Source organism: Cotesia glomerata, linkage group LG7 (assembly GCF_020080835.1).
Source record: "Cotesia glomerata isolate CgM1 linkage group LG7, MPM_Cglom_v2.3, whole genome shotgun sequence".
Taxonomy (NCBI): domain Eukaryota; kingdom Metazoa; phylum Arthropoda; class Insecta; order Hymenoptera; family Braconidae; genus Cotesia; species Cotesia glomerata.
This window is the reverse complement of record NC_058164.1, coordinates 14,251,325-14,312,783: the sequence shown is the minus strand read 5'-3', so window position 1 is coordinate 14,312,783 and position 61,459 is coordinate 14,251,325. Positions and strand designations below refer to the sequence as shown.

Sequence of the window (61,459 nt, the reverse complement as noted above, 5' to 3'; positions counted from 1 at the left end):
ATAATACTTTAATATTAATTATATTTTATAATAACTTTAAGAAGATCGAGCTAACGTCACTCATATAAATCGTCCTAAACTATCGATTCATAAAAATTCGTTTCTCTTCGAAAAAAAAAAAAAAATTTCTTATTTTAAACACTTAATATTCAATAAGAGTAAATGTAAGTAATAAAGAGGACAGGAGGAGTCATCTAGTGGTAATTATAACAGGCTTTTCAACGCCCGCTCGATCGCGACCTCCTCTCGACGAGCCACGCCTACTACACCAAGATATGCCGCCTTCAATGCATGCTGTATACACGTATATACATATACCTATAGTTACACTCCTCTCTCTCTTACCCCCTTTCAAGATTTAACTCGAAGAATTTTTTTCTTATCTAAACTTAAATATTTTCTATCTATTTCAAATTTTTTTTCTTCTCCTTATTTTCTTTTTTTTTATGTTTCAAATTTTTCTCTCTTATTTCTCTTTATCTATTTATTTTATTCTTATTAATTCAAACGTTAATTCAAATTCTACTTACCTTTTTGTTTTCGTTGTAACTCCTAATAGTAACATTATGTTATATCCGGCGTTGCCTCATATAATAAACAGGGTCTCTCCCCTTCGTTGAAAAGTACAACGCTCGCACTTTATTAATTTCGGCAATCACTCGGACAACACCTCGATGAAGAAATGAGCACACTGTCCACGTTCTGTCAAATTGCAATTTTAGACCAATAACAAAATTTAACTCCCTTCCGAAAATCACGATCCGGGTGTATAAAAACCACCAAACACCACGGATCAAGAGTTCACTCTTTTATTATAGAATACGAAGGAAGGTATCTTCGTAGAACCCGTGTGGGTCCTTATACCGCGTTACGTATAAGGCAGTATAAAGCACTAGGTCGCTTATACAAAACTTCTAAATTCAATATTATCTTTCGATTCTTTAAATTATATTTTCTACGAACCGCGCCAGTGTGCTCTTCGAGTTGTATCGAGAACCCCGTTGTCCGTAGTGATATCTTTGTCTAAATTATAACTCCTCGATCTATTGTTTAATTAACGACAGATCTAAGTATCGGTCGGAGTCGTTACGAACTCATATAACGAAACGTTCAAAACCTTAAAATATAGTTATAAGTGAATAGTAAATAAGTGAAACATTGTGCATTGAGTGCGCCACGCCCATAGGGTTAATAACTGAATAAATTATAAAACCAGAACTTCATGTGTCTTACATCATTCTAAAATAAGATCTTGATCTCCCTCTTCTACATCGATCTCTATCTCGAGACAAGGAAGAGAATTCAGCACGGTATCTACCGACCAATCAAATCTAATTCAAGTCAGCTGGAAATAACGCAAAGGACGACTGTAAGTTCAGAATTTGATATCGACTTCCCTCTTAATTCGCCGTTGGAAATCCTGGTTACCGGGAAGCGTTCAAAACCCACATTAAAAATAAACTCTTGTAGCTTACCTACAAGAGAAAATCTATCTAAAAACGTGTCCGAGCCTCCTCAAGGCCCACACTACCAATAATTATTTAATTATAATTAATTCGGACATAACAGATCAGATTTTTGGTGGCAGCGGTGGGATACGAACGCATCCTTTCGGCTTACCACAACCGGAAGTCCTATTCAAAAATTTTAAACCTTCTACTTTTCGAAAATACATTTGACTAAACTGTCACAAAATTTAGAAAACAGAATTCCTTTATCTTATGAACTAGTCGGTCCTTTCATGTTCCCATCTTTTATTTTAATTTCGCATTAAACTCATAAAATTATAAAATTTTAAATTACCTTTAAACGTTTCTTTTTTTTTCTTTCTCTCTTTTTGCGAATAAAATACCATTTATTATTCCTCTTGCACATAAACATTTAATTTTCTTGCTGACAAAATTATATTTCAGTTCATTGACACACTTTAAATCTCGTCCATTTAAATTCGTTATCGTAATACGTTTGGTATCACGTTACGTGTAGGCTACGAGTCATTGTACTCTCATACCTACACATTTTCTTTTGCTGACGCAGAAATTTTTGTGAAGTACATTGATATCTCGGTCAGTGTGTCACTATATCATATTAACAGCTGTAATCTAGTGTTGAGTAAAACTTGCGATTTGCTTACGAGGTTCTGCTGCGATACTGGCAGTGCCTTGACACGGAAATCGGTTTCAAGACACCTTGCTGCTGTCTATCGAGCAACGAGACTGTTCTTGAGATTGATCTGCCGATTTAGCAATTCGCAAATCAACTCTTTACATTTTTGCGACTCAAGTTTTCTTTCTCGCTGCTGTCTATCGAGCAACGAGAAATCATAGAAAATTTTGATTCAAAATTATACAGGACAAGGCTTTATAATACCAATCGATCTAAAATAAAATTTCTTCCTTTTTTTTCAATTCGTTAAAATTTTTTATTTATTCTTGTCAAGTCATGGAGTGCTAACTATAGCACCCAAAAAGAAAATAACTAATGGTACGACATTCGCGTAGCGGTTTTAAATTTCAAATCAGAAAGGCCTATTCAGACTTCTTTAGTGGCCAAATCTATCACCGTCCCATGATAGAATCTCGTTATTGGGAAGACCCTACCTTTATCAACTCCTCTATTCCGGTCATAAGAGAAAGGAAAACTACTCTCGTTAATAAACCAAAAAATTGCATTAAAACCCGACCGATCCAAATCCCATCGAGGAGTATAGAGGAAAGACCGTTACCAGATCTGAACGAATCAGTCCCTATTGATACACTTACGAAAGTTACCAACTGGATAAATCAAATCCCAGTAATCCAATTAAATCGGGCGGTCAAAGAACCATCATCCCAGCAGCCTAGAATCATAAGCAACATCCCTGCTCCAGCCAGACTAGTTAAGTTACTTACCCAATCGAGAAAACAATAATCATGGCACCTCCGAACAGAGAAGAAGCTGCAGCAGCTGCAGCGGCAGCAGCCAGAGATGCCGATCGACGCCGCAGAGAAGAAGAGGAGGCCAACAACGCTAATCGACCTGGGGTCAAATTGTTCGATCTCACACGAGAAGAACCCGAAAAAAATTATTACAAGATCACCAAAGAGATGGAGGAAGCTCTTCCCACCTTCACCGGAGACGGAGACGTCAGCTACGAAGAATTCGATAACCGTTTAAAGGATTGGCTACACATGATGCCTGAAAATAACCAACAACCCTTCATCGGACGCATCCTCCGGAAGCTGAAAGGTCGTGCAAGGAACGTCGTCGAAGATATGGAAATTCATACCGTACAAGAACTCGTCAATGTCTTACGTAGTCACTTTCGACTTGGAGACCCTCTCCGTATAAATCTCGCAAAACTGACCTCAGCCCAGAGAGGAACTTATGAAGCAGTAGAAAGCTTCTATTATCGATTACGGTCCATCCTCCGGAAAATCCAAGCGGCAGTCCCGGATGACGACCGCGAGGCAATCACAAATCAAGCCCACCGATTAGCAGTCGATTTATTTTTCGAGTCTTTGCCAGATTACTTAAAATGCCTCGCCTCAACTCGTCAATATGCAACCCTGACCGCCCTCTTCGAGTCAATCCAGGCCCAAGCGCTGAAATACGACAACAACATGAGGCTCCAAAATCCGAAGCCCTCTCAACGAGAATTTCCTCAAGATCGACACGGAAATCATTATCCTCGTAACAACGGCCCACGAGGATACTTTCAAAACAATCAAAGTCAACAATCACACGTCCCGGCTCACGGGCACCCCTGGACCAAACCGGAGACGGAACTCTATGCTAATCCAAAGCCAGTTGCTTTTGCGTATAATTCACAGGGCACACCGAATTTCGCCGGGGGAGAAGAAACCCCCTACGAAGGATATTCCGAGCCTACCCCAACCTGGTATGGATTACCTCCCTGTGGAAATGCTGATTGTGAAGAGTCAGATTGTGAAACACCACAAGCCATGGTGTTCTCAGCAAACCCCAACTATAATCCAAAAAATTATCAAAACCCTTTCCCGAATCCAAATTATTCCGCGAATTATAATCCTTCTTACAAACCCTACACCCCCCGCCCCCCTTATAACCCTCAATATAATCCACAATACTCCTCTCAAGCCAAAGCCCAGTATTCATCTCAAAAACCCGAATATTATCCTAGAATTCAACGTCCCCAATATCCGCAAACGAGAACCCATGGAGTAGTGCAATCCACGCAACCACAAGGGCCGCCTCCAGCTATATCTACAGAAATATGCCCTGAGTCATCACCAGTACTATTCGAAAGACACATCAAGAGCTCGGAGATTTGCAACTGCCCAGGATGCCCAAAAAGAAATCTGAAGAAAGAAGAAGACCCTTTAGAGCCTTCTTTAAACTTGATGGGCGCTCGTCAGACCGAGGTAAAGACGAGCCAGCCCCAACTACCTCAACAAATGACGGCAGCCGTGTACCGTCAATACAACCAGTAGACGGAATCGCCCTAGTCACCGGCCGAGGACCAGTAATCACAGTCAAAAATCCCAAATTTCTCAACAACAACTGTGAAATACTGATTGATTCCGGAGCAAACTACAACTTTATCAGCATTGAAGCCCTGGCTGACGACACCACTTTCACCTATGAAAATCTCGGACAAGTGGGGGGGATCGGAACCAATAAACAACCGATCATTGGACTCGTCACACTCACGCTGTTTGACAAGTCCATCCCGTTCCGGATAGTACCTCGCAGACTAGGAGGCTACTTAGCCATCCTCGGTAGCGAATTTCTAGCCAAAGAACAAGCCAACATCTCATTCTATTGGCACACGATGGTACTGAGAAGCCAACCAGTTCGCCCGATACCCTTTGTCATCAAGAGAGGCTCCTGCGAGTCTCAACTACTCGCAGTAGGCGGAGGCCCAAAGATTGACTTATCCTGTCCGGTCCTGCTGGGAAAATACCAGAGATTTATCATCGATACAGGAGGAGACGTCACCATCATCAATCAATCAGCACTCCAATCCGGAACTTACATAAATCCGAAAAACCGACTCATCGCCAGAGGAATCAGCGGCGAAGCAGTACAAACGCTCGGTACAGTCGAGTTAAAAATTTTCGGCCTACCAGTCCAATGCCAAGTAAGCCGAGAAGATCTACCGGTCCCCGGAGTAGGGATACTCGGAAACGACTGGTTAGAACATGAGAAAGCCGAAATCTCATACTATGAACAAACTCTCACCGTGATGGCTCGACCTCTAGAACCCATACCTTTTAGCTTGGACATCTACGAACCATCTACCTTCACCGTACCCCCTAAAACAAAAATGATAGCCCCAGTCCCCATCAAAAATCCAGGACTAACTCAAGGATATCTACCGCGAATAGATCTTCCAGTAGGCTTGTTTATGGGCGAAGCCTTAGTCACTGTAGACGGCGAAACAGCTACCTGTATGGTGTTTAATACGACTAACGAACCCGTCACCATCGAACTGGAGCCACAAATCCTCGAAGACTACGAATTTCACGTTGAAGATCCATCCAACAGCTCCAGTGACTCACAAGACGACAACCCAACGGATATTAAAACCGTTGAACAACGAGCAACAGAAATTTTAAACGAATTCCCTCTAAAAGATCTTAACGCAGAACAACGTGAACAAATTACAGAAATAATACACGATTTTACCGACATCTTTCATCTCCCTGGAGATAATCTGGGATGCTCGAATCGAGCGACTTGCAAAATTCCAACTACGACTGACAAGCCAGTCCATGTGAAACAATACCGCTTCCCCAAGCAACATCAGGATGAAATACAACGACAAATCGACAACTTATTGGAACAAGGAATTATAAGAAATTCTAAATCTCCTTATAATTCCCCGGTATGGGTAGTCCCGAAGAAAGCAGATCCCAAAACAGGAGCAAAGAAATGGAGAATGGTAATCGACTTCAGGGATTTAAATAAAATCTCTATAGGAGATGCATATCCACTACCATCTATAATCGGAATCCTGGACCAACTCGGAGACTCTCTACTTTTTAGTGTCTTCGATCTTGCCAGTGGATTTCATCAGATCAAAATGGACCCTGAAGACGCCCACAAAACCGCCTTCTCCACTCCGTTCGGACACTTCGAGTACGCCAGAATGCCCTTTGGCCTAGAAGGAGCTCCAGCCACCTTCCAAAGGATGATGAACTCAACTCTAAACTGCCTACCGTGGATATTAATCTATTTAGACGACATCATCCTCCATGCTAGGACTCTAGAAGAACACGGAGTACGCCTCAGACGATTATTCCAAGTACTCCGGGATGCAGGGCTCACACTTCAACCAGACAAATGCAAGTTTTTATGCATCGAAGTTGACTATCTCGGACACGTAATCTCTCGAGAAGGAGTGAAACCTGATCCCAAGAAAATCCAAGCTATACGAGACGCTCCGAATCCTCGTAATCAACGAGAAATGAGAAAATTCCTCGGCCTAGCAAACTACTATCGCAGATTTATCGACAACTACGCCGTTCGAGCTAAACCCTTAACCGATTTAACTCGAAAAACAAAACCCTTCAAGTGGTCCGAAGAAGCTGAAAGGGCCATCCAAGACATCAAGAACGCCTTGTGTGAAAATTCAACCCTTTCATACCCAGATCTCGACAAGCCCTTCGTTTTAGCGGTCAGTTCTTCAGAAGAAGGTATAGCAGGTATTCTGAGCCAGGAAACAGAATCCACTGACTCAACAGAAGACCTCAATAAAAATGGAAAAATCATAGCTTGTACATCCAGAGTCCTACGAGACGCAGAACTACGCTATACTCCAGACGAAAAAGAATGTCTCGCCGTAGTCTACGCCATCCAACAGTTCCGGCCTTACTTATACGGTAAAAGATTCACCGTCCAAACAAAAAGAGCCTGCGTAGCTTGGCTACGAGACACACACGATCTCACAGACAGACAACGAAAATGGCGATCAAAGATCAATGAGTTCCACTTCAAGGTCGCCATCCGGACCAACGTCGGAGATCAATACGCAGATGCACTCTCATATAACCCAACAGGACGTCCAGAAGAAAAATCGGAACTCCAAGAGAAGGAAGACACATCTAACGAACCCTCGGCCATCAACAACCAAGAAAATATACCAGAAGCCGTCCTATTACCTGCAAACGGAGTTGAAAAGGTCACCATAGATCCTCCAAAACGACGACCTGGACGACCTTTAGGCTCGAAAAATCGACCAGCCCTCAAAAGCGCTCCAGAGATTCGACAAACGATTGCCTCTCGATTACGGTCGGAACTACGCAGAGGATCTCATAGAAATCCCATCAACTACGTAGAGCCAGGAACCACCAGCAATGATGAAGATGCACAAGGATTAACTCAAGTAAACACTGGAGATGACGACGTATTTCACACTCCCGAGCCGAGAAGGGGGGAAGCTAGTCCATCTCTACCAGGTAGAGATTCAATCAGGGAACTAATTCCCCCGGCCTATTTTGACTCTGGTGACGACGGAGATGAAGAAGAAGAAGAAAACCCCGTAATTCCACGACAGACGGAGTCATCTAGAGAAGTCACTGAACCATCCGCAGAAAATACCCCCAACGTTCAAACCACAAAAAGAACGTTTGAAGAGCTACCCGATGATCAAATCCACACCCCATCACGTCCTCCCTTATCACCAACAATTCCTAAAGGAAATCCCCGCTGGTGGCGACCAGTACCTACGCCGAGTCCTAACGTAATAAAGGAAGTAAAAAGATCTATAGAAAATTTCCAACAAATAAGATCAATGGAGAAAACCTTCACCGAACAAGAAGACACCGAAGAAGCCAGCGAAGAAGCTGAAATAGCCGTAAACGAATTTGTCTCCGAGGAAGCTAACGAGGACCAAGATAGTACCAGCGCTATCAGCGAGCCAGACGACACAATAATACTAACCCAACCTACAACCAAAAGCCCTGAAATCGATAAAAATAAGTCTCCCACAGATGACCTCCCACCTGGATCCGATGTTACTGAAACCACGATTCGGCTCGCCCGGAAACACCAACGCTAGTCCGCACAATGATCGAAAATTTTGAAGCAAAAGGGATCAAATGGGACCCAGTAACAGGATCTGTGGTCGACACCAGCGTTCATCAAGGGTCAACGCCTTACAGACCCATACCAGACCAGTCTGTGATCACTCAAATGAGAACTAGATTGTCAGAACTACCAACAATGAATACCGCAGACTCACCGGGTGCGAGCTCTAGCCGATTTCTAGATTTCGGATCTCCTGTAGCCACGACCCCTACTACAGCACCCGAGACTACCGAGAAGTCAAGAAAAACAGTCTCGTTCCTAGATCCATCACCTCAAAGACCAGAGGAAAAAGATAATCTACCTATACCCCCAGAGCAACCGAACGGAGAAGACGCGACTCCTCTAGAAACGTCTGTGACCTTAACACCTCAACAAAATCCAGAAAATACAAACCCACCGGCAAACAACGACTCTCCCGCGCCAATAAAATCTAACAGACCCGAGAGAAAACCAGCAACAATCATAGAACCTCTAGAAACATCTTCCGAAGAGGACATAAGCCCAAATAATAACTTACCCCTAAACAAAAACCTAGAGGGGGGGATGGAAAAATCTACGGAGCCAATAGAACCAACACAAGATAGACCTGATGAATTAAGAGTAGTAGAGCTAATAGCCAGCCGAGATGGACTCACATACGCTCGAGATAACATCGCTCACTTTCTTACTACAGATTGTGAACTTTCCACTCCCACAGCGAAACTACTCCGAGATCTTAAATTCATCGACACAGACGATCTGAAACAAGCCAAACCACGCAAAGGAGACGTCCTGGTAACAAAAATTGGCAAATATCGGATTTTCACTATCTTTATCGGCGAGTATCACCGAACAAAAATATCAACTGAAGACCTAATAAACGGACTTCAAAGCTTCCGCCTCGCCTTAGAACGATACGAGATACACTCCTTAAGAATGGCTCAAAAGGGAGATGGATTCGGGACTATCAACATACATTCTCACCTGTTAAAAGAACTCCGTGACTGCCCCGTACAAATAACACTCTGTGACGGCGAAATCTCCGTTCCGCCCGAAGAACTGCGACCCGAGATCATCAAAGAAAAACACGCAAGCCTTATCGGAGGCCATAAAGGAGTCCTCAAAACATATTGGAGGATAAGAGAAACATTTTATTGGCCCGGAATGAAGGAACAGATCTACCAATATATCCTGAGATGCGACACATGCCAACAGAAGAAATTATCTCGAATAAAAACTAAACAACCAATGGTTATAACCGACACACCATCCGATGCCTTCGAAAAAATTTCGATCGACACCGTAGGACCACTACCTATGACGGCAAAAGGCAACGTACATATTCTCACCATACAAGATAATTTCACCAAGCACTGCGCAGCCATAGCAGTACCAGACATCAGGACTCAAACCGTCGCAGAAGCCCTGATCACCCAGTACATCTGCCTATACGGATGCCCCAGGACAATCCTATCAGACAGAGGAACGTCATTCACCTCTAAACTACTGGCAAAAATGTCAGAAATTCTAAAAATAAGGAGAGTAACGACTTCCGGCTACTACCCTCAAGCCAACGGATCTCTAGAGAGAAGTCATCAAACTCTCGTCGAATATCTCCGAGTTTTCGTCGAGTCATACTCAGACTGGGACGAATATTTACCAATGGCCATGTTCAACTATAACACCTCGGTCCACACTGGGACAAAATTCACCCCGTACGAGTTAGTATACGGGAAAAAGGCACGTGCTCCAACTGAATTCCCAGACTACGAAAAAATCGAAACATACCCCGATTACTTAGTGGACTTGATGAACCGCCTAAGCCATACTCGTAGCGTCGCTCGCGATTCCTTAGTTGAGTCGAAGTTGAGATCCAAAGAAAGATTCGACAAAAACTTACACCCCATAGACTTCCAAATAGGAGATTTCGTATACAACCTAAATGAAACTCGCAAAAATAAACTTGACGTGTATTATAAAGGCTCGTTCGAAATTGTAGACATCACTGACAAAGGGTGTTTAATATTAGAACTCCCAAACGGAAAACGTTTAATTAAACACCCTAGTAAATTAAAACGAGCCATCGAATAAAATATAATACACTCCTGTTACAGAAAAACCACAACAAATAAAATGTTGCTGTTACAAACAATTCTCTGGCTCCTACCCATCGTCTCAACGGAACCTCAAGAACCATTCAAAATCCAACCTTCATCATTTAATCCAGGGGTCTTATACGAAAAGAGTAATACAATTCATCTCATAGAACGACAATGGAAAATCATCTCCACCATAGACATCGAAGCCATTATCAACGTATCCCCCTGGCAAGAAATGACGTCACCGGACGATCGCGAAAGTCGCAAAACTTGCCTGTCCTACTTCCCTCCCTTCGAGTGCGCAATCTTAGGAAAGGAAGCCATATTAAAAGAACTAGAAAAAGACAGACAAGACGTAGTTAATCGACTAAAACAAAATCTCAAACAAGTCGAAAATATCACAAAAATTCGCAATCGAAGGACGCCTTGGTTCGGCTTCGTAGGCTCCATAGCACGAAAGGCCTTCGGACTCATGGACTACGACGACCACGAACACATCTCCACAGAAATCAACAAACTATATAACGATCAAAGAGAAATAACAACACTGATGAACAACTCAACACACATAATGAAATCAGAAATAAACAAAGTCATCTCCGACCAAAATAAAACCAAAGCAAGAGTCACATTACTATCCGACACCATCAACCGTTACGCAACACAAGTCGGAAGTGAAATCGAAAAATTAAAATTACGTATACACTTCATGCAAAGAGCCGACGAAAGAGTCCAAGAACAACGAAATTAATACGCTACCTCAAAGGAAGCCGAGACAGCTATAGAAGATGCAAAGAGAGGAACATCCCGGGAGGAATTCTATCACCCGAACAACTGATAAATGCAACCAGAGACATCATGACTCGCTTCCCACACTTAAACCCTCCTCAACCAGTAGACCACGTAAATATCCAGACTCTCTCCAACGTCGCCAAAGTAAATACGGGAAGAATAGGAAATAAATTCCTGATTATAATCACTCTCCCACTGTTTAACCAAATTACCTTCCAACTATATCGGATGAGACCAATTCCAGTCCCACAAACAATCGGAGGAACCATGAGAAGCCTACTAGTCCGGCCAAGTAAAGAATATCTAGCAATAGACGCCTTCCAGAACCAATACTACCTAGTGGACTCAGAAACCATAAAGAGTTGTAGAATAATTTCAACAGAATTAGCCTGTGAAGCTAACGTTCCACTCCAACCAGTAAAAGATAGCACCGAATGTGAACTCCAACTCTACCTAAATCCAAATAACGAAACTCTACACCAATGCGATGTTCGCATATTACCAAAATGCTCTACACAACTAATCAAACTACAACAACCGAACTCCTGGGCTTACTCTACCTGTAAACCAGAAATTTTTATAACGACTTGTGACACGACTCCTCGGATTGAACACGAACTACATGGCTCCGGTACCTTCACCCTATCACCCGGCTGTGTCTTAACGAATAATCGTCTCGTAATCAAAGGGACCGAAGAAGAGGAAGAAACAAGCGGAATCTACGCTTTCCCCAGTATAAATTTAACACCCCTAGCGACAAACCTCACCGAACAGCCCAAACCACCGCATCTACTAACAAACATCGCCATAGAACCGATAGCAGAAAACACCTTGCTTTCACCGTGGGGCGATAGCCTCGAAGGAAACAACAATAGACTCACACAAATCGGACTTCACCATCAAGAAGAATCAAAACATCGACTCATCACCATAACAAACACAGGAGCAATACTCTCAATCATTACGTCTCTTATATTCTTCCTTGGATACTACTACTGCGGATGCTCCTGCAACTGCCTAAAACTCCTACGAAAAATCAAGAAAAAGAAACAAAACCAAATCGAAAGAAACGAAACATTCGAACTCTCAAATACCAATGCAACCGACTCAACCTCATCATCATCACCTAGAGCAACGAAATACCAACACAACCAACCAACAACACCGTCAAAGAAGTCAAAAACCGGCATCCGACTAACTGACTACGAATAAAACGAAATAAAGAAAGACAAATAAATTTAAATATATTTCATATAAAATATGTTAACATATGTGCCTCAGAGAGTAAGAAAAAGGGAAAACACACATACAATTCCTTTACCCTAAAAAGATTTTATTTCAAATCCCAAAAATCTTTCCCCTTTTCTTCCTCTCAAAAATAAATTTTAAAGAAATTGATTATAATCTACGTATTAAAATATATTTAATACAAGGCAAGTCATCTAGCGGTAACTAAGTCATCGAGAGATCTAAAAATCATTAAGAAACTGTTTTAACTACGATAAATTAATTATCATACTTGAGAACCGCCGTCAAACCAGCGACCTTCATTACCACCCACCGTCTAACGAGCGACCGCCTCCTAACCACGCCTACTTAATGTACCACACACACGATCCTCTAAACACTACACATACTTACCTTTACACTTAAAGTTACCTCATACTTAAATACTAAATATTAATTAAATACTAAATTACACAAAACCAAAACCAAAACCAAAAAAAAAAAAAAAAAAAAAAAAAAAAAAAAAAAAACATTATTTAAAAATTTTTTTTTATATTTTCTTTATTATTATAAAAATTTTTTTTTACTCCACGCTGACCGATACTCCTTCCCCTTCTCCGCAAACCCCAACTACTCCGTCCAAGGCCTCACCAAAAAGACTTGGTCAACGAAACAAGATGCTCTACAAAAAAAAAAAAAAAAAAAAAAAAAAAAAAAAAATAATAATAATAATATACATATATAAAATTTTTATATAAAAAAAAAAAAAAAAAAAAAAACTTTCTCAACTCACCCCTTAAAAATAACAAACACAACCCTTGTTGAATATAAATTCAACAAGCGCTTCCCGTAACCTTTCCAAATCGGAAAGGTTAGGAGCGATGAACTCCTCCTCACCATCTGGATTCTCCAACATATGGAGAAAGAAGAAGGTTGCTGCACCCGAAACCTCAGGTCCAGCAGGCCCAAATAGAGCCATCCACTCCTCGACTAAGTCCAGAGCCTCGTGTGGAGTAAGCGGACCAATCAAGCGACGTAAAATCCTTACTCCCCGCCGCAGATCCTAAAAACAAAATTTAAAAAAAAAAAAAAAAAAAAAAAACAAACCCCTTTTCTCTTCTCGCCAAATTCTATATATTTACACAAATTACTCTACTTACCCGCTCCCCAAACACAGCAATAACATACTGGAACCAAGTTCCATAATCTTCAAAACGGCTTTTAACGGGATACATTTTAAGTAGTACTAAACACGTAAAGGTATCAGAAATACTGACACTCCCTATTCAACACTGACACTTAATAATCCGCCACGACTCAAAATAACAAAAACCCTCGCTCAGCAAAATTTATAAAAGAACGCGAATAAAATTCAAACTTACACGCCCGATGACTAACTTAAATTATACCAGAAACACCACCTATATAAGATAACAACCTAAAAACAATACTACTACCGATAAATTAGAAATTCCGCGAAATAAAGCGCAAAAATTCAAAAAGGAAGGCTTCAAGACAATACACATTTTATATAAGAACCATAATGTAACTAGAGATATATAATCATATAATTGTAACTATATAAAAAATTATCCTATACTATAAAACTTATATATTTACACATGTAAAGGGCAGAAACACACTCAATAACAAAAATAAAATTATTATTGTTAGAATAAGATTAATAAATGTTAAACAACTTAAAATAAAAGTGAAGCGGTGCTTTTCGACCAAAGGAGAGACACCCGCAATTTCAAAAGAAGAGATGCCGAAGCACCCCTTCTTTTGGGGGGGATGCTGTTATATCCGGCGTTGCCTCATATAATAAACAGGGTCTCTCCCCTTCGTTGAAAAGTACAACGCTCGCACTTTATTAATTTCGGCAATCACTCGGACAACACCTCGATGAAGAAATGAGCACACTGTCCACGTTCTGTCAAATTGCAATTTTAGACCAATAACAAAATTTAACTCCCTTCCGAAAATCACGATCCGGGTGTATAAAAACCACCAAACACCACGGATCAAGAGTTCACTCTTTTATTAAAGAATACGAAGGAAGGTATCTTCGTAGAACCCGTGTGGGTCCTTATACCGCGTTACGTATAAGGCAGTATAAAGCACTAGGTCGCTTATACAAAACTTCTAAATTCAATATTATCTTTCGATTCTTTAAATTATATTTTCTACGAACCGCGCCAGTGTGCTCTTCGAGTTGTATCGAGAACCCCGTTGTCCGTAGTGATATCTTTGTCTAAATTATAACTCCTCGATCTATTGTTTAATTAACGACAGATCTAAGTATCGGTCGGAGTCGTTACGAACTCATATAACGAAACGTTCAAAACCTTAAAATATAGTTATAAGTGAATAGTAAATAAGTGAAACATTGTGCATTGAGTGCGCCACGCCCATAGGGTTAATAACTGAATAAATTATAAAACCAGAACTTCATGTGTCTTACATCATTCTAAAATAAGATCTTGATCTCCCTCTTCTACATCGATCTCTATCTCGAGACAAGGAAGAGAATTCAGCACGGTATCTACCGACCAATCAAATCTAATTCAAGTCAGCTGGAAATAACGCAAAGGACGACTGTAAGTTCAGAATTTGATATCGACTTCCCTCTTAATTCGCCGTTGGAACTCCTGGTTACCGGGAAGCGTTCAAAACCCACATTAAAAATAAACTCTTGTAGCTTACCTACAAGAGAAAATCTATCTAAAAACGTGTCCGAGCCTCCTCAAGGCCCACACTACCAATAATTATTTAATTATAATTAATTCGGACATAACAATTATTATTACACAAAAAAAAAAAAAAAAAAAATATAATAATAAAGAACAGATTTTCTTTCCGTCATCTACAAAATTTTATTCAAAAAAAAAAGAAGGGGAAAAGAAAACATTTTTTTTTGTTTTCTTTTATATATATAATTGATTTAACTTATACAAAACATGCGCTTGAAGAAATCAAGGAATTTGATGATCTTAGCACGAACGAAGATCTACGATGAGCCAGCTCTCCGTCATGACATACGATATGCCTGAAAAAGAAAAGGAGAACAGAAGATTACACCAACTAGCCCGATAACAAAATTCCAAAATATCCAATGATAACTCACCTTAGGCAATGTTGACCAAGCCGTTAAATATCGCCCCCATGAGAGCGAAGGCCAAACGCTCCAGGTCCTCACTATTAGGGGTAACTACTTCCTCGAAGGCCCAAGGCTCGCCAACGCCCTCAATGCCTTGAAGACAGAAAAACGTTACCGCCTCGACCACCTCTGGAGGAAGAGGACCAAACAAATCCAGGAACCTGCAAGCCAAGCGCAACGCCCGAGCAGGGTTCACTGGACGTGCTAAGGCCCTTAAAATGCGAATACCCTTTCTCAGATCCTGAAACCAAGCCAGAAATTAAAATCATACAAAATTTTCCTCCTCTCTTCTTTTCCCGTTTTCTCCGTAATATGCAATAATTTTCAACTCACTTTCTCTCCATAGACAAAAATGGCCTGCTGGTACCAAGTACCATACCCTTCAAAATTCTTCTGTGTCGGGTACATTTCCTTTTTTTTCCTTTTGTTCTCGTTTTTTTTTGAAACTCTAACAATACTCGCTCACTGCTGAGACAATACTAACACTCGACACTGCTTTGTGAAATCGAGAGGCGAGAGAGATTAGCCATCCGTCAGCATATTATACCGCGCGAGATAAAATATAAATTTAAATTTAAATATTGGCGCCAGATGACTCCACCTGGTACTCTTTTTATTATATTAAGATATATTAAGTTTGTTCGGTGAACAAGGCCCAGTAGCGATTAACTCGCTCCTGGGGGACTCCCAAATTCAAGAGACGCACCTGTCCACCGCTAGTTCCCGCAAAAATCGAACCGCCAATAGAAAATCAGCCTCTCGATCACGCCATGAATCGACCGCTTTATTGGCTGATCGCTCCCGCTAGACATGCGCAATAGCCTTCTTCCCCAACTCAACAAGGAAGAAGACGGACTATTGTTATTATCTTTCGCTTCTACGCTTTCGCTGCATCAAGTCACCATTAATTCCGCTTTACTTTCGCTTATTGTTAATTAACTGCATTTCGCTATTTTTATAATTTAAATTGCTTAAATTAATTGTTAATAATTCGCTTTAGTTTGTTTCAGATAAGTTGTGTTATTTGTGCATTATTTTCACCGCTTTTTCAGTGCTGGCAAAGTGTTCAACCACGTGTCAACCGGCTTCGCTTTTGCAAACCACGCTGTAATTAATAAATCCGCTTTTATCTTAACAATCCGCTATTAAACATATTAAATATTGAGTGTATTTAATGTAAATAAATTCCTAGTGTTATTTTTGATAATAATTTACGCGTTTTAATTGAGATATCCAGACCTAAACCTGATCCCCGCTTTTCCGCTCTTTCAGTAATTATTCATTGGTCCCTCGAGCCGGATCAGGCTGGCTCTATCTCAATTAAATTAATTAATTATACCGCTAAAAATTGTGCTGTGTTAAGTGAAGTGTAATACCGCTAGGAAAGGTCGAGTGTCAGGAGCATCGCAGAGCACATCGGGTGCTGCTCCTGGTAGTCATTCGTACACCGGTACGCTGAACTTTCCGCTTTAATTGACTGAAAACTCGATCTCGGTCCTACATTAAACACCGCAATGCAGTTTGAAACTGCTATTGCTATGCAAAAGCAGTACCTGCATGCTTTGTACGCCATGGTGGATCGCTTAACTAATGAGGAGCTTAACTCGCTTACGATCACCGCTATTGAGTCAGTGGCAACACAAAGCTCCAAGATTTGGCTGGACATCACTAATTTGAACTCGCTGATCTTTGAGACGTACCCGGAAGTACTTGAACACGAGTACCACATCGGGAATCATTATACTAACGCTCACGCCACCTATGCAATCTTGGAGACCCGCATAGCCACCCGCAAAGACGTCATTCAGCAGGAGATTGATGCCAGAGAAGCCGCACAAACACAACAAAACCTGGCTATGCACAGCACCGCCTTCATGGGAGGCTCATCGGGTACTGGACTCCCAAAAATTAAGCTCCAGAGCTTCTCTGGAGACTTTAAGCGCTGGGGATCATTTAGTCAGCTCTTCTCTGATATTGTTATTGACAATGCACTTCTGAAAAACAGCCAGAGGATGCATTATTTGAAGACATTCACCAAAGATGAAGCACACCAGCTTATTGGTAACATGTCATCCACTGATGAGTCATTTGAGCCCGCATGGAATCTTTTGAAAAGCCGCTATTCCAATCCTCGCCGCGTTGTATCATCACATCTTGAAGACCTGCTGGTTGGTGAGTCTGTTCCCGCTAGATCAGCCGCTAAATTGGATTCCTTGTTACTATCCAACCAAAAGGCTCTGGATTCCATCAAGGCCCAAGGAGTTCCAGTAGATCACTGGGACCTGATAATCATACACCTGACGCTACGCCGCTTGCCGCCCGCCGTTAGAGAAGATTGGGAGACCAGCCTGGGTCTTACTGATAACATGCCGACTTACGTTCAGCTCCACGAGTTTCTCAAGTCCAAAGTCAGGGCTTGGGAGAACTTGGAACCCGCTTCGGAACCCAAGAAGCAATCTGAAGGTCATAAATCCGGAGGCTCACGCAGTAATAAACCTCAGAAGACAACATCCTCTTACACCGCTATTCAATACAAAGGAAAGCCCAGGAGAAATTGCCCGCTGTGCCCTGAGGAACATTACATGTTGTTCTGTCCAATCTTTAAGGCCGCTACTTTGGAGGAACGAATCGACATTGTCGAAAAATACCGCCTGTGTTACAATTGCTTGGGCCCGCATCGCGTCGCTGATTGTAAGACCGCTCAAGGATGCAGGAAGTGCAGTCAACGTCATCATACTTCCATCCATCGAGATACACCGCCTAAATCTGCATCACAGACACTTGCAGACACCGCACAAGGTAACTAACCGTTCCATTAGACCGCTTATAATTCAACATTAACTGTTGGTTATTTCAGATCCGCTTTCCGCTCAAGTATTGCTAGCTACCGCTTTAGTCCAGGTCCGCCCACATCATGGTAATCCAATCACCGCCAGAGTGTTGATTGATCAAGGTTCAGAGCTCTCATTTATGAGACAGTCGCTCTTCAAGAAGCTTGGACAACCGCTACAGCGTGACATGGTCATGCTCAAGGGCATTGGCAATGTCTCCGCAGGAAGCTCACTAGGTGTGAGCACAATTGAGCTTCGTTCGCTGTGTACGACCGCATCAATGCATGTCAGCATGCATATTCTACCAACACTGACGGTAGATCTTCCATCGTTCGTGATCGCTGATCCGAAATGGCCGCATCTTGAGAATCTCAAGCTCGCTGACCCGCAGTATCTACAGCCACGCCCTGTAGATATTATTCTAGGTGCATCACCAGCCGCACAGATCATGAACGCAGAGATTCAACGAGGACCTCGCAATGCTCCTATTGCACAATCCACCACGCTTGGTTGGATTGTCTATGGAGCTGTCACCGCTAAACACGCTTCAACATCACACGCAGCACTACATGCGTCAGTAGATACTGAATTACAAGACGCTATCGCTAAGTTTTGGGAACAGGAAGAAGTTCCATCAGGAAATTCACCGCTCAACACCGCTGAAGAAGACGAATGTGAAATTCACTTTCGTCAAACGCATTATCGACAGCCTGATGGACGCTACGTAGTGAGATTACCGCTTAAGGCCCTTGAGAGTCAACTTGGCGACTCTATCAACGCAGCTATGGGGTCACTCCGCAGATTAATAACTCGCTTGTCGCGAGAAAGAGAATATTCTGACATGTATCGTGCATTCATGGCAGAATACATTCAACTAGGACACATGGTACGAGTACCAGTCAACGAATTGCCCGCAAACGCTTACTTCTTGCCTCACCATGGGGTATTGAAGCTTGATAGTGCCACTACGAAGCTCCGCACAGTGTTCAATGGTTCCTGTGCAACATCTACAGGAATTTCATTGAACGACATTCTCCACGCAGGACCCAAAACGCAAATTGACATTTTTGATGTGATGTTGAGAATCCGTTGCAGCAGGATTCTATTCGCTACTGACATCACCAAGATGTTCAGACAGATTGAGGTCGACTCGCTTGATTGGCCGCTTCAGTGCATTCTCTGGATAGATGAGAATGACTTAATAGACGCTTACTGTCTCAAGACAGTCACATACGGAACCGCTAGTGCACCTTTTGACGCAGTACGTGTGCTTATCCAACTAGTAAAGGATGAAGGACACCGCTTTCCGCTAGCTGTTGCTCCAATGTTGAAAACACGCTACGTAGATGACATCTACGGTGGAGCAGACAACGAAGAAGACGCTATCAAGGCTGCAGTACAAACAAAAGCTCTGTGTGCAGCAGGCTGCTTCCCGCTTGCCAAATGGGCTAGCAATAGCCCACGGTTACTCGCTGAAGTCGCTCCAGAAAAGCAGCTGGATACACCGCTTAAAGAAATCAGTGATGCACCAGTAAAGTCCTGGGCATGTACTGGAATTCACGCACTGACGCTCTCCAGTTCAAGTACACGCTACCGCCAGAGACGCCCAAGACAAAAAGAGCTATTTTGTCTGAAATCGCTAAGCTGTATGATCCGCTAGGACTTCTCGCACCAATAGTCGTCAAAGCCAAGATCTTTATGCAAGATCTGTGGCTAGATAGAGTGTCATGGGATGAACAATTGTCACCATCACTCATTCACAAATGGACTGGATACCGCGAGGATCTTCGAAACATCGAATCCATCCGCATTCCACGCTGGAATAATATAGCACCTGGAGCAACTATGGAATTGCACGGGTTCTCAGACGCTTCGCAAAACGCTATGGCTGCCGCTGTTTATTTGAGAGTCACTGACGCTGATGGGAACACAAAGGTCTCACTTCTGTGTTCAAAAACGCAAGTAGCACCGCTGAAGACCATGACAATCCCACGCTTGGAATTATCTGCCGCATGGTTGCTAACACAACTGATACTTCATGTTAAAGAAGTTCAGTCGCTTGAAAATGTCAGGATCAATCTCTGGACTGACTCCGCCGTGACTCTCGCATGGATTAAAAGTCCAGCAATCCGCTGGAAGACATTCGTCCGCAATAGAGTGGGAAAAATCCAAGAAACGCTTCGAGATGTCTCCTGGAAATTTATTCCAGGAAAACAAAACCCCGCTGACTGCGCTTCAAGAGGTATACCTACGCTAAAACTGAAACAACACGCTCTCTGGTGGCATGGACCAACTTGGCTTCATGAACCAGAATCCTCTTGGCCCACTCTGGAGCCTCCAACCGACAACGCAACGCATCGAGAAGAACGCCAAGGTCTGACACTAGTAACTTGGAAAGCAGAAAATTGCCTGCTCCAACAATTACTGTCGCATTACACGCAGCTGTTTCCACTGCTACGGAAGCTTAGCATCTGGCATCGTGCCATCGACCGCTTTAAAAGAGTTCCACAATCTTCGCTGGCCTACCCGCTTACTCCATCAGACCTGGAGCGCGCTAAATTGACCTTGATTAAGTTCACTCAAGGACAATACTTCGCTAGAGAGATTCACACGCTACAAGATGGTGATGGTCTGCCTAAAAATAACAGCATCACTAAGCTGACTCCGTTCATCGACCATCAGGGGTCCTGAGAGTCGGTGGCCGCTTGAAAAACGCATTGCTGGACCCAGAAGAGAGGCATCCAGCGATTCTACCGCGACAATCACCGCTTACATCAATTTTGATTGATGATTCGCACCGCAAAACGCTTCACGGAGGTACTCAGCTTACGCTCGCTGACTTACGCAAGAGTGTCTGGATCATTGGAGGCCGTGTTCCAGTCAGATCATTTATTTTACGCTGCGTTATCTGCACGAGACACCGTGGAGAACGCGCTCAACAGTTGATGGGTCAACTACCCGCCGCACGAGTACAGCCAACTCGAGCCTTCTTGCATACAGGACTCGACTACGCTGGACCTATCACGCTGAAAACGTTTCAAGGACGTGGAGCAAAACATACAAAGGCTGGATTGCAGTCTTTGTATGCATGTTCAGTTCAGCTGTACATTTAGAGCTAGTAACTGACTACACCGCTGCCGCTTTCATCGCCGCTTATCGCCGCTTCACTAGTCGCCGAGGTATCTGCCACACGCTATATTCAGACTGTGGAACCAATTTTGTAGGAGCAGATAAAGAGCTGAAACGACTATTCGCTGCAGGATCCCGCACATTACGAGAATTATCAACCTTGATCGCTCAAGATGGCACGAACTGGAAATTCAATCCGCCTGGAGCTCCACATTTTGGAGGAAAATGGGAAGCCGCTGTGAAATCTATCAAATTTCACCTTCGAAGAACAATCGGAGACTCGCTGTTGACGCTTGAGCAATATTCAACGCTACTGGCTCAAATTGAAGCCATATTGAATTCCAGACCGCTCACACCGCTGAATGAAGATCCTGCTGACCTGGCTGTACTGACTCCAGGTCACTTCTTAATCGGACAGTCACTGACCGCTATCCCAGAGCCATCGCTGACAGATTTACAACCTGCTCGGCTCTCGCACTGGGAACAAGTCCAGCAAATGGTTCAACATTTCTGGAAACGCTACTACCAGGACTGCATCCACCGCTACCAGGCCATTTCAAAGTGGCATCATCGACGCAACCAGATCAAGGTGGGTTCAGTTGTACTGATCACCACTGAGGATCTCCCGCCAACCAAGTGGCCATTAGCCAAAGTAATTGCTGTCCATCCAGGTGAAGATGGACAAATCCGCGTAGTAACTGTTAAGACAGTTAACACAGAGCTGGTACGTCCAATTACAAAGCTCTGTGTCCTGCCGCTAACGCATGAAGAAGATGATCTTGTCGACGCAGCCGCCAACCCGGGGGAGAATGTTCGGTGAACAAGGCCCAGTAGCGATTAACTCGCTCCTGGGGGACTCCCAAATTCAAGAGACGCACCTGTCCACCGCTAGTTCCCGCAAAAATCGAACCGCCAATAGAAAATCAGCCTCTCGATCACGCCATGAATCGACCGCTTTATTGACTGATCGCTCCCGCTAGACATGCGCAATAGCCTTCTTCCCCAATTCAACGAGGAAGAAGACGGACTATTGTTATTATCTTTCGCTTCTACGCTTTCGCTGCATCAAGTCGCCATTAATTCCGCTTTACTTTCGCTTATTGTTAATTAACTGCATTTCGCTATTTTCATAATTTAAATTGCTTAAATTAATTGTTAATAATTCGCTTTAGTTTGTTTCAGATAAGTTGTGTTATTTGTGCATTATTTTCACCGCTTTTTCAGTGCCGGCAAAGTGTTCAACCACGTGTCAACCGGCTTCGCTTTTGCAAACCACGCTGTAATTTATAAATCCGCTTTTATCTTAACAATCCGCTATTAAATATATTAAATATTGAGTGTATTTAATATAAATAAATTCCTAGTGTTATTTTTGATAATAATTTACGCGTTTTAATTGAGATATCCAGACCTATACCTGATCCCCGCTTTTCCGCTCTTTCAGTAATTATTCAAAGTTAAACAAAAAAAAAAAAATTGTAAGTGGCTTTCGCTTATAGGGAAGGTGTCCATAGGAAAACCGATAAGCTATACTAGCTCCTCGCTTTTCCGGGGGAATGTTATGTCCGCCCGCAAATTTTTTTCCTCTCTTCCTTTTTTTTAAATTTAAATTGTCCGCGCGGATGAAAGACTTCTCCATGCGCGAAAGCCACAATAAAATAGAAGCTACACGACTGCTGGTTAACTAGCGGGGACTTCTGCAACCTCAGCACCGCGAGTATTTAAAAAGGCGATCAACAGCCAACGCCTTGTCTTAGTTGGTTAATTCGATTTCCGCGTTTAACTGACGGGCCCGTGCCTTGTAGAGTCCTTTGCTTTAATTTGCACCGCACTTAAAGGAAGTTTGGACGCGGTTCAACCGGCAGGCCACGTATTAATTTTAAGTATCTTAGAGAGTCGTATTCTCAAAGTTCTAATTTGCCCTGCACTTAGGCGAAAATTCGACCAGTAAGTTTATTCAAAATTTTCTAAAAGCTAGTTTTGCGCACTTTACCCTACGGGGGACCGGAGGACGTTAGCTCAATCAAATTATTAAAATTCATTAAATTAAATTACGTTAAAACCAAATTTGTGAAAGTGTAAGTTTTGGCGTTTACAAAAATAAATCCAAATAAAAGTGAAATCAGTTTTAAATCAGTTTATTTCACAAAATAAGAAGCTCGTAAAATAAGCATCCCAATTCCATCCTAATCCATCCGCTGCAAGGACCAATCAGAAGGCCCCAATCCAGGAAAAGGAATGTATATACAGTCACGTATATTCAAATCCATATTCTTTTTAAATAAAATGAGTTGAAAAGTCATTATTGTGATAACTATAATGAGTTTTTTACACTTCATCGGTAACATAACTTTTCTTTTTTTTTTTTGGCTAATAATTAATTATGATTAAAAAAAAATTACACGCCCTTCTTGCTTTAGAATTTTTTTGTCTTAGAGCCCAAAGGGCGTATACGAAAAAAAATTTTTTATTCACTTTTCTTACAGAACTAAATGTTATAAACATTTTTAGGTCCGTTAGAGTAAAAAAAAATTTTTATGTGCCCTTTCGGCTCTGCAGAGCCAGAAGGGCCTAGATGTTGAGATGCGCCCTTCTGGCATTAGTAACGCGACATGTATTTTCTAAAATATATGTCAAAGAAAAATAGAAATATTATAGGTTGAACAAATAACTACTATAATTAGTAAAATACCATTGTATTTATCATTAACACTCACTACTTAAAAATAATGATAGTATGATCTTTAATACTTTATTTGTTTATAGAAACAATTTTAATTTAATTAAATGAAAAAAGTAATTAAGAATTAATTTCTTTCTAAGAGATTAATATCGAACCAAAATAGTTAAAAAGTAGATACTAACGAGTTTTTCAATGAGTTCGATTGAGTTATCAATTTTATTAATCAATTTAATTATTATTTTTGTGACCGAATTATATGTAATATATAAATTAAAGTTTTAGCGCCTAGCAGTCAAGTGATTAGTAGATCTAAATTCAAGCTAACGGATGGACATTCCATCTTCAATTTTTATTAATCAATATTTAGTAACTTCAACGAATGCTTATTAACTTTTAAATGCATAAAACATTTAAAATTGTAGAAAAATAAAAATATTATTGATATTTATGTTGGAATCAATGCAATAGATCCTAAAATGAAATAGGATGTCAATAATTGATGCTACTACGTTATAATATATATGTGATTATAGATTTTTTAAAATATATAATTTTAAGTGCGAATTAACAAATCTATGAAAACATAGACTGTGAAGGTAGTATTGTAATATTTTTTTGTGAGATATTAACTTTATGATTTGAGCGAACTAGTCTTATGCTGCTATATTAAAAACATATTTCTTTAATTTAAGAATAAATAGTTTGCAATAATATATTTTTTTCATTTTAATTGCAAATTTTTTAAAGTTGAGAAAAAAGTGTTTTTGGTATAAATAAAATACGATATAAAGGTAAATAAAAGTTAGTGTAGAGTACGGACAAAAAAATTATCAATTCAAACTAATCTAAGAATAGTAATAACGATAGCAATAATTGTTTTTTATAACAAATGTTCATAATTAAATTTTTTTTTTAACTTTGTCAATATAATAATAATGATGATAATTGAATAATGCGTGATTAATAAGTTCATTACTTTTTTCAGACATCTTTCGAACAAACTGCTGATGATCATTACAATAAACCACTCTGTTCTTGTACTTTGATTACCCGTGAAGAAGTATTGATGATGACACTACCGCTTGGTGCACAAGAATCTTTAACGTGGAAAACGATAACTAGTATATTGTCTATGATCAACACAATATTTGGAGATAATGTTGTTCCGTCGACAAAATTAAAACTTTTTCAAGCGTTAGAATTGAAAGATTCTAGTTTCTCTCGTCATTTGTACTGTAATAAATGCTTTTTTGACTTTGGTGTTCGTGCTACGTTAAGTAGTGAAGAATATATTTGTCCAATATATGACGAAAAGTTCAGTCCATCGAATGTACCCTTTTTTTTTAACTTTGGACTTTTCTAATCAGTTGAAAAAAATACTTGAGAGACCTGAAGTTCAAGAAGCACTATTAAACCATAATAAACATGACGTTAATGATGAGGAAAATATAATAAAAAATATAACTGATGGAAAAATTTATAAACAGTTATCAAATTCGGGACCGATGAATGTTTTAGGCAAGAAATACAATTTCTCCTATATTTTTAATACAGATGGCTGTTAAGCAGCAAAATTTAGTAAGCTTTCAATTTGGCCAATTTATACTTCAATAATTGAATTACCACCGAAATTAAAATAAAAATATTTGATAATGACTGGTCTTTGGGTAGATAAAGTCGAGCCTGATATAAATCTATTCTTGAAACCATTTGTGGATGAAGAAAATGATTTGTCTAATAAAGGTTTGAAGTGGAAATTAGGTGAAGAAACTATAACTAGTAAATTTATTCCACTGTGCGCCTGTTTTGATTCGGTTGCTCGGTGTAAAGTACTGAATATGAAACAGTATAATGGTAAATATGGGTGCACTTTTTGTGAACATCCTACGAAAACTGTCAATAACTTTTGTAAATTCCCAATGCTAGAAAGTGTACCAATAAAAAAAACGGATGAATCTATAAACAATCAAATGCTATTGGCGAGTACAAAAGAGTAGAGTCATGTGGGGCAAGAGTACGCATTTTTTGTTTTAATTATTATAAAATGATAATATTTGCATGAAATAAATTGAAAAAATTTTATTCATTTAAAGATTTTATTTATTTATCAATTACATAACTTGAAATAAAGTTTACTTAATGGTAATTTTAGAAAATAATTAAAATAAAACTTAGTAAGAATGCATACACTTACCCCAATATCGGGGTATATGTGCGCAGCACTGCGGGTAAGTGTACGCACTTAAACGGTAGCTTGTTAAATATAGTTAAACTATATTTAATGATATAAATATCATTTTTTATCAAAATTTACGATTATTTATTTTATTTTCAATGTTTATATATTACATATATACTTTCACAAATAATATCTATCTCAATTTATATCGAGAACAAAGCTTAAAAGTAATTAACATTTTTGTAACGAGATAAATTAATACGAGATCATTTTTGTTGAATTATAATAAAACCTTAGTTATCAGTTGTACATATATCACATATAAAACTACCTGTTTGATAATGAGTACACTGTTCATGCCACCAGCTATGACATGAGCTACATTGGATCCAATCTTCGATAGGTGGATCAACATATTCTTCGCCACACAACGCGCAAAAATAATCATTTTCTTTAGACTCTTTTTTTTGACTTGTCTTACTTTTAACAATCTTATCTTTGGTAGTAATAATCTTCTTTGTTTTTTTTTTAGAATTTTTAATAGTTTTACAAGCTTTTTCTTGTTTTAATTCTAAACGCCGCTTTTTTGTGGCTATCTTTTCTTCTTCTTCCTGACTCTTCTTTTCTAACTCTAATTTAAACGGGCTGTCAGTAGCAATTATTGATTTTTTACCTTTTCTCCGTCTAGTTTGTACTATTGCTTTTGGAAACGATTGTATTGATGAAAGTGGAGTGAATTCATTAAAACGTACATCTACAGCTGGTGGAGAATCTAATGGTGCAGTTACGACAGCTAAAGCCAAATCACTTCCAGTACTCGAGTGTGATGAAGTTGGTAGCGTACAGAATTTTGAAGATGTACTTGGTAGAGGTTCTGATATCATTGACGAATTAGAAGTACTTGGCAAAGACTCTAACGTGGAAAGTGAAGTTGATGAAGTAGCTATGACATTCTGCGAGATATTTTGTTCTGATGAGGTAGATGGAAGGTTAATATCAGTCACAGAAGCTGCCGTGAAATCTTCATCTGAAAAAATTTCCCTATCGATAGGCCATATTCCAGAAGTTTTAAAATCTGAAGTAGCATTACTAACTGTCGCAGTTTTCTTAAAAGCCTCGTCAACTAATTGGGCTACCTCTGTTTGCCCAATGACACGTCCTGGGTTGCTACTTAACCATTTATCACACTCGTAAGCAAACTTGAGTTTTAATGGCCCAAAAAATCCACGATCTAAGGGTTGTATTTTGTGGCTACTGTGTGGTGGAAGCGTAAGTAAGTGGATACCATTGTCACGACAAAAGTTGATAGCAGCTAAAGAGAGGTGACTACTGTGGTTATCTAATATCAACAGTACTGGATTCTCTTTAGTTGGCTGTACGTTTTCTTTGAAGTGGTGGAAATATTCCAAGAACAGATTATTTTTTATGAATCCAGAATCAGAAACCATTCCAATACTTTGGTACAGTATTGATACCGCCCTCATCCATATTATAAATTCGACTAGGCTTAAACTTATATTTATCTTGAAGACTCTGTAAGTTATCGTAAAACTGATTAACTTGAATGCGATTAAAACCCATTGCTCTAGCTATGCTAGTTTGCGTGGGTTGTCGTAGATTTAAGACAGGGTGTCTTTTTAAAAAACCATATACCCAATCACGTCCAGCCATCTTTGATTTCTGATTGAAACGGTGAGAAATATGATTTGTTTCGGCATACTCGTAGATCACTGTTCTTAAAGTAGTCATATTAAGACCATAATAGAGTTCATCAGATCTTTTTAAATAGTTATAAATCTCATTTTCTTGCTCAACGGTGAATGTTGGAGTATATCTTCCTAATTTTGCTGCAGTTGAGCCAGATTTCAAACGTTTTCTCAGGGTACTCTCTTTTATTCCAACTTGTTCAGCTGCTTTTCTTTTACTCAAACCTTCAGCAATCAATTTTTTTGCAGCATCAAATTGATCACTTGAAACAACGGATCTGTGCGGAGCCTTCCGCTTATAATTTCAAGGCATTGTTGTTTTTTTAGATAATATTTAACTTGATAAGAGTAAACTGAAACAAATAAAAATAATTGTCAATACACAAAGAAATGTCACTCTCGGGGTAAAAGTACGCATTGAAAGATGCGTATTCTTACCCCACAAGCTTATGCGCACACTTAACCCAAACTGCCTATACAGAATTAGGTTAAAATTAAGTATTGTTGCGTCATTTTACCAAGTTTTAATGAGTAATTAATAAAACTAGATACACAATTGAGCATACTTAAGTACAATCAATGCTAATTTACGCAACACGAATATAAAAGTATGTGAATTGAAAATTAAGAAAAATCGTAAGAATTATAACCAAAAATTTTACTTACCAATATTACTGAAACTACGTAACCTTGTCAGACGAGACTCTAGTCTTTTATCCAACGTCGTAGTGACTACTGAAGGCCGTCAGTTCCCCTACTCTACTGTCAACGGTTTCATAAAAAAGAAACCTGCGCACACTTACCCGCTGCGTACACTTGCCCCACATGACTCTATAGAGAAAATGTAAAAGGTGTTTGGGGTCCTTCACAATTAATGAATCTGGAATACTTTGATTTAGCTTGCAGAATGTCTCCAGACTATTTACATTTACTGTTACTTGGAACTGTAAAACAACATGCAGAATTATTATTTTTCTCATTTGAAAAACCATATTATATAGGAAATCCTAATCAATTAGCTGCGATAAATGAAATCTTATTGAAGTTTAATGCACCCATTATCAATATCTCGATCATCTCGAGATATAACCGAGAGGAGCATGTGGAAAGCTACAGAATGGTGTTCGTGGTTAATCTTTTACTCATTACCGTGCTTAAATAAAATACTTCCTCAAAAATACTTGGATCACTGGGCGTTACTAGTCGAAGCTAGAACAATATTATTAGAAAAAAAAATTACAAGTCATATGCTGAAAATTGCAAATGAACTACTGATCCGATATGTTTCTTTACTATCAAGAATATTTTGGAGAAGAGAATATGACTTATAATGTACATTTGCTTCTAGACTTTGTAAACAATGTAATTAACTTAGGTCCATTATAGGCTCATAATACGTTTTCCTTTGAAAATGAAAATCATTTTGTTTTGAAAATGGAAAAAAATCCAAATCACGTATGTTTGCAAGTTGCAAGAAAATATTTTTTTCACAAATCCCTACCGTTATTGAGTGACCAGTTTGAATTGAGTAATGCTTTTCAAAAATTTTCTGAACGAAACTTGACAGGTAGACTGAAAAATATCTTCAAAATTGATGACTGTGTTTTAGTAGGGAAAGGTAAAAAATATAATTTAAGTGAGTTGGAAACAAAAGTGATTGGATTTACTCCTGCAAAATGCAAAGTATATTACAAATTCATTTATAAAGGAAATCGTTATACTTCTGAAAACTATCGATTATGTCAAAAAATAAATGATACGATAATAATATTAAGAAATGGAACAAATGAAATTATTAACAATATTTGTTCCCTTCAAAATATGAATGGAGGAGGAGAAATTATTATATTTTATAAAGAAATCAAACATACAGGGAAATTTTTTCACTCTACTAGACATGTTACTGTTCATCATATTTATGAGTGTCAAATCACTAATGACTTATGTGTTTGTAAACCTAATTTAATAGTACGACCAGAAATTTTACATAAAATAGAAGAAACATGTAATATAATAAATATTCCCAGACGATGTTATGGCAACTGAAGAAAAATAAAGTTCTAATGCATTTTATGTTTCATAAAGTTTTCACATTTACTGTAAATGTGTGTATCTATAAAAAAAAATTAAACTTATTATTGATCGTCTTTCTTTTTAAAAACGTTCACAATAAGTCTCGATGTCATTAAAAGAGTAGTAGTTGGACTTGTCTGGTATGATCGAGTTGGACTTCTAATCGTATTACTCAAGCTCATTACCAAGCTAATTACAATCATTCTTGTATTCACTAAGAAAACATGGTAATTATTTTTATACATCACTGGTTTCTGAGAAGTAAATTAAATACATAAAATAGTTTTTTCATATTTACAGCTTTCGCCTACCTCCAAAGAGGCCGTTTCCTGGGCTCAAAAAAGCTATACACGCACGTATATTTGTCCTACCCCAACCATAGCGAGAACACAGCCCAGTTCGCGGACAAGGAAAAATCGCTGCTCTCTTGTGTTTATACACATTCATTGAACAGCTGCAAGAGTTTCGTACAATTGTAAGTAGAAGCAATGGACGAAGAATATATGGCAAGGCTTTCGCCTACCTCCGAAGAGGCCGTTTCCTGGGCTCAAAAGAGCTATACACGCACATATATCTATCCTACCCTCACATAGAAAATACACAGCCAAGTTTGCTGGCAAGAAAAAACACTGCCCTCAAGCATTTACGCTATCATAAAACAGATGTGAATTGAATTGAATTTAATGTTAATCTGTCCTCGTACTCAACTGAGTTAACTGTATTAACCCATTCAACGACTGCGTTCGCCTGATCGGTAATATAATAAAACCCGACCAGTTACCAGCGGGGCCCATGCGGGGAGGTACAGCCGTAAGACAAGGAAAAACCGCTGCTCTCTTGTGTTTATACACATTCATTGAACAGCTGCAAGAGTTGCGTACAATTGTAAGTGTGTGCAACTCTCATCGACTCCTCTGGCAACTCATTCCCTGTAGGCACATCAAGATGTACCCACAGAATATGAGCAGTATCCAGCGGGAACCACGGTGAGGCGGAGTCGATTGAAGACCATGTCGTTTGTGTAATGTGTTGTGTGTAAAATATGATTTTACGTGTAAGTGTTTGCGTGTGTAGGGTGCCCGGGCACTTGTGTTATTTGTGGTCATTTTCCCTAACTTATTCTACGGCAGTCATCCAAAGCTTTATACTGTCCTCACAATTGTGTGGAGCATATCGCTTGTGCCTAGGCGCTCCGACTCTACCTAGGTGGATGTCTGTTGAGTCTCGTCCCTAGTCGCGTTTTCATTAGCTAGTTGGGTTTGGAGTTTGCAGCACATTACTACTTTACTGAAACCTTTTAAAAGCTTGAAGTTACTTTGAGATGTGGCAATCGCACGCGCAACGCTCGCCCTCTCCGCGTTCCCACCCCATATGTCCTTGAGCACCTAACGTCGAGGCTCGTACTCATGGCATTCAAGCATTAAGTGCTCCACGTTGTCGACCCTTTCTCCTAACCCATTCTCCCTACACTCGTCGCAGAATCTACTACTCGTATGTTCGTACTTGTATTGGTATTCTCTAAAGCAACCGTGGCCAGTTAGGATTTGGTTCAGCCAGAAGTTAGGGCTGATCCATTTGTTTGTTAGACGCTCTGCTACGTCTGGAAATAAGACTTTACTTTCGCAGCCGTTTTCTGATGTATCCCATTTTTCTTGCCACCGACGTATGGTTTCAGTTCTAAGGGTGACAAGGCGATCCTCCGCATCTGGCTGCACGGTGACGTTCCCAAGGGTAGCCTGTTTGCCGTTACGGAAGTTGTATCGCGCGCACCGTTTGTCTATTACGCGCTGAATGGGCACTGCATCCGCGACTACGCAAATCCCGTCAAGCGAAACTGTCCTGTAGGCAGTAGTTGTTGTTATTAGCGCTTGACGCTGAAGTACTCGAAGATGTCTCCAGTCCTCCCTATCGCAACGGTCACTCCAAGCTGCCGCCGCATATGTGACGACAGGCATAAAGAAACCCTTGTATATGGTGGACATAGCTAGGTATCGCAATCCCCATTCTGCCCGCGCAATACGCCGCATGCGCCCGAATACCCTACTTAGTTTCGCGCGCCTTGTTTTAATGTGATTTTTCACTTTGAGGCCCTCGTCGAAGTGTACCCCTAAGTATCTAACGCTTGATTTGAATTTGACTTTGGAGTCTCTTATCATTATTTTTGGCGGTTTGTTATCGTATTTGGGCTTTCTCTGTCGTCCTTTTGCTTCATAGGGGTACGGGCTCTTTTTGTCCTTACGTGGACCGCGATGTACAAATTCGTTCTTGAGGAAGATGGCTTCAGTCTTCGACTTCGACAGCTCGAGCTTTGCGGAACAGACCATTCCAGTATCTTATCTACTACTACTTGACTATTACGCTCTATTTCTTTTCTTGAAGAGCCTTCTACTAAGACGAGCAAATCGTCAGCAAACGCAACAAATTTATTTCCGTGTTCTGTCAGTTCGAGTCTCTTGAGGAGATCGTCGAACATGATGTTCCAAAATAATGGTCCTAGCACTGATCCTTGAGGGCACCCTCGCGTTGGCGTTTTCGATTCGCTACCAAAACCCCATGACAGCGTGACCGATCTGTCCTCAAAGTAATTCCGAATTACCGCGTAAATATTGCTAGGGCAGCCTCTGGCCTTGAGGCCCTCGAGTACTAACGGCCACCACACGTTGTCAAAAGTGCCAGAGATATCGAAGAGAAGTCCGACCACCAGTCTCTTCTCTGAAGTGTCTACAAATCGGTGCATCTCCACAATTGCATCTTCCGTCGACTTTTTGGCTGTAAAGCCAAACTGTTGGCTCGAAATGTTCCCCTCCACTAAGACTGGTAGTAAGTCGCTCTTTGATGAGCTTTTCGAACACCTTACCTAAACCCGAAAGGAGGCAAATTGGCTGATAAGATTTAGGGTCATTTGCGTTTTTGTCGGTGCTTTTAACTAACATTATGATTGCCCCCTTCTTCCACTCTTTTGGGAATGCTCCTAGCGCCAAGCAAGCATTATATAACTCTAAGAACTGTTCGCGAAGGATAACCCCTGCGCGTTTAACTACCTCGTTTTCTATTAAGTCCGGCCCCGGGGCCTTCTTGTTTTTCAGTGTTTTTAAGACTTTGTCCAGTTCGCGCGGGGTGAACGGTTCGGCGTCCGCGGTGTCAGGTAGTAAAATTGTGTTGGCTCTAATCTTTTCCTGATCGGGGGTTTCGTTGTCCTGGTCATCGTCTACAATATGCGTCTCGAGAAAACACCTGGCTGTTTCCTTAAAGTTTTCCGTGGATGCTCCGTTACGATTTAGTGTGCGCATTGCACTTTTGACTCTAACTTTTTCTGCGCAGGTTCTGTAAATAGGACCCCACTTTTCTTGATTACCTTTCTTCGTAACGAAGTCCTGCCAGCTGCTTTCCCTCGTCCGCTTTATGTCTGTCGAGTATTGTTTCCGTAGTGTTCTGTATTTGACGCTTAGGGTATTTTTAACTAATTCGTCCCTTTCCCTTTGATATACCCGTCTGGCTTTGTTCACCAGCTTCTTCGCGCGTGTTAATTTCCTGGTCCACCATGGGTATGATTTTACATGGGTTTTCCTACGCGGAATCGCGGCTTCGCAAGCTTCTAAAATTGATTTGCCAAAAGCAGAAGCATACCTTTCCACGTCCTCAACCGATTCCACTCCAAGGCCATCAAGGTTTGTGCACGCACACGAGAAAAGGATTTCGTCAAACTTTTCCCAATTGGCCAACGTTAAGTTGAACCTCTTGGGGTCTGCCATTGCGCCATCCTTCTCCCCCGACTTTGCTCCTAGAGTGATCTCGATCGGGTAGTGGTCAGTATTCTGCACCCAACTTCTCTTAATGGACCAGCTAAGAATGCTACTCGCGAGTTTAGGCGTGACGAGTGTCACATCGATATACGAACTCCCATTAGTTGATTCAAACGTCGGACCCTCCCTCGCGTTGTTGATTATCTCTAACTCGTGTGCGTCAATAAATTGCTCTAACTTTTCGCCACTCGCGTCGTCAGTTTCGGATCCCCATCTCTCGGATTTCGCGTTCGCGTCCATTGATATTAATACCCGTTTCCCTCTCAGTGCTCGGACCACTTTCTCTAAGTGCTTTAAATGCATGTCTATTTCATCTTTGTACTGGAAGTATGCCGAGACTACGAAGAACGATGTGTCAGGTCCCATGATCTGAGCGTATACGCAGTGAGTTGTACTAAGTTGTGATAAAACCAGCAAGTGGTATTTAGGATTCGTTAAGCAAATGGCCGCATATGGCCTAGACCTGGTTTCGGCAGCAACTTGTATGCCGCAACCGAACCCAGGTATTTTGAAACTATTATTACTATGTACTGCGTATGGCTCTTGTAGAAGGAGAACATCAATACGTTTTTCCTCCCACAACTGACTCGCCTCCAGAGTCCCAGCTTCGTCGTTCCGCAAATTCGCCTGCAAAACTCGAAAACCTTCAACCTCCATTCCCCGGGTCGCGTGCGGAGACTTTCGATTTGACCTAACGCCCGGCGCGAGCCCATCTAAGTTTGCCGAGTTCGCGGACCCTCTGAGGGTGTTTTTAGTCGTCCCTAGGCATCTTCGCCGGTCGATGCTTCGCGAGTAAAATTCGGAAACCCCCTTTCTACTTGGATTTACCTCTTCTAAGTTCAATCGCGTGAGTTTAACCAAACAGGGTCGCGTAGCTAGAGGCATTAGCTGTTTCATACGTAATCCTTCCGCGAGCTTACACGAACGCGATCGCGATGCCGAATTCGCGGGCCGGCGATGAACAGGAGCGTCAGATAGCAGCTCGTTCGGAGAAACGCGGTTGGCTATTCTGGCGCTCCGTCGAACGGTCGAAAGAGTTTGGTGACCACTGAACGTGGGTGCGTCACCTATCCGAGGCTTTGCCGTATTTTCCTGACCAATTTGTTAAATTTGTAGGAGCTGGTAACACCTACAACCGCTTCTCCCCCCGGCGCTCGCGTTTAACGAAACCACTTGTTGCCGGACGCATGGTACCGCTACGTTGGTGACAGGGTTTGCAACCCCCCTGCCTTACAAGCCCTCGCTACGTAAGTCAAGCTTAGCTTTTTAGGTTAGCTGAAAAGGTAAAAAGAACCTCTCAGTCACCTTGGGTGTAAACCCTCAGAGACCGGGGCAGTAAGCTGCATCCCTCCCACTCAGTCAAAGGCGATACACAGACACAGGAATTGCACGGAGAACCCGGCAGCTTGCGCATACCACGTCCACCGCACACGACCTCCGGCCCTTCTCTTTGAAGAAAAAGACTCACAGATTAAGTGCTGCATAACCCCTTGGCAAGAGTGACAGGGCCGACTCACAATGAATGGGACATATGTCCACTATGGTGTTCGTGGTCGCATTTACCGTGATTGCGATCTGCCACATAAGAGCCATTAGCAAGCGAGCGCAGTAGGTATTCCTACTGGTACAAAACTATTGACCCGTGACACGCAGAGCACTAAGGTAAATGAAGTAGGACCGTCACCCAAGTCAGGGGCCCTTACAGGTTGCTACTATCCGGAGCCAGATGGACCTGGTTTTTTCACGAGGTTTTACTCCTCCGACTTCTCCTTCCCCGTCATAGACAGGGCCCCGGGCTTGTCACCGGTATAGCGGAGCAGGGTTTTGTTGCGGTGCCTGTCAGAAATCCATTCGTATTGCTTTAGAAGATATAATAAAATAAGATAATAATAAAGATGCGAACAAACTCTCCAGGGTCCCCGCCGGAAATTCATTCATATTGCTTCCGAAAAGTATAATGAAAGAAAACAAACGAAAAATCTCCTTAACGAGAAAAAAGTCATGCATGGGGCGCGCATGCTGAAGCACACGCACACCCACACACGACTAGTTCTCTGAGTGCACAAACCTCCATCGTCTCCTCAGGTGATCACACAATACAGGAATTGTGCAGAAACATGACAGTGTTCTGCAACATTCACTACACACTACCTCCGGCCTTTATACTTTCAACGAAAAGACTCACAGATTAAGTGCTGCGTGATATCCTTGGAAATCGGGGCAGGAAGGAACCTCTCATGTTACCTCGGGTGGTTACGTGTTCCGTAGAAACCCTCGGATAACCGGGGCAGAACTTAGCTGAGCCTCCCCATGAGGAATCAGCCGGAGGATTTTACTCAGATCATCAGCTGTCACAACCAGCTATGCGGTCCCCCGTGATCTACGACTGTGGGCAAGATGAGTGACTTGCACTCCCCACTTGGGGTTATAGTGCAGGACGAGAACCCATCATCCTGCATTGTTTGGTTTACTCAGGTAGCCACCTTCTACCTTGGTAGTCCCCTCTACCTTTGGCAGCCGTGTTCAGCCATTGACAACCTCGTTCTGTCTTTGGTAGCCCTGTCTACCTTGGCCGTTTTGGCCTTTACGTAATTTAGATCCGGCTGGACCGCAACTTATGATGCTCCAGCCTGCTGATGTATATCCCTTGAGTAATAGGGCGAGGTGCCTTCGCAGTCTTCTACCTTGCATTAACTCTATAATCCAAATCCGTTGCTCTGTTCTAAGCTAGTAGGCCAGAGATTAGACATTGGAAGTATAGTTTTCTTGGTGAGAGTCGCAAGGTCCAACTAACACCGTACTCGAGCAGGCAGGGGGCGTAACTTCCCTTTCTCTGGTGACCAATGATAATAACAAGATAATAATAAAGAAGCTCCCATGGGGAGAGTTCCTACCAGAGTTAGGTTGCTCTACCTTGCAGTGGTGACTTTTGATTTTCAATAACATGACTAGGGTCACACTACCTACTTATCAAACTCCATGAAAGGAAGTCACTTGCTTCATTCGTATCCCTTTTGACGGGACGTATTGCTTTCCAAAATATCATAAAAGAACAGCAATAGAAAGCGCAGTGGCAATTTTTAGTTTGGGGTAACGCATCGAGGGATGCCTTTCAATGTTACCTTACTTATGGCGGAACCCACGGAAAGGAAATTGCTTGCTTGACTATGTTCTCTTGAGTTCGCCCTCACTCCCTCAAGAGAGTCATAGTTACTTCCGCCAAAGCAGTGGACGAGGAATATATGGCGAGGCTTTCGCCTACCTCCGAAGAGGCCGTTTCCTGGGCTCAAAAGAGCTATACACGCACGTATATCTACCCTACCCTCACATAGGAAATACACAGTTAAGTTTGCCGGCAAGGAAAAACCTGTCCTCAAGCATTTACGCTATCATAGGACAGATGTGAATTGAGTTGATTTTAATGTCAATCTGTCCTCGTACTTAGTTAACTGTATCAACCCAATTAACGACTGCGTTAGCCTGATCGGTAATATAATGATAACCCGACCAGTCACCAGTGGGGCCCATGCGGGGAGGTGCAGCCGTAAGACCTGTTTGAGCCATAACACTTATCCCCCTTACAAGAGTCTCGTTCGTTCTTCTGTCTAGTCTAGTCCCCGAATCTTTGAGCTTACCTGCGTTGCCAAATTATTTTGACAACGTCACGAGGCCTTGCTCAGAAAAGCAGTGGATGATGGAGCCGACGGTGACAGCGAAACTGCTGCTGAGGACAAGAGTGAAACTGACTCAAGGCCTGGAAAGAGAAAGGACCGACATTCGCCAGAGCCAACCGTCAAAGCTACAAAGAAGAAGGACTTGAAAAAAAAAAAGCCCTCCCCAACGAGTGGCAGGGCAGGGTGACGAACCTAAGAAGGCGACTGATTGGGAAGGAGTTGAGACACTGCAAAATGTCCCAATTTTATCAGCCTGGCGAACTACCACCCGAAATTTCCGTTACCGACACTAGCTAAATTTATGTGTAGCCCCCGTGACGTCACAAGACGACACGAGGAGGGAAAAATCAGCTACGAGCCTCAAAACCTGAGCATTGATCGACACTTCGATCTATCCCCCGGTGTCAACCACCACTTAGATATTGCTTAGTCAATTTATTTATTTATATATTTGCTTAGTCTAGATATTGCTTAGTTAGATATTTCTTAGTCAATTTATTACTATACCACTATTACCACCATTAGGTGATTGATCACTAAAACTTACTATCAATTAATCCTATATTCCTTTTTTACTACTATTAGGTGACTATTCACCATAATTTACTACTAATTCACTCTTATATTTCTAATATTAAATAATATTCATTCTATTGTTACAAATATGCTATTTTGTTAAGTTACATTACCGAAATACCACAAGTTTATATTAAAAGTGCTTATTTTGTGTAATCAAGTTAAGTGTATTGTTATCACCGCTATAAACTATTACTAAACTACCACTATTCACCTATCTATTTACTACGACTATCTATTTACAACCTGCCAAAGGGTCAATCAAAGACGAAGGGTCATCGTTGCAGTTAAAAATTGTAAGTGAGTCAAATAAATTAACTGGCACCCGTGAGAACTTCTGTCTCAAACTAATAAAATCATCTAAAGATAAAGACACTCATTGGTTCACGGGAGCGGAATATCCCAGAGCAGCGAATCCTAATTTTTAGAAGTTTAGGCGATTATTTCTTATCCGCGAGGTTTAATGGTCTAAATAATTAATTTTTTAAATTAAGCAAAAAAATTTAGTGTTTCAAAGTACAATCTAAGAAAAAGAGGAAGCTAGCTAGACAGCAACTCTCAAAGCAGCCGCCGAAGGAGCCCAGGCCAGAGCCTAAGCGGAAAAAACCATGCAAATGGATCAGACCCGACGCACTGATCATCCGCCCGGCCAAGAAAACAAAATATGCCAAGATTCTGCGTCGCATAAAGCAGGACGTCCCAGATGAGCAGGTTCGTTCAACTGTGGATAAGATCAACAAGACCAGAAGTGGCGACTTGTTGATTACGATTTCGAGGAAGTGCACTGACAAAGGCCAAGCCCTCCAAAAGACGATCGCAGACATCCTTAAGGAGAAGGCCAAAGTGATCTGCAAAGGGCCACAGGAGACCATCAAGATCCGAGATGTCGATGATGACACGACGAAAGAGCATATTCAGACCGCTCTAAAGGGGGAAGCTGGAGAAAGTTGTGAAATCCTACTAGAGGCAATCAAGATCCGTAAAGCCTATAGGGGTACGCAGACAGCCATAGTGTCACTAGCAGCAGCTGCAGAACAGAAGTTACTGGAGGGAAACTGCAAAATAAGGATCGGCTGGGTCAATTGCCAAATGAGAGCAACGAAAAAACCCATACAATGCTTCAAATGCTGGCACTTTGGGCACTTCGGATCGCAGTGCAAAAGCGAAGTCGACCGGTCTAAGCACTGCATAAGGTGCGGAAAAGAAGGACACAAAATTGCTGATTGGAAAAATCCAGCTAAATGTGCACTGTGCATTGAACGGCACGGCGTAGAAAAGGCGGCTCACCATGCATGCACGAACAAATGCCCCGTCTTCCAAGAAGCGCTCCAGAAGATGACGAAGCCAAGAACATGAAGATATTGCAGCTCAACCTCAATCATTGTGAGGCTGCGCATGACCTGCTCATGCAAACTGTGCGCGAATTAGAGGCAGACTTAGCACTTATAAGTGAGCCTTATATACACCTGAATAACCAACCCTGGGAATCCGATAGCACTAACAAAGCCGTCATCTCTTCCTGCGGTAAATGTTCTTTTCAGAGAACAGTCAACAATAAAGAAGCTAGTTTCATAGCAGCATGGGTAGGTGGCCTCCGCTTCTACAGTTGCTATGCACCACCTAGTCTCTCTTATAAACAGTTTGAAGACTTCCTTGATCGGGTAACTGAGGACGCAAGAAAACACTTTCCGTGACAATAGCTGGTGACTTCAATTCCTGGGCAGCAGACTGGGGCAGCAAACTCACTAATACACGTGGAAAAGCACTATTCGAGGCAAAGGCCACACTGGACGTGATACTTCTTAACACCGGTGACACGCGAGTCACCCGACCGAAACACCGACCGAAGAGTCACCCAGGCTTGGGATGCCAGTATGTCTCGGAAACGTGGCATGAATACAAGACCTTCGGTGCACTGGTGGAACGATCACATTAGCATTCTACGTTCAGAGTGTCTTAAAAAAAGCAGGAAGTCTCAGCGTGGCTACAGACGACCTAACTCCGCAGAGCTGTTGGCAGAGTATAAAAAGGCCCATCGAGAACTAAACAGAGCCATTAAAGAAAGCAAAAGACGCTGCTGGAAGGAACTGGGCGCAGAAGTAGAGAAAGATCCATGGGGCAGACCGAATAAGGTGGTTATGACCCACCTCAAATGCCAGCCAATGCCATCATCTACGTGTCCACAGCTCCTAGAGGAGATTGTTACTGCGCTGTTTCCTCAACAGCCGGTATTCACCTACAAGTTGGAGCAGCTCAACCCTGAAGACATCCCATCTATCACGTTGGACGAGTTAATAGAGGCAGGCAATCGAGTAGGGAATAATATCGCGCCGGGATTGGACGGAATCCCTAATATTGCCCTGAAATCAATCCTTAGGGCAGCACCGGCATTATTCCTGGACGTTTACGATACATGCCTGAAGGAAGGAACTTTTTCCCAGAAGTGGAAACAACAACGACTTGTGCTACTTCCGAAGGGGAAAAAGCCGCTGGAAGAACCGTCATCCTACCGACCACTCTGCATGTTAGACACGGCCGGCAAGATATTCAAGCGCATAATTCATCAGAGAATAAAGGCTGTCGTCGATCCACTCCTGGCAGAGAACCAGTTTGGTTTCCGAAAAGGACGGTCATCTCTGGATGCAATCAAATTGGTTGTTGATACAGCCAAGGATGCAATCGCCGGAACGAGATAGAAGGGTGGAAAGAAGAAATACTGCGTGGTGGCTGCTTTGGACATCAAGAATGCTTTAAACTCCGCTAACTGGGACTGCGTTATGCGGGCTCTAGAAAAAAAAAACGTACCAGTATACCTTCGCAGAATGGTAGCAAGCTACTTCACGAATCGGGTTCTGAAATATGACACAAAAACAGTACGGAAAAGTACGAAATCACCGGAGGAGTGCTACAGGGATCAGTTTTAGGTCCTCTGCTATGGAACATCATGTATGATGGCTTTCTGAGAATAGCATTGCTTACGGGAGTAAAACTTGTAGCATATGCGGATGACGTAGCTTTCGTAATCGTCGCAAAGTACCTCGAAGAGATAGAAATGAAATTTGATATTACATTCAGACGAGTCAATTTGTGGATGGACATGGTGAACTTGCAACTAGCCAAGCATAAAACCGAGGCAGTGCTCATCACCAGTAGAAAAACGGTAGAAACTATCAAGTTGAGAGTCGGAGAACAAGAAACCACATCACAACCATTTATCCGTTATCTGGGAGTGATGCTGGATGCCCGACTCAACTTTAAGCAGCAGGTGGAACACGTCGGTGACAAAGCGTCAGTAGTGAAGGCTAGTCTCGCACGGCTTATGCCTAACATTGGAGGCCCAATGCAGAGCAGGAGGCTACTATTGTCATCAGTAGTCACATCAGTGCTCACTTACGGAATATCCATTTGGGCTGATGCACTGGAAACCTAAGAATCATTGAGAAAAGCTAGGCCAGTATATCGATTGAGTGCCCTACGAGTAGCTAGTGCCTTCCGCACTATTTCAGAAGAAGCAGTGTGCGTCATTGCCGGAACTCTACCTCTTAGAATTCTAGCAGAGTAAAGACGAGCCCTTTACCAACGAAAAAGGTCAACTACACTGAGCCCTAAAGAACTTAGAATTGAAGAGCGGCATAACAGCGTAGGCCGATGGCAACTACAATGGGATGCTACCGAGAAGGGTAGGTGGACCCATCGCCTCATACCTCGGATCGACATTTGGCTTAACCGGAATCACGCTGAGGTCAATCACTACCTTACGCAGATGTTGTTGGGACACGGGTGTTTTCGAGAGTATCTACACCGCTTTAAGCACGATGACTCTTCGTAGTGCCCGTCCTGCCCAGGAGTTGCTGAAGATGCGGAGCACGTCTTCTTTATATGTCCTCGTTTCGATCCACAGCGTGAAGAGTAGGAGAGGATCCTAAACCAGAGAATGCAACCAGATTCACTAGTGGATGCAATGTTGTCATCAGAAGCTGCCTGAAACGCTACCAACACGTTTGCAACAGAAGTCCTCAAAGACTTGCGTTCCACCGAAAGAAGAATAGCAAATATCCGAAGATAGAAGGAAAGTAGTTAACACCTTAGCCACCAGAAGGAAGAGCAGTAGCTTGTTCCTCCCCTCACGAAGAAATTCCTGACGGTGGTTCCCATGAGGGATTAGAGGAAAGAAGAAAAGGGGTTTAGGGTTAAGGGAGTAAGGGTGTTAGCCTCGAGTTTTAGTATGACGCTGCGTCGAGTCTTCACATATCCAGGCGAAACAGCTATGCCTGGAATCCGCAAAAAGGATTCCCCCCTCTGAAAAAAAAACACACACACACACACATACAGACATAGTGACACCCTCGCAGGGATAGTCAGGGAAGGTTTCTGTGACCTTTAAACGTCGAGATCTGATGAAAACTCGATTTTTGCAAAACGGGGTAGAACCAATATTTTCCCGATTTTTGGAAATCTTAGATTTTCTCAGCCGGAAGTTATAAATATTGAAAAGTATTGGGTTGACTAGAAAACTGATACTTTCTTCTTCATCTCAATACTATTTTTTAATCAGGTAGCATTAATGAAAAGTCAGTGAAGCAAATAATACTTACATTTTATTATAAATTATATATTTCGTTAGTATAATATTTTAATGGCATTAAAATTTATTGAATCTAACAAAGGTAATAAACGATTTGTAAACGATGGTTACACGTATACTCGGCATAAAATTAAGACAACAAATATCACATGGTGGTGTAGTGAATATAAAACGAACATACAATGTCGGTGTATTATTCATACTGATAGTGACAATCGTAGTAGTTGGTTATTTAAAGTTGCTTGATTATAACATTCTTTATTTTTTGTCATTATTTCTATGTTTATTATTTTAATTTTTAGGAAATATCGTTGGAGCTATATCTGTTCATGCTCATGCTGGTGATGCTGTTAAACTTAAAATTGATCTCATAACGGCAAAAATAATTAAATGTGCAAAAAAATCAATTGACAAACCTGTTAAAATTATTTCAAGTGAATTAAAAAAAATTAGGAGAACGGTTGACCCTGAAGGCCATCCCTTTAACTTCTCACTTCTTTCGTAATTAAGCACTCAAAATTGCACGTATTACAATTTTGAGCTCAAAGAGCTCAAAAATGTAATTTTCGGGTAGTTTTGAGCTCTCCGAACTTAAAAGTCTGATATAAGTTAAATATATATATATTACAAATATAAATAATGCTGTGAAGCGGGAAACAATAGGCGTTACGGTAATTATTACGTGAAGCGTTCCACATTCACGTAACAGGATATTGGTAGGGAAGGATTGAGAAAGGAATGTGGAGAGGATCATCTTAATGTGAGTTTATAGAATATGCGAAAAAAAATTATTAGATAGCTCGGACTGGGATTCGAACCCAGAACCTTCCGAAGACATGTCGGCTACTCTACCATTTGAGCTATCCGTTCTATACTAAATTTCCTTTCGCTTATTCTATATACATTAAGCCACACCGTCCGTCTTACGGCAAGCATTTTTACAAATATAAATAATGCTGTGAAGCGGGAAAGAATAGGAGTTACGGTAATAATAAAACACTATTTTTTTATTTTTTAAACCGCAATAACTTTTGAATGAATGAACCAATTTTCACGCAGTTGGCAGCATTCGACGCAGTTTTTAAAATTCTATGATACATTTTTGAACACAAATTGATTATACCGCAAGTTTCGGTGTAATTCGAAAAAAAAACTTTTTTTCGATTTCTATCGTCAATGATAACTCACGAACGAATCAACCGATTTTGACCAGATTGATGGCGATCGACGTGGTTTTTTTATGTTAAGAGCTGATAAGTTTTTGAAATTGATCGGTTAAGCCGTTTAAAAGTTATTAAAAAAAAACCACATTTAGAAAAATTTTTTTCGCAGTTTTTTTAAGATTTCTCAAAATCTATTAATCCGAATCGGTTCAACTTGTATTCAAAATCTAAGTTTAGTTAAACCCTTTCGAATGGCACCAACCGTGATCAAATCGGTCAAGCCGTTCAAAAGTTATGAGAGGTTTACATACATACATACACACACACACACACACACACACACACACACACACACCTCGTGTCGGGCTTGCTGGGTCCCGCATCGGGCGCCTCCCCAGGTGGCGGATAGGGGAACGCCCGGCATATCTGCACGTCAGATGTGTCGGGTACCGAGGAAAGAGAATACTCGGGGTGGACCAAAACCTAGCAAAAGATGGTATGGAAATGTCAGAACAATTTCAAACATCGTCTACGGTGCAGAGGAGGGATACCTCAGTGCCAGCGAGGGAAGGCGTACAAACGGGCCTGAACTCGTCGTTATCAAGCGACCGTTTGAACAGTGGAGTAGACCCCATGGCTCTGCTGTCTAGCAATGCTAGCAATGCTACAGGGAGTAAAGAAACAGCTCTGATGGAAGTAGACGCACAGCAAACGAACTTTCCTCCAATAGGTGGAAGATCTGTTGCTCCCGTCAACACTCACATATGCCGAGGGAGGATAAACTCTCTACCGACTGTCACCGGTCAACAATCGCCAATGGAACGGCTCGGTAGCAAGATCGAAGAATTAGCTGAGTTCATAAAGGATAAACGAAATCTCCACCATGAACTCAGAAAAATAGCAGCGTCCATTGCCACGGCATATAAGTTGGCCAACAAACCAGCAACGAAGACGGCGAGAACCACGCAAACATCTCCGGATCTGAACAAAAAATCCCAGACGTTTTCGGTCACTCCTGAGAAAACACAGCATAGAGAAGAGAAAAACAAGAAGAGGCCGCTATCCACGCCCAGCCCTTCCTCGGAAATCGATAAGCCAGCACATAAGAAGACAGCCCGGGGTGATACCTGGACCAAAGTGACTCGGAAAAACAAGAAAAAGGAAGAACAGGAGCCAGTGGCTCAATCTGCTACAGCCCAAAACCAGCCAAGCAATGTTGGCTCCAAGAAACCGAGGAGGAAGAAGATAAAAACTAAAGCTGTGCTTGTCCAACCAGCTGAAGGGCGAACATACGCCGATCTCCTCAAGGAAATCAAAGCCAAGGTTAATCCGACAGAGACTGGAGTAGACATAAAGTCTATCAAACAAACGAAGCGAGGGGGCGTTCTTCTAGAAACAGGTCGCAAGACTGAAGACACTATCGCTTTCACGGCTGCGATAAAAACAGCAACTGCTAACATCGGTACAGTCAGAACGCTTACACCAAAAGCAACGATCGAGATCCTGGACTTGGATGCCATCACTACTGAGAACGACGTCCGCGAAGCACTCAAACGTGACTTCACCGACAGCCTGGAGATCAAACGGGTAAATTTGACAAAGCCTACTTGACGGGGCAACCGGGCAGCCTTCTGCGAGATAGACGAGGCTAGCGCGTTCAAAATCCTTGACAAGGCTCGTATAATGATCGGATGGGTCAACTGCCGCATTCGACCAGTTGTAAAAGTAACACGCTGCATCAGATGTCTCGGATACGGGCACGCGACGAACTCCTGCAAGGGGCCTGACAGAAGCAAGTGCTGCTTTAAATGCGGAGGAGGAAACCACAAAGCTGCAGACTGCGTTGAACAGCCAAAGTGCTTCCTCTGTACAGAGGAACAAGAAGCTCCAGATAGCTTATGTCATATTCCAGGCTCCGGGGCTTGTAAGGTATTCCGCACCGCACTTGCCGAAGCTACAAAAGGGCAGAAATGACACGCATACTTCAAGGAAACCTGAATAGATGTGCGTTGGCGCAAAATTTACTTCGCCAGCGAGTCTTTGAAGAGAGGATCGACGTTTACTTCATCTGTGAGCAATATCTAAACCTCCAAGATAGAGCATGGTTCGCAGACAAAACTGGCACGGCGGCAATCTGGATTGCAAATACAAAGAACGTTACCACCATCAACAGCGGAAGTGGAGCAGGTTTTGTCTGGATTCAAACCCCCATAACCTACTTCATGAGCGTCTATCTCTCACCTAACGAAGGGATTAGTGTGTTCCGACAGAAACTGGCAAATATAGAGGATGTGATCACCAAGTTCGACGGCGAAGTTATCGTAGCTGGTGACTTCAATGCTAAATCGGCTGAATGGGGCGCTGATTTCTCCGACACCAGAAGCAACGAGGTCGCTGACGTCGTGGCTAGACTCGACCTCATAGTGCTAAATACTGGGAGCACCACGACTTTCAGAAGACCGGGGTACCAAGAGTCCATCCTCGACATTTCGTTGGCGACTCCAAAAATTGCCAACATGATTGAAAACTGGACAGTATCCGAAAAATACAGTGACAGTGATCACCAGTTCGTGACATTTAACGTTGGATTGGCATCTGCTCCGGTACCACAACACGACCTTTCTAAGCGAAAGTGGAATGTCAGGAAGCTTGATCCAGAGGCACTGCGAGCTTCACTTGCACGGAGCTGGTCTACCCTTCAGAACAACCCGACTCCGGATACATGCAGCGAGACAGAAAGGACAGTACTAAATACGATGAAGGAGATTTCCGCCGCATGTGACGCCTCTATGCCGCGGTTGAAAAACCGGAGTTTTCGCAGGCCGGCGTACTGGTGGTCAACAGACATAGCGGAACTTCGCAAAATGTGCCATCAACTACGTCGCCGCGCAACGAGAGCCGCCAAACGCTCCCAAGCCAGGACTTGTATTCAAAAGAGTACAAGCAGGCCAAAAAGATGCTAAATCGAGCCATCAAAGCAAGTAAAGCAAAGTTGTGGAAAGAGATCTGCAACGATCTCGACAATGACATCTGGGGTAAAGCCTACCAAATTGTCGCCAAACGACTTGGAAAGGCTTCACCAGAGGCGCCGAAGTCTCCAGCCTTAATGGATAGCATCGTAGCGGAGCTTTTCCCCAAACACCCACCGCGGGAGAAGAAACACTACACTAAAAACAACGAAGTAACGCCCTTCACAACTAAGGAACTACAAGACGCGGCCAAGTCACTTAAAACAGGAAAGGCACCTGGACCTGATGGCATCCTGGCATCGGTGATCAAAATTATAGCCCTGGAATACCCAGACTTACCCCTGAAGACCTACAACGCATGCTTGGCAACTGGCACCTTTTCCGCGGTCTGGAAACGGCAGAGATTGGTTCTCTTAGACATAGGTAAGGGAACCCCCATAACACCTTCGTCGTTTAGACCACTCTGTATGCTAGACATTGCTGGAAAACTGCTCGAGAAGCTCATACAAGGGAGACTTCGCGACGACATCGACCGTGCTGGAGGTTTTGCCACCAACCAGCATGGCTTCCGGAAAGTTCATTAGACAGTCGGAGCGATCAAGAAAGTCATAAAGACAGCAACACAAGCATGGTCTGGTAGCCTCAAAGCTCATAAAGTATGTCTTCTCCTCACGCTAGATGTCAAAAACGCATTTAACAGCGCAAATTGGGGAGACATTTTAGACGCTCTGGAGCACAAGTTTGACGCGGAGCCAGAAAATCTGGCACTAGTCGACAACTACCTTGACGATAGAAAGCTAATAGTGGAAACTACTGAAGGCCCACAAGAATACGCCATAACGGCTGGCGTGCCGCAAGGCTCAATAATGGGGCCTGATCTATGGAACGCAGACTACGACGAGCTTCTTGAAATCCCGTTGCCAGAGCAAGTAGAGCTAACAGGCTTTGCAGACGACGTTGCAGCCACTATAGTGGCGGACAGCGTGGAAGAGGCCGAACTGCTAGTTCGGGAAACCATCGACACCGTCGAGACTTGGCTCGATAAGCATCACCTGAAACTCGCCAAACATAAAACCGAGATGGTCGTTTTGACATGGGCAGTTCAATGCCTATCTTTTCAAGATGGGTTTGCACAGCACACCAACGTGTAAATACTGCCCGGATAAAATCGACGACGCCGAACACACATTCTTCGAGTGTGCTCGATGGAAGGACTACAGAAGAAGCACCGAAGAGATCATAGGCACCAGGCTCTCCCCCTCAAGCCTGGTGACCTATATGATCAAACAAGAGGAAAACTGGTCAGCTGGTGCAGTTTATGCACAGCACCTCCTGAAAGACAAAATCGCAGAAAGGGACCAGTAGCCAGGAGTAGGCGTCGTGTGACGCAGCACGACTGGATTGAAGTAATGCTAACGCGGTTCCAATCCAGTCCTCCCCGTACCATCTAGGGGAGAGGGCAAGAGGAATGTTTTTTTTAGTGGGTAAAAATCTCCACACTACCGACTATCGATATCTGCCGGAAGATGGGTGGCAGAGTTAACGATACCGGTGTCTTTTGAAGATCTTTTTTCGTACCTCTTTACAAAAAAAAAAAAAAAAAAAAAAAAAAAAACACACACACACACACACACCACCGCGGGAATAGTCAGGGAAGCTTCCTAGGACCTCAAAACGTCGAGATCTGATGAAAACTCGATTTTTGAAAAACGGGATAAAAACAATAACTTCCCGATTTTTGAAAATTTTCAATTTTCTTAGCGGGAAGTTAAAAATTGATTCATCCGTTTTTGCACGTATGCCAAAAATTGAATCTATTTCTCGTCGTATCCAGCGTATTCGACGTAAATCTATTCTCCAAATTACTAATCCTACGACACGTGGAGATATTATATTGTCTAATCAATTATGTATAAGCCCTAATAACAAAGAATTTTTTATTTTATGACAGCGGTGGATGTGACTCAAGATTTTTAATGTTTGAGACATTAAAAAATTTACAGTTTCTAGAATATTGTAAGCATTGGTTTTCTGATGGGACATTTAAAACTGTTTTCTCCTTCTGTATTTTTTCAGTTATATATTATTCATGGTATGGACAATAAAAATTTACCATTAGTGTATATTCTTACACCCTGCTGAACTAAAGCAATCTATAGTAAGTGTTTGACTGTCTTATAAAACGAATCACAAAATGTTCAAGTTGAACGTATGATGATCGATTTTGAAATGGCATATATAGATGATTTTATGGATTGTTTTTCTGGTGTTGATATCATTGGTTGTTTTTTCTACATGACACAGTGTCTGTGGCGTCAAATTCAACAATGCGGATTACAAACGCGTTATAATACTGATGTGACGTTTGCACGTTATTCACGTATTTCAATGGCATTGGCATTTGTGCCTATCAAAGACTTCATCGATGCTTGTGAAGAACTTGTGTCCTGCTATTTTTATGATACTAATAGTGAGGAATTAAGTGTGTAACGGGTGTTTTATGCCTGTTCATTGGCCCCTTAATTAATTTAATAAAATAAAACAATACCTAGCAAAAATGATTCTAAATTAACAAGGGCGCCACCAGGATTTTGTATCTTGGTTCCTGGAACCGGAAACCAGAGCTGAGCTTATAATCTACAGGGAGAGAGAGTGGAGGAAGGTGATCTGAAAGAAATAAATTTTTATTTAACAATATATCGATATTTATTAACCATATAAAATAACAAATGGTGATCACTCACGTACTCACACTACAATTAACAACTTAAGACTACAGCCTAACTAACGGCTGACCAGGACCTCTTAAAACTAACAGCCTAACTAACGGCTGACCAGGACCTCTTAAAATTAACAGCCTAACTAACGGCTGACCAGAACTTCTTAAAATTAACAGCCTAACTAACGGCTGACCAGGACCTCTTAAAACTAACAGCCTAACTAACGGCTGACCAGAACTTCTTAGAACTAACAGCCTGACTAACGGCTGACCAGGACCTCTTAAAATTAACAGCCTAACTAACGTCTGACCAGAACTTCTTAGATAACAGTGAAGCACTCCGCAAAGAGACTAATCGTATGCGAAGGAACGCTGTTAACACTCACACACACATAACCCACACTTCTTCACACACAAAACCCACGCGTATTCACACACACTGACTCTACTTTACTTTTTACTTCCAAACTTATAAAATTGAACTCCAAAACTTACAACGTTAACTTTACTACAATATTTCCAGTCATTAGCTCGCAAATAAATCGTAAACCATTTTCACAACTAATAATTTAATTCTCAAAAAAATCTACACTAAAAACCGATGCTTGAATTTATTCCAAATTATCCACGAGTTTAATACTCAACATTAAATAAATTTTTAGGAACAATATCGACGCATAAATTTATTTCAATTCAACTCGTAATTTATTTCTTAAATTTTGAATAAATTCTTAAGAATATTTCTTTATAAAATTCTAACTACGTTTCTGGGACTTAATCCACACCGTTAAATATTTTTATAAATAATTCCAATAAAATAATAATTTTAATTTTCAATAGTTCAATATATAAAATGACCGTGTGGAGTTTTTCGATTAATAAATAATTAATAAAATAATTTTATCTCAACGTAACATAAATTCACGAAAAATTATCCACGGGTAATTCGATCTCAATGGCGTCGAAACTCAGTGGCCGATTCTCAATAAATAAAATATTTTTAAATAATTAAATAATTTCCAATAACAAATTATATTAATAAATGATAATTCAATTGTTATAAATTGTATTGATAGTACAATTGTTACTTTTATATTTTCTGCGTAATAAAATTCACAAGAAATTTGTGCGCTCAAAATGGACACCGTTGTTCGTAACTGCGTAGCAAATATGACCTCGGGTATGTGACCGACGCTTGACCGGTCGTGAGCCGCCGATTGGAATAATTCTCGATATTCAGAAATTAAATTAATGTTTTATTAATGAAGTAAATTTATTTAAACCAATCTTAAGATGTTAATAATTATGAACTGGCCAAATCAATAAATTAATTACTCACGACTTCCAAACCCAAGAGGTCTAGAACATTCCTCGGGTATAAGATCCCCAAGAAGAATGCTCACAATGCTAACGAATAAGATTTAATTACAATTAATGAATTATTTAATTATTATTAGGCAAAATATTATAAACAATTGAATTATCAAAAATTTGATTAATAATGAGAAGTAGTAAAATTGATGAGCCGGGTATACGACCCCCTTGGCTCATCGAAAATGTGAAAGTCTCAATACCTGGTTAAATTTGTGCTGAGGAAACTCTTTGTTCAAAACTGGCTTCCTTCTTGGACTTTTTGACTACTGATATTGTTGAACTGAGCACTGCACTACTTCTAACTCACCTCAGCTACGCGATCAGCCAAGAAACCTCAGACTTACTCCCACTTAACGCTAATGGATCCCGAAGACCGAGACGCGCCAGTGCTGCGTCGAATAATTATCATGCGTGATCGGTTTTACCGATACAGGGTAAATTACCCTGTTACAAGTGATTTACTCACATATGATGAACAAGTTTGGATTGGCAAAATACGGCGTGGTGGTAGACATAATAAACTATTGTTTGCAATAAAATTATGGAATTGTTATCTTGCAGTTCTACAAGATGAAGTTTGGACTGATAATGTATTTGAAGGCTGGCACAATGCTTTTAATGAGCATATTCAAGTATATACACGTTTGAAATCCATCATGGAAAATTATGACACTGCTGATAAAATTAGTTATTTACAAAACCTAAGTTCCAGACTAACAATAAATTAATTACGACTACTGTTTTAAGTTCTGTGATTTATTTGAAGAAAATTATTACATTATTGACATTTTTTAGTTTTATTTTTATTGTAGAATTTTATGACGATATTTTATGATTTTATTTAAAACAGTTATGTGTAACATATTTTATTTATGATGTATCCATACAATGTGCGAAAAAAAAATTTCAGTAGTGGATGTCCCAGCAATCGAAGTCGGATTGAAATTCAATGCGAACTAACCCGATTTAATGCGATTTTTGAACACAGTGTTTCGTGCTAAAATGCATTGAATCGGATAGAGTAAATTCGAGGCAGAGTTCAATTTACCGACTTAGTCGGCTCATTTATCATCCGTGGTTAAAGTAGAATTTAAATGATAATCGGAGCTGCAGTAATTTCCCCATAAAAAAAATATATATATTTTGAAATATGTAAAAAACATATTTAAAATATATTAAAAATGAAATGTATAAACAATATATAAATATATAAAAAATATGCAAAAAAAAATTTTTTATAATAACTAACTTTTCGCCGATTTTTACATATATTTTAGATATATTTTAAAATACATAAAAAAAATATAGCTGAAATATAAAAAAATATATTTTTAACGTATCTAAAATATATTTTAAATGTATAAAATATATATGGAAATCGGCCAAAAGTTAGTTATTAAAAATATATTTACTATACATAATTTATATATTTTTTAAAGATTTATAATATATTAAAAAAATATTTTTATATATTTCGGAACATATATTTATAAAATTTTTTTTTCATGGGGGTATTGTGTATTTCATATGTATAGATTCATATTAGACAATTATGCATTTGGAGATAGCAGAAATGAAATCATAATTTATGGAAAAAAAAATTTTTTAAATAATGGAAATAAACGTACACCTGCTATTGCATGCGGTTGATTCGGTGCGTAAAAGTGGCCCTTTATGGACAAATTATACATACCCTCACGAAGGTAATATTCATTTTTTGAAAATGCTTGTCAATGGTCCTAAAGGTGTTGACTTTCAAATTGTTAAAAAATCGATTAATATAAACAGTTTGAAAACGGAATTCGATGAAAATATTAAAATAACAAATAGAAATGTGAAAACCTTTTGTGAAAATCTTTTTTCTACTACTGAAGAGTCTTTAACGGGTACTATGTGTAATGGTGTACTTTATAATCAAGCCGACTGCGTATCATCAAAAAGTACTTTAAATAAAAAATATTATAATAAATGTGTTTATAAAAAAATTATCTACACAACTATGTTCTATAAAAAAAGCATCAAATGGGATGATAGTTATATACAACTTAAAAGCGGTGAATTCGCTCGAATTCAAGAAATATTTTTTAGCGATAATAAAAATTTATTAACTGTCAAATTAATAGACGCTGAACAAATAAATATTAACGGTATAAACATGACTTATTTATGGAAAGTAAAAGTACAACGAACTAATGCCGTACCAATGTCTTTAGAGAACGTTCTTAGAAAAATCATTTATATTAAAGGTGAAAATGTTGATTTTATAACATTACAACCTAGTAATTATAACGTTAATTAATTATTTCAACGTTTAAAATAACGTTAATTAATTATTTAAATTGTATAGTAAAAATGTAACATAATTATAACTGTAGAATATAATGAAATGATTGTATTTATTTATTTACTTGCCGCAGACATTTTTTGTCTAGTTTATATTTATAATAAGTTACTTTTAATTGTATAGTTATGAACAAAGTGTGTATTATTATTAATAAAAATTATCTATTAATAAATTGAATATTTTAAATAACATTTTACTGTAATGATTTAAATAGGACCCTGAATAAAAACATTTATTAAAATTTAATTATTTGACATCTACAAATTTTTGCAATTTTTTTTATTGAAAAAATTATTGAAAAAAATTTTTTTTTTAATTTTCATTCATAAAAAATTAGAAAAACTGTAAATGCAATGTAAAAAAAAATTTTTTTTGGTCTAATTTCATGAACCAAAAATAGACAAAAAAATTATAAACGTCGGCTAATTTTAGTATCATAAAATTTTTAAATAATTAAAATTATTTTGTAATATTTAAATACATAATTAATATAATTTTTTCTCGCATATTCTATAAACTCACATTAAGATGACCCTCTCCACATTCCTTTCTCAATCCTTTCCTACCAATATCCTGTTACGTGAATGTGGAACGCTTCATGTAATAATTACCGTAACTCCTATTCTTTCCCGCTTCACAGCATTATTTATGTTTGTAAAAATGCTTACCGTAAGATGGATGGTGTGGCTTAATGTATATAGAATAAGCGAAAGGAAATTTAGTATAGACCGGATAGCTCAAATGGTAGAGTAGCCGACATGTCTTCGGAAGGTTCTGGGTTCGAATCCCAGTCCGAGCTATCTAATAATTTTTTCTCGCATATTCTATAAACTCACATTAAGATGACCCTCTCCACATTCCTTTCTCAATCCTTTCCTACCAATATCCTGTTACGTGAATGTGGAACGCTTCATGTAATAATTACCGTAACTCCTATTCTTTCCCGCTTCACAGCATTATTTATGTTTGTAAAAATGTGGAACGCTTCACGATTTTGCGTGTCATCCTTGCGCAGGGGCCATGCTAATCTATAAAGGCTCAAAAGAGCCCCACACCATCTGCCAAAGATGCAATGCCCCATTTACCGTCAAACATCTAATGATCGAGTGCAACCAATACGAACAAGACAGAATACGAGCCGGTCTACCGAACGAGCTCACAGGAACTTTAATGGACCAAAATGGATGTAAGAAAGTTATCTCTTTCCTCAAGAATATATCTTTGTTCCAATTAATGTAAATTTTGTCCTTTCATGTAGTCGCTAATGACCTAGATGTCACAAAGCGACTTGTAAATAAATACAATAAAAAAAAAAAAAAAAAATTAATATATATTATTTATAAGAAAATTTACTTTTCAATAATAATAACATCTAACTGTATTATCAGTGTCGTTGAATAAAGTAGAAAATGTTAATTTAGTTGCCGGTATAGAAGAACTTTTAGAAGTTGGTAAAATTTTTACTATAGTTATCGAACACTGACGGATCGAATTGAAACGTATTAAGACGGATTGAAAACCGAAGATTTCAGAAATTGGATTGAATCGTGATAAAGCGGATAGGATGTTGAATCCGACTCAATCCGACCCCGTTTGCTGGGATAGCAATTTTATTGCAATATGTAAGATTTATAGGAAAAGATTTTGTCTGAGGAGATTTTATCAGGAAGATTTTGTCGTGGGGAGATTGAGTCGGGGAGATTGAGTCGGGGAGATTTTGTTTACGGAGATTTAACGGTGGACCATATGTGGGTTGTGTGTGTAAATTTGAACGGGTTATGAGTCAGGATGAGAGTGTGCTGTAGAAGTCTCCGATACATGTTTCGTCACTGTATTGGGACTTACTGTTAGCTAATTAGTCTCTGATATGTGTTTCGTCTCTGCATTAGAGCAAACGGTTTCTAATATTCGTCGCTTCATTAGAGTAATTGGTAAGTGGTCTTTGGTTAAAGTAAAGTTTAGTGGTATATAATCAGTCCCAAGTATATGTTTCGTTACTGTACTTCAGGTAAACGACCCTGATCGATGATTGGTCTCTTTATCGGGAAAATATTTTATAGAGTGTTAGTTAGGAGATATGATAAGTTATAGTGTGAGTATGTGCGAGAAGATAATAATTTGTTAATAAATATCGATATTCTTGTTATAATTAATTGTTTTATATTTTCACAGCCTATCCTCCACTCTCTCTACCCTGTAGATTAAGGCTATTGCTCTTCCGGTTCCAGGAACCGAGTTATAAAATTCTGGTGGCGTCCGTTCAATAATTATTCCATTTATTTATTTAATTTAATTTTATTTATTTATTTAGTAGAGCCATTTGGACGATAGAAAATCACTACTGTTATACCATAGTTATTTAAAATATATTTTTCTTTCCGAGTAGGGTTAGATTTTACGTACGTTTCTATCAACAAATAAAAAAAAAATGATTTGTCCCTAGTTTTCACAATTTCTATGTCTGTTTTAGGTTAAAGTACCAATAGAAATCATCGTCCAGTCATTATATTTGTCAAAGATTGAAATGTTTCTAGTTTTGCAGGCATTTTGAATCATCTTTTTTTTATTTTCATGATTTTGATGGTCAAATTTCTAGCTTTGAAATAGAATTCTGAAATTAAAATCAAACTACAACTTTGGAAAAGTATTCTGCAGTGATAAGAAAAACTTTTCGAAATTTAATTATTGATGCAAACAAAATCTTTTTTGATATTCCAAATATAAATTTCATGATCTATTTCTGTCTTAATAGCTTAGTGTTTAACTGACGATGACCCAGTAACAGATTCATGTATACTGTGAAAATAACGTTTAATGCGTGTTTGCATAATATATATTACGTTAAATTTCAATATCGTTTGGAGACTTGATATCTAAAATTTAAATACTTCAAAATTTAAGTTTTCTTCGAAGAAAATAGTGAGTTTTGAAAATTCGAGTAGAAATATTCGATGTACATTATTCCGTAGTATCGGCTTTATTTGGTTTTACTTATTCAAAAGAAGCTTTGAACGATAGATTAAGTAGAAAAAAAAAATTTAGTTAAGCCATATTTAGTCGACTTTGCTACAGGCTGATGTGTTTTTAACTATTTTTTAGTGTTTTGCTGAAAATTTATAGGTTTCACTGACAGTAAACTATTGTTCTGCTAAATATGTATACATAAATAATATAATAATTATGACATATATATAAATAAATGTATGTGTGTACACATGAAAATATATAAATGTGTATGTGTGTCTAGTTGACATTTAAAGACAGAGTTTACGACTTTTTCAAAACGAAACCAACTAAATTAACTTAACACGTAAAGTGAGATTTAAACGTATAGTGTTTAGATTTTTTTTCAATGGATAGTCAAGTACATTTTATCTCTCCTGTAAGTATTAAACAATCGCAAAATAATGCGGGCAATTATAATCGATTACATTAACGTCACAGTAAAGTACCCAAAAAACGGTGATGACAAAGAGTTTTCTGTCAATATTACATAAATTTAACGAAAATGGTGATTTCATATTCATAATCGTTAACATTATGTTATAAATTCCTCATGTATGTATCTGTGGGGTTTGCACGCATCCGTACGTATGTGTCGGTGTGTGTAAGCCTTTTATGACTTTCATGAGCTTAACCGATTGCGAAGCGGTTTGCAGATACTCAAAAAATAAAAACCGAAAAACATTTTTCAAGTTTATTCTTTAAATGTTAAAATATATATCTTATCAACTAAAGACTTAATAGACAACTTTTCTTGCTTAAATTACAAGGTTGAATGACGTTACTTGAATTGAATTTAAACGAAGCAATCAAAAGTTATCGACATTTGAGAATTTTGAAATTATAGTTTTTTAACTTTCCGCTAAGAAAATAGGGAAGTTATTGGTTTTACCCCATTTTTCAAAAATCGAGTTTTCATCAGATCTCGACGTTTTAAGGTTACAGGAAGCTTTTCTGATTATTCCCGCGATGTTGTCACTATGTCTTTATGGCTGTGTATAGGTGTGTGTAAGTGTGAGTGTGTGTGTGTGTGTGTGTGTGTGTGTGTGTGTGTGTGTGTGTGTGTGTGTGTGTGTGTGTGTGTGTGTGTGTGTGTGTGTGTGTGTGTGTGTGTGTGTGTGTGTGTGTGTGTGTGTGTGTGTGTGTGTGAAAATGAGAACCACTTATAACTCTTGAACGGTTTGACCGATTTCGTCATAGTTGGCGCCATTCGAAAGGGCTTGGCCATACTTAGATCCTAAACACAATTAAGACCGATTAGGAACGGTAGATTTTATGAAATCTCAAAAAAACTACAATAAAAAATTAGGAAAACGGTTGACCCTAAACGCCATCCCTGTAACTTCCCGCAAATTCGATACTTAAGGAAGTTCGAGCGTGACTAATGAGTCAAAATAATGATAAAATTTTTTTATAATTTTACTCTTCAATATTCGTAGGAATTCTTTATTTTAATATAAATTAATTCAAACAATTTAATGAGGGAGCGTTCAAATATTACGTAATGTTTTTTTTTGCAATTTTTTTACGCCTCCTACCCCACCGTAACTCATCGTAACAATCTGGAAGCTACCCCCCTCTTATCAAAACTTGTTACGTAACATTATTAACGTATTTAGAAATATGTAGAATAAATAATTTTCAACTTTCCCCTAAGAAAATCGAAGATTTTCAAAAATCGGGAAGTTATTGGTTTTACCCTGTTTTGTAAAAATTGAGTTTTCATCAGATCTCGACGTTTGAAGGTTACAGGAAGCTTCCCTGACTATCCCCGCGAGGGTGTCACTATGTCGGTATGAATGTGTGTGTGTGTGTGTGTTTTTTTTTTTTTTTTTTTTTTTTTTACAGAGGAGCTCAAATACATTTAAATATACCAGGACGAGATGTTTGTCCTGGGTATGTCGGACTCGGAAGTCAATATTATTAACAACAATACCGACTAAACATCCTCCTCTCTCTTTCCCCATAGATGTTACGGAGAAGACTGGATCGGGACCGCGTTATCATTACTTCAATCCAGTCCGTGTTGCGTCTCACGACGGTTGCTCCTAGTTACTAGTCACTTTCTGCGATTTTTTCCTTCAAAAGACGCTGCGCATAGGCTGCGACAGCTGACCAGTTATCTTTTTTTTGATCATGCAGGTTACTAAGCTCTCAGGAGAGAGCGTAGTGCCAATAGTTTCATCAGTACTACTTTTGTAGTCCTTCCACCGGTCACACTTAAAGAACGTGTGCTCGACGTTGTCAATTTTGTCTGGGCAGTATTTGCACGTTGGTGTGCTGTGCAGTCCCATCTTAAAAAAAAGGCATTGAACTGACCATGTCCCGTCAATAGCTGGGTCAAGAAAAAGTCGGATTCTCCGTATTCCTGAGAAAGCCAGATCAATGTTTGGGATCAGGCATGCCGTCCATCTGCCCGTCTCTCCCGATGTCCATCAATCCTGCCACTCTTGTTGCGTTTCCGACTTTATCCTCGTTCTTGCATCCTTCATGTTTTCGTCACTGTTTTTAGCGTCATAGAGTTTCGCTCTCTCAAACGCGAGTAGGTCGATGGGTGCGGCTCCTGCAATGACCAATATAGCCGCCTCGGAAACCGTTCGATAAGCGCAGGCACCCCTGAGAGCACCTTACCGCTATTTTTCGTCGGTAGGTTTTCTGTTTCAATATGCCTGCCCATATTTCTGCTCCATGAAGCGGTACCGAGTGGACTACTTCTAGAAGAACTTTTGTCTTTTTGGTTCTTGGTCCCATAGTGTTGGTCATGATTTTTGCTAGGCTAGACACCGTCTTGCTGGCTTTCTTGCATGCACTGTCAAGGTGTTCGCGGAAAGATAGTTTCTCGTCTATCATTACCCCTAGATAGCGCAGGACCCTTGTTAACGTCAGTGTTGTTCCTTCCATGTCCACAGCGAATGGTTTTGGGAACCATTTTTGACGTGTCAGAACAACCATCTTGGTTTTATGCTTGGCGAGTTTCAGGTAGTGTTTATCAAGCCAGGTCTCGACGGCATCAATGGTTTCCCAAACTAGTAATTCGGCCTCCGCTATGCTGTCTACTATTATCGTGGCCGCGACGTCGTCTGCGAAGCCCGTTAACTCTACTTGCTTTGGTAACAGAATCTTAAGAAGCTTGTCATAGTCGGCGTTCCATAAATCGGGCCCTATTATTGAGCCTTGCGGCACGCCAGCCGTTATGGGCCAAAGAGTTCGTGTTTTAAGGTTAGCGGTAAATTTTAGGATCGGTAATACTCTCACAGAAATATGTTCAGATCGTACACAATTTCAGATATGACTTTGTATACTAGACTGAAAATGCTGACTGAATGCGGAACACGGAATCGGACCTCAAATATTTGAAACTGAGTCCTTAAAAGTGTGAGATAGAGTGCACCAGCAACAAAATAAAATATTTGTGTAATATTCAATTACCTTTACTATTAACAAGCGTTTTCTGCACAACTAGTAATCCGATCGGCGAAAAATGTTTAAATCTGAACCACTAACCTCAGCGCTTATCGTTAAGGACAACATTTATTGCTACATAAATGTATCCAGCTTAAATTAAATATAAAACAAACTCAACAGATGAAAATTATCATAAAATAATGTGATTTTAGGAAAACTTTAATTTCACAAATTGTTAAAAATGTTAAATTAAAAAAAAAAAATATTTTATATGCATTTGAAGACTTTCTTTTTGGCTCAAAAAAATTTTTGACTAGAAAATTTTCGGGTGCCTAAAGGAAGACCGAAGTTGTGTTGGCCGAAGTAAAAATTTTTCTTGAAATTCTATTTTTGGTGAAAGTCATTTTTTCTTAATTCAAATCATCATACTTTAAGGAAGATACTTTAGGGAAACAGCGCTACGTACTTCAGCTGATAAAAAAATTTTCTTACCTTGAGACAATTTTTCTTTTAAATATTTGATACCCATCTTATATTATTTTAGCGTGCCATTATTTGATCTTTCCATTTGACATGTCAATCAATAAATATATTAATGAATATTTAGTTCGATCGAGATATTTAATTTTTTGGAGCAAGAGAGAAATTTTCTCAAGACAAGAAAAATTACTTCTATTAAGAACTAAATTTTTTGGAGCAAGAGACTGAATTTTCTCAAAACAATAAGATTTTCTTGACTCAAATAACTTTTCTTGGATCAAGATACGTATTTCTTAAAGCAAGAGAATTAATTTTGTTGGAATAATTGAAATTTATTGTGTCAAAAAAAATTTTTTTTTCGCTTAAGAAAATAATTAAGAAGAAAAATATTTTCAAGTAAACCTTTTTTTCTGTATAATTTTACTCTAAAAGTTCCTGTTCTTCAAGTGTATAAGCCAATTTAATATCACGCTAAAGATGTCATAGAGGCGAGTACGCCCGTTATACACTCTTATTGCATCCGGAATCCATAAGGGCCAACCGCGTAAAAATAGGTTGATTCATCTAAAAGTCATGGCAAGTTGAAAATTTAAAAAATCGTTTCGTGATAAACTGTTATCAGACTCTTGAGCTTGAAGAGCTCAAAAGCATAGAATAGCTTCCTTTTTGAGCTCGGAGATATCAAAATAACAAAAATTCATATTTTTGAGCTCCAAGAGCTCAAAAACGTCGTTTTGAGTAGAGTTTTGAGCGTAGAAGTATAAAATTAGCGGGAAGTTACAAGGAAAATTAATATTCCTACATAAATTCCGCTCCATATCTTTTGGAGAATATCTTCCTCAGTATCGGGCTGAATATCTCGTTCAGTGTCTTGCAAAACGTCTCGCTAAATAATTCACCAAAGTCCCATACAAAATTTCAGACAAATCTAAAAACCAAATTAAATAAAAATTTAAAGACAAAATTCAATAAAAATTTTAAAACAAAATTAAATAAAAATTTTAAGACAAAATTCAATAAAAATTTTAAGACAAAATTCAATAAAAATTTTAAGACAAAATTCAATAACAATTTTAAGACGAAATTCGATAAAAATTTTAAGATAAAATTCAATAAAAATTTTAAGACAAAATTCAATAAAAATTTTAAGACAAAATTCAATAAAAATTTAAAGTCAAAATTCAAGACAGAATTCAATAAAAATTTTAAGACAAAATTGAAGACAAATTTCAAGACAAAATTTTACAACAAATTCAATGAAAATTAAAAAAAAAAATTAGGAAAACGGTTGACCCTAAAGGCCATCCCTGTAATTTTCCGCCAATTCTATACCTACTAAACGTTTGAAATTGCACTTATGATGTTTCTGGGCTCTTCGAGCTCAAAAATACAATTTGTGTATTATTTTGAGTTCACCGACCTCAAAGAAATAGCTTTAGTATGCTTTTAAGCTC

General features: G+C 39.9%; 3 protein-coding genes and 1 pseudogene across 3 annotated transcripts; 3 read left to right on the top strand and 1 right to left on the bottom strand.

Annotated features, from left to right (window-relative positions):
* Window positions 1-16,823: 16,823 nt before the first annotated feature.
* LOC123269641 lies at window positions 16,824-19,800 on the top strand. The gene is made up of 2 exons (XM_044735475.1): window positions 16,824-18,108; window positions 18,167-19,800. The coding sequence occupies exons 1-2, from the start codon at window positions 16,824-16,826 to the stop codon at window positions 19,798-19,800; spliced, it is 2,919 nt and encodes a 972-aa protein (XP_044591410.1).
* Window positions 19,801-19,838: 38 nt separating this feature from the next.
* LOC123269640 lies at window positions 19,839-20,831 on the top strand. Its single transcript, XM_044735474.1, has one exon. It carries the CDS (start codon window positions 19,839-19,841, stop codon window positions 20,829-20,831), a length of 993 nt encoding a protein of 330 aa, XP_044591409.1.
* A 397-nt stretch (window positions 20,832-21,228) lies between these two features.
* Window positions 21,229-22,089, top strand: LOC123269638. Its single transcript, XM_044735472.1, has one exon. The coding sequence runs from the start codon at window positions 21,229-21,231 to the stop codon at window positions 22,087-22,089; it is 861 nt and encodes a 286-aa protein (XP_044591407.1).
* A 31,998-nt stretch (window positions 22,090-54,087) lies between these two features.
* Window positions 54,088-54,148, bottom strand: LOC123270000 (annotated as a pseudogene).
* Between the last annotated feature and the right edge of the window lie 7,311 nt (window positions 54,149-61,459).

Bases quoted from the DNA above. Each gene is read 5' to 3' on its own strand.
- LOC123269641 (XM_044735475.1), top strand. From the start codon at position 16,824: ATGCAGTTTGAAACTGCTATTGCTATGCAAAAGCAGTACCTGCATGCT. The intron at 18,109-18,166 runs GTAACTAACCGT...TGGTTATTTCAG, and splicing joins ACTTGCAGACACCGCACAAG to ATCCGCTTTCCGCTCAAGTA.
- LOC123269640 (XM_044735474.1), top strand. From the start codon at position 19,839: ATGCAAGATCTGTGGCTAGATAGAGTGTCATGGGATGAACAATTGTCA.
- LOC123269638 (XM_044735472.1), top strand. From the start codon at position 21,229: ATGTTCAGTTCAGCTGTACATTTAGAGCTAGTAACTGACTACACCGCT.